We start from the raw sequence: 72,089 nt of genomic DNA, 5'->3' as shown, positions 1-72,089 counted from the left end.
GGAAATCCAAAAGGGAGGGGATATATGGATGCGTATGGTCGATCCATTTTGCTGTACAGTAGAAACTAATACAACGTTGTAAAGCAACTACATCTCAATAAAAATTAATTTTAAAAAGTATAAACTTACTTTTCTAAAAAACAGAAGTAGAGTTACAGATGTACAAAAGAAACGAAGAGGTAAGGGGGAAGAGATAAATTGAGAGGTTGGGACTGATATATACACACTGCTATATATAGAATAGATAACTAACAAGGATCTACTGTATAGCACAGGGAACTCTACTCAATACTCCGTAGTGGCCTATATGGGAAAAGAGTCTTAAAAAGAGTGGATGTATGTACATGTACAATTGATTCACTTTGTTGTACACCTGAAACTAACGTAACACTGTAAATCAGCGTGTACACACTGCTATATCCACAAATGGACACTCAACAAGGACCTACTGCACTGCACATGGAACTCTGCTCAAGGTTGTGTGCCAGCCTGGATGGGAGGGGGACTGTGGGGAGAGTGGATACATGTATGTGTATGGCTGAGTCCCTTTGCTATTCACCTGAAACTATCACAAATTCTTAAGGCTATACCCCCATACAAAATAAAAAGTTTAAAATTTGGAAAAAACTATGCTCCAACAAAAATTATTTTAAAAAAGAATAAACCAAATGATTAACAAGAAAGGCATGGAGTCAGTCTCTGACTTTGGGGATTTCCCAGTTTAAGGTCTAGTTTGGGAAAGTGCTCTCTCTCTCTCTCTCTCACACACACACACACACACACACACACAGAGCAATAAAAGACTTAAGAACACTTAATAAGGTAATGTTTCAAAAGAGGCAAAGCAGCATAATGAAACTGTATTTGTAACTGCTGAGCAGTCACAGAGCAATAGAGTTGTCACTACTGGGATGAGTTAACAAGGGAAGTCTTCCTGCAAATAGGAAGTTTTATGTGGAGTTTAGGCAAACCAGAGTTTAAGTCATTACCGTGCAGTTTATTAGCCATATAATCATGGGCAAAATGCCTAATCATTCCAAGTACCAGTTAACTCTTTTGTAAAATGTGGATAATTATACTACTTGCCTTAAAAGTTCTTTTAAAAATGTTGACTGAAGATGACATATGCAAAACCTTCAGCACAATGCCTGGCACATAGTAAGCATTAAGAAATCTTAGTTGTCATTATTTTTATGAGGAGAGGAATTTACATTACTGGAGAAGAGCATTTTTGACATGAAGTCCTAAGGTTTTGCATGAGTGTGTCAGATACGAAAGAGAGGAGGCAGGGGACTTGAACCAGAGAAGGGATTCCATTTAGAAAGCCATTAGACGGAGGGAGAGGGCTGAAGCAGCACAAGGGGTGAATTAAGCCCCAATTGAGGAGATTTGATTTGATGTGATGAACAATAGTAGCTACTGCATAACAAGGAGACCCTATTAAAATAATTTTTATGGATTTTTTATTTCTTACCAGTAACTGATTAATTGAAAGAAGGGAATATTACTCAGCCATAAAAAAGAATGAAATAATGCCATTTGCAACAATGTAGATGAACCTGGAGATAATCAACTAAGTGAAGTCAGTCAGAGTAAAACAGATATCATATGATATTGCTTCTACATGGAATACAAAAAAAATGATACAGATGAACTTACCTACAAAACAGAAATAGATTCATAGACATAGAAGACAAAGAGGATAGAGGGAGGAGGGATAAATTAGGAGTTTGGGATTAAAATATATATACTACTGTATATAAAGCAGATAATCAACAAGGACCCACTGTATAGCACAGGGTTCAGTATCTTGTAATAACCTATAATGGAGAAGGATCTGGAAAAGAAATATATATGTATAGCTGAATTACTTTGCTGTATACCTGAAACTAACACAACATTGTAATTCAACTTTGTTTCAATACAAATTTAAAAAATAAAGAAGGGAAAGACTAGACACAAGAAAACATGAAAGATGGCTAGGAGTCTGTTGAGATAGTCCAGACAACCAATTTGGTTCTAGACCAGGTTTAGGACTATAAACATGATAAAGGAGTATGCCAGATTCAGCCTCTGGCAGGGGTGTCTGTTGTTGCTGGGAGTTCGGGGAGTTCAGTCCCAGTGAACAAGGTCCCTCATATAACTTGCAGACACGCCCAGACTGGCCCACCTTACACCCGTGCTCTACGTCTTTTGTCCCCTACCCTGGGGCTTCCATGCTGCTATTGATGCTTAAGAGGCTTGTGCACAGCGTGCGCGCGCACACACACACACACACTCACATACATGAGATAGTAAACACCTCAAGGGACAGAAATTTAATAATGTGAGCTACAGTTAAATGTTTTCCTTCTTTCCCCTAGATAGACTGGGGATACAGTTGCTTCACATGGCTCATTTGAAGACAACTTCCCATGTGAAGCAACAACTTTTCCAGAAGCCATGGTAAGCTATATAACGCAATCCTTTTATTTAACGTTTAGTTTTTAAATGTACTGATTGGCTGTATCAGGCCCCAGTTGTGGCACGCAGGATCTTTAGTTGCAGCATGTGGGATCTAGTTCCCTGACCAGAGATTGAACCCGCTCCCTCTGCATTGGGAATACAGAGTCCCAAGCCATTGGACCACCCTGGAAGTCCCAACACAATCCTTTTGATTTGCTCCTTCTTTCTGCTTTGCTTTCCCCATCCTTCACTCTTGCTTTCCTGGAATCGTACTCCTCAATAAAATGTTATCACAGAAACTTCTACTTCAGGCTCTGATGTCTAGAGCCAAGAAATCAGGAGAGAAGAGCAGAACCTGAGAGAGAAAAAGGTGGAAGAACGTGAGAGGTTTGGTAATGGTTTGATTGTATAAGGCAAAGATTAGGGGGAATTTAAAAATTAGCTCCACGTTTCCACAAACTGGAGGGAGTACTCTTCCTAGCAGTGAGGAAATGGGGGGAAGAGTTACTCTACTGCTTCATATGTGGGAGCATAAGGGGTCTCTGCCACAAATAGATGGTCCAAAGTCTCTGGTCTCAGGTCCGATCGTCTCCCTGTGACCTCTTAGCACTATTTGATACGTGTACGTTTGCTATGGGGGTGGGACAAGCTGGGCTTGTCTCCCGATCCATTTTTATGATATAAAGTAATAGACTAAAATAGTAGTAATGCAGTCATGGTGACAGACTTAGGAAATCATCTACCCTAACTTCAGTTTAATATAGTTTGACAACTTAAAAACCTAGTGAATAGATACAGCCAGGACTATTTCAAAAAAGGAAAAAAAGAGAGCAGACTGAAATAACAAAGCTACATTCGTCTAAACTGGTCTATACTGGGTCCAAAGACACATGCTGCCCCCAATAAATTAGCAAGTTGTGAGGGAGGAGGTTTCTCTTGAAGAGCCTTCAAATATTTTTCCCCAGCCCATTAATCAACAACAAATATTAGCCCCAATTGTGAGTGGACCCCATCTGAGGTTCTCTGCAGATGGATACTAAAGAAATGTTAGACATCATGTATCATCTGAGGACATGAAATATGGTAGGAGGTTAAGGGTAGAGTAACTCTTCCCCCCATTTCCTCACTGCTAGGAAGAGTACTCCCTCCAGTTTGTGGAAACGTGGAGCTAATTTTTAAATTCCCCCTAATCTTTGCCTTATACAATCAAACCATTACCAAACCATTACATTAGCATGAAATAAAACAGAATACACAGAGTAGGCAAGGCTAGAACAGACTGATGTATCCAGCCACTATCCACTCCCAAGTAGCTCATATTTTTCAAAATTCAAATTGGCCACCTAATGGGAAGAGCCAACTCATTAGAAAAGACCCTGATGCTGGGAAAGATTGAGGGCAGGAGAAGGGAGTGACAGAGGATGAGATGGTTGGATGGCATCACCAACTCAAAGGGCATGAATTTGAGCAAACTCCGAGAAATAGTGAAGGATCAGGAAGCCTGACACGCTGCAGTCCATGGGGTCACAAATAGTCAGACGCCACTCAGCAACTAAACGATGGCAACACCCATTTATTTATTTATTTATTTGGGTGCCCCAGGCCTTAGCTGCGCCATGGGGAATCTAGTTCCCTCACTATGGATCAGTCCCAGGCCCCCTGCCTTGGAAGCACAGTCTTAGCCACTGGAACACCAGGGAAGTCCCCCAGGTAGCTCAAATTGAATGTGCTCAAAAGTAGAACTCATCTACTTTCTCTAAACTGCTCTAGCTTTTGTAGACCCCCCTTCAGTTGGGGGCATCCAGTTGCCTCTACCAGAAGCCTGGTCACCTTTATTGACTCCTTCCTCTTCTTATCCCTCTCCACAACTGTTTAAATTACCAAATCCTTTCCTTTTAAACTCTTCTCAAACCTACCTCTAGAGCAGCAGACTTTTTGACAAAAGTCTAGGCTAACAGTCTTTCAGTTTAGAGATCACCATGAGGAGTCCTTTTAGACTCACAGTCCTTGTCTAGGTCAGTGACTACCTTAATTTTCAAACCTAACAAAACCAGAAGCTGATCTTCACCCATCCATCTACAGGAAATTAACATAGGCTTTTAAAGATTTTCCAGTAGTCATATACGGATGTGCGAGTTGGACTATAAAGAAGATGAGCATCGAAGAATTGATGCTTTCAAATTGTGGTCTCGGAAAAGACTCTTGAGAGTCCCTTGGACTGCAAGGAAATCCAACCAGTCCATCCTAAAGGAAATCAACCTTGAATATTCACTGGAAGGACTGATGCTGAAGCTGAAGCTCCAGTACTTTGGCCACCTACTGCAAACACCCAGCTCATTGGAAAAGATCCTGATGCTGGGAAAGATTGAAGGCAAAAGGAGAAGGGGACAGCAGAGGATGAGATGGTTAGATAGCATCACTGACTCAATGGACATGAGCCTGAGCAAACCCCAGGAGATAGTGAAGCATAGGGAAGCCTGGCGTACTACCATCCATGGACACGACTTAGCGACTGAACAACAACTTAAAGATAGCTGTGTATGTCAAACCACATGGCAGATGGAAAAGATGGTTGAGGGGCCCAAAGGTCCTGCCTGATGTCCATACAGCTGCATTTTATTGGATATTTTTAGATTTTCCAAGACTCAGTGCTGCATATGTTGGTCTTAGGATAGTCAGCTGCCAGGCTGTGGGGAGCAGAAAACTGGAGAGATGAGCTTGATACTCAAGTAAAGTAGTTTGACACCTAAATTACCGAGATAATTGCCTCTTTGCGGTCTAGGGCTACCTGACCCCCTTACTCCTGGAGCCACAGGAAATCTGAAAGTCATAATTGTCTGTGAGAAACCGAGTGGGGCGTCTGACAGGGGTGTCTGCCAGCATAGGAAACGAAAACAGACTGTTCAAAGTAGCAAATGAGTAATGTGCTCAATGTGGCAGGCAGGAAAACAGCCGCGATGGGAGTGAGCCGGGGGGCTCTGATGATTTTCTCACCCTGCCTGTTTTCTGAATGTGGCTTGATTCATTTGCAAGTAACTCTATTTAACATACCCTTATCCCAGGCCTGCCAATAATTAGATCTCCATCCTGCAGGAAGCACTCCCTAGTTCTCCTCATCCAATATTGGCTTCTTGTTTATTCTGTTTACATAGCACCAGGGGACTCGATCTGTGTTGTATTTATTTGCAGTATTTATACATTGCTTTGTAAGTGTTTTTGAGCCATTTTCTATATGTGGGCTGTGTTTCCTTAAGTGAATTTATGAAGAAAGTCTTCTCAGTAGCTGTTTTCCCTTTTCTTTCATTTGCATTTTACAATGCTGTCGTATGATATTGTCTCATTAAAATCTCCATGTAACTTCTTAATCCTTATCCACACATTGCCCTTTTCTTGCTGTTTACCACAAGTATGAAATCAATGGGTTTCCGGGTAGCTCAGTTGGTAAAGAATTCACCTGCAGTGTGGGAGACCCCAGTTTGATTCCTGGGTCGGGAAGTTCCCCTGGAGAAGGAATAGGCTACCCACTGCAGCATTCTTGGGCTTCCCTGGTGGCTCAGATGGTAAAGAATCCACCTGCAATGTGGGAGACCTGGGTTTGATCCCTGGGTCAGGAAGACCCCCTGGAGGAGGGCATGGTAACCCACTCTAGTATTCTTGCCTGGAGCATACCCATGGACAGAGGAGCCTGGTGGGCTTACAGTCCACGGGGTTGAAAAGAGTTGGACACCACTGAGCAACTAAGCACAGAACATGAAATCCATGCTACATGTGCAGTCAGGATATCGTACCTGTGTCATTAGGTTTTTGCTTTATGGATTGTCTGCTTTAGGACAACATCTTTAAGAAATCTTTGTACCTACAAGCCTGGATTCCTCGTGCATGCTCTGTGTCATTGCCCCTGTGCACAATAAGCCCCACCTCTTCCTGTTCCCACGAACATCAGGGGCTTTGCCCTATTCTCCTTGGAAAACCCTGTCCCCTTCTGCACTGGGCAAGTGAGAAAGAAATCAGGCTTCAAAACCTAGCTCCTCCACCATCCTTTCTGCTCCCAGAGCACTTTATACAAACCTTTACTTAGGCCTATAGGCTTCCCTGGTGGCTCAGCAGTAAAGAATCCACCTGTATTGCAGGCGATGTAGGAGACATGGATTCGATCCCTGGGTGGGGAAGATCCGCTGGAGGAGGGCATGTCAACCCACTCCAGTGTTCTTGCCTGGAGAATTCCATGGACAGAGGAACCCAAGGGGCTACAGTCCATAGGGTTGCATAGAGTCAGACATGACTGAAGCGATTTAACATCACTAAGGCCCATGCCTGAAAAAGGAAATGGCAACCCACTCCAGTATTCTTGCCTGGAGAATCCTGGGGACAGAGGAGCCTGGTGGGCTGCCATCTATGTGGTCGCACAGAGTCGGACACGACTGAAGCCACTTAGCAGCAGCAGCAGCAAGGCCCATGCCCATTTTATTGTCTTCACCAAAATGCATACCTCAAGACCACAGCTTGCTCATCATTATAATCACCCCACCACATACTGAATCCTCCACACAGTAGATCCTCATAAAATGTTAGAGAACAAATACTCAGGAAAAACATCTCCCATAGAATGTTAACAGCTCTCTGGTTTACGCCCCCATCCACCTGAGGAGACTGCTTGGATGAATTCTTCCAGCTTCGTTCTTCATATGCTTCCTCTTCCTCAAGTATCAGCGTCCAGCAGGTCCCTAGTCTTTCTTTGACATCATCCCAGCTCCTCTATTAATTGGCCAAGCCAGAATGGGCCTGGGAGCTCAAATAAATCACTTATTCATTTATAAGTGCTTCCTTGGTGGCTCAGATGGTAAAGCGTCTGCCTGCAATGAGGGAGACTTGGGTTCAATCCCTGGGTCGGGAAGATCCCCTGGAGAAGGAAATGGCAACCCACTCCAGTACTCTTGCCTGGAAAATTCCATGGACAGAGGAGCCTGGCAGGCTACTGTCCGGGGGTCACAGAGTCAGACACGACTGAAGTGACTTAGCAAGCACGCAGGCATTCGATATGTATCTCACATCTACCTTGTGCCAAGCACTCTTTGTTCTAGGTGCTGAGGATACATCAGATAAAATGGTCAAACACATTTTACAAAACGTTTATAAAATGATAAGATGGTCAAAATTCCTGCCCTCATAATGTTTATATTTTAATGGTTTAGTCTGAAGACTGCACTGAGAAACAGATTGAGAATAGAAAAGTGAGCTTTTTGCCCAAATTGTCTGACAAATTCAGTTCAGCCATATATATATGGCTTCGTTTTTCCACTTTAATTTGATAATTGAGCTCTATCTGCATGTGACTTTCTGTGATCATATTTCTCAGCCACAAACACCAACATACATAATACACACACCTGTCTGCAGCACCTGTGCCATGCTGGATAGACTTGGCACCTGAGGACACCACTATGCTTCAGCAGTAACCCAGGGTATGCGCTCACTAGTCATACATTCACCCGAACAGCAAGCCTCCCCACTTTCAGATTATGCCACCTTCCCCTCCGCTAACACGTATCCACTCAGACACGTTGTCTAATGTGTGTACCTGCAAAGGTACACGAATGCACCTGCAGACCTCAGCTTCTCCTCCAGGCTCCTTCCTTCTCCCCTAGCAAGGTGAGGGATGTGGAAACATGCTCCCTTTTGTCAGGAGCAGAAGTGCTTTGGAAACTATCATGGATGTATATTGGACCAATTTTCGAAATGAGCTGGGCAAGCCCTGGGTGGAAGCATCTTCTCTTAATCATCAGTCTCCTTGCCCTCTTCTCCTGGACAAAGCAGGACCCTGAGGCTACTTTGAGGCTGAAAACTATTTAAAGTGGCACATTAGCCTACAGGGAAAAATGAGGAATTTCTATTGGAGAAGGTTACAGAAAAGAAAGAACGGATTAGGGAAACGATGGTCCTTCTGTCAAGGCGCTGCCGTCCTGGTTTAGAGGTTCTCTGTGATTCTCCCTGCCCTTCACACATGGCTCCAAATCTTAAATTGGTAGACTTCAATGTGTTCATGCTCCTGTTTCCACGCAGAACCCTGACCAGTAATAAGATGCAATGTGTCTTGTGTGAGGGGAACTAACACTCAAAGACCATTCTTGATAGGCCAGGCCTTGCATATATTTTATTTCATTAAAACCTTAAAACGGTCCAAATGGGAGATCATACTTACCTCCATTTTGTGAACAAGAAAACCAAGGTTCAAAGATATTAAATAATAGTGGTATTGGGATTTGAACTCAGTCCTGACTGACTTACGAGCTTTCTTATTCTCTTTCTTTTCCTGTGCTAGAACTGATCTGAAGTCAGGGAAGTTTGAGTTTTTAGGATTATTTTGGCTTTTTTATTTTAGCCGTGTAAGGGTGTTGTTCTGAGCCAGGGGCAAGAGTTATAGCCTATATTTGTGAAACAAAAACACTGACCTGTGATAACAGAGAGTGCACGTGTGCTCAGCCACGTCTGACTCTTTGCGACCCCCTGGACTATAGTCCACCAGACTCTTCTGCCCATGGAATTTTCCAGGAAAAAATACTGGAGTGGGTTGCCATTTCCTACTCCCGCAGAGCTTCCTGAGCCAGGGATTGAACCTGCTTCTTGTGCATCTCCTGCATCGGCAGGAGAATTCTTTACCACTGCGATATATTGATAGAACAATAATGATGAAATACTTTCACAGAGCTTCTAATGATAACATGTATCTTTGTGTGTTTACAGTATCTAAATATTTCCCATATATTGGACCCCTTTGATAGTCACACTAAGCCTCTAAAGGATGCAGTCCATACTCATTTTATATTTAAGAGAACTGAGGGGGGGGCAAAGAAAAGTGTCAATATTTACTGAGGAAATGATTTTTATCTCTCTGTCTCACGTGCACACACACACACACACACTACCTACTAGGAACCTCTTGTGGGACTATGCATTTTCTCCCATGCCATCTCTGTGAAATAATATTATTTTGCCCATCTTACAGATGAGGAAATATTTGAGCTCTGCAATGAAACATTGCCTTTAGCACCATTTTCCAACAAGTTCAACTAACTGGCATCTAAGTCATCCTGATGGGTGAGTATCAGAAAGCCTGCCCTAAACACTACCAAGACGGGGGTTGCATCACTCAGGAAGTGTTTCCTCTGTCTAACTCAATCCTTGCTTCTATAGTTTCATTCTACTTCCTTGTGGTTTTTATTTCCCCAGAAAGAATGAAGAATGGCTGCCTGTGGTCCCACAAACAATAACTCTTCAGAGATTTGAAGCCCATTATGGTGTAGAAGACGGTGCTCTCCCAGTGCCCATCTTTTCATGTTAGGGTGGACTTAACTCGGAGTGTTCCTCAGCAGAGGCTCAAAGCTGTATGTAAGCAAGATCACTCTGTTTCATTCTCTGGACCCTGAAGATGTATTTCATGGGCCAAATAGCCTGGCAAGAAGCTACTGGCCTGCCCACCAGTGGGTGTGGGTCTGAATCAACTGGGAGAACAGAAGGCTGGTGACTTAATTTTCATCACACCTCCCTGTCTTTACCCTCTTACCTTCTTCCCCAGACTAGAGGTCCTTTCCTTGCCTCTCTGCACAGATCTAGGTCCACTGCTTTTCACCACCCTTTTCAGATGCCTTTTGCAAAACATACATGGAGACATATGCATGGCATCTTGTGTATATCCGTTCACGTTTCTCTCTCTCTCTTTTTTTTAACTTTATTTTCTTATGGCATTTATTCCCAGAAGTTTTTGTTTCTTTGGTTTCTTCTGGGGTATCTTTTTCTTCTGTGCAACCCCGTCTTCTGGTTTAGGAACAGTGTGTTATTTTTCAGTAAGACCCATCTCAGTGTGGCAGGAAGAGCTCATGAATGGGTTGATCTGACCATGAGTGCCATATCTTGGGAGTTTGTTTATCTGAATGTGCTCAATAACCAGAGAATCTACGTCTAAGCCCTTAAGTTTGGCATTACTCTCTGCATTCTGAGCACGCGCAGTAAAAATTCAACACTCTTTTTGGGCCACTGACCCTGCATCTGGCCCCACTGTTTGACCTGGGCCCACCTCCCAACTCCACTTTCGTAATGACAGAGTGGCACTCACAGCTCTGTAAAGGGACATCCTTCAGGTACTTGGCGGCTTTTCAGAAACACATACCCTTAATGGCCTGGGCAGTTCCATGAGTATTCTCAGAGTGAACACAAAGATATGAACCTCGTGATTTGCATGATTTTGTGGGGTTTCCTGAGTCAAGTGAATGGCGAACCATTTTTAGAGGTCATTTCAAGCCTCTTGCCAAAAAAGCTATCCCTTCATGTTAATCTTTAGTCCTGATCTTGATTTTTCTCTTTCATTTCTTTCCATCTTTTCAGCACTTATCTCTGCAGCTCAGTAAAGTGCCTCCTGGTCCGTCTTTGTCTTTCTTTGCCTTGGCCTCTGTGTCATGAGTGCCATCCCGTCTCCCTGATGGGACTGGACTCCACCTGTAGGAAGAGGGTCTCCTGTCTCTGGATTTTCCTTCTGCTCCCTGAACACAAGGTGGTCACCTCAGAAGTCATTGATCCATAAGTCATCTGTTAATCCTCCAAGTCAGTGAGATATTTCTTAAATTCCTATTTTTTTAAAAAAATATGTATTTATTTGGCTCTGCTGGATCTTAGTTGTGGTCTGCAGGCTTTTTCAGTTGCAGCATGTGAGATCTTTAGTTGTGGCATGTAAACTCGGCATGTGGGATCTAGTTCCCTGACCAGGGATGGAACCCAGGCCCTGGCGTTAGGAGAACGGAGTCTTAGCCACTGGACTGCCAGGGAAGTCCCTCTTAAATTCCTCTTTAAGATCTTGCTCTAATTCTGGATATGAATTCAGCATTTTTCAAGAACAAATGTTTCTTGCTTCTGATATTAGCTTAGAGTGACAGGGAAAGTGTGAGGAGAGAAAAGAAATATGGTGGTGTGGATGAACACAATTTCTTGGGCCAATTAACTGAGACAATTCACATGTTTACTATGTTTAAACTACTGGGTGATTAATTTAGGGAGCTTTATAGACAGTTTAATACTCTACCAGAATAAGGCATAAACCAGTTTATATAAAAGAAGAGAGAAACAACCCTGAGATATATCTACATCTGATGATGACTATGACAAATAAAAGCTAGGAACATTAAAGAAATTTCCATAAATCATGTAGTCCAGAATGTGGGTACTTGGGATGGGAGATGGGAGGGAGGTTCAAGAGGAACGGGACATATGTATATTTATGGCTGATTCATGTTGATATATGGCAGAAACCAACAGAATATTATAAAACAATTATCCTCCAATTAAAAAGAAATTAATTTTTAAAAAAAGAATGTGAGTACAAAGAGTCAACTATTAAACGTTGGCATGCCAACTATCTTTAGAGAAATTAAAAAACCTAACATGACTTTTCCTTTCCTGTCCACACACATCTTGGCTGCCCTATCCCAGTCATTCCCAAATCAGCATTGCAAACTCTTTCAAATGGGATTGCTTATATAAATCATAATTGCTAAGATGTAACTCCTTGGGCAAACCAAATTTAAAAATTTGGGCGGAGTTTCCTGGCAGCCCAGTGGTTAGGACTCAGTGTTTTCACTGCCATGGGCCCGGGTTCAACCCACAACTAATATCCTGCAAGCTGCACAGCACAGAGAAAAAACATTTTTAATCATAATTTAATATAATTTTTAATAATAAAAAATGTTCATTGTCCACTTCATTTTTATTAAGACAACTGATCAAGAGTTGCCTGAAATTAAACCAAGAATATTTACTGAGTACTTGGGATAGCTATGGTGATACGGCAGGGGTGACAATGTGAGGTCAGTTCAAGGCCACGAAAGAACCAAATCATATTACTTGAAAATGTGACTCTGGATCAGCCCCAAACCTTTAAGGCCTGAAATGCCCGTTCTGCTCCACACCTTTTCCCTCAGTGTTTCTGACCTTGCCTTGCCTATTCTCTTGTTTTTTCACCTCAGGCTTTCTGGGACAGCTGCACCTATCTACTCACATAGAAAAAGCCCTCTCCCTTCTTCGTCCTTCTCTTTTGATCACGAGATGCACGTGTATAATGCTAAAAGTGCCTTTTGGTGTTGCCAACTGATTTCAGTGGATGGGGAGCAGTGCTTTGATTCAAGTAGCCCAGCATAGACGTATCATCAGCTAGCTCTCTGTCTGCCTTTCCCTTTTTTGTCTCTCTCAGTAATCTTTCATGTATTCAACAAATATCTATTAGGTACTTACTGTGTGCCAAGAATTATATTTGTGGTTCGATAGTGACATGATATTGCTGTGTCTCTCTAATTACCTTCTCTCATAGCTCAGTCAGTAAAGAATCCGCCCGCAATGCAGGAGACTTGGGTTTGATTCCTGGGTCTGGAAGATCCCCTGGAGAAGAAAACGGCAACCCACTCCAGTATTCTTGCCTGGAAAAATCCCATGGACAGAGGAGCCTAGCGGGCTACAGTCCATAGGGTCGCAAGAGTCAGACACGACTTAGCAACTAAACCACCACCACCACTCTACCAGAAATTTTAAAAGCCTAAAGAAGGAAGTTATATCAGGAAAACAGCTATCACAGGAAGTTGACTTCCCTGCTTATTTCTGGAGGTTTTATTAATTGAGGGGAAGGCAGTGGTGGGAGGGTCAATATTTCTGATCAGAGATTTCCTCACCTTAGCTCCTGCCCTGGGCTGTGGGGGTAGGGCAGGGTTGCCTGCACCCATAGTCCCTGCATACCTTCTCACTCTTATTTTCTCGCCCCAGTCCCCACATCCTCCATCAACCAAGAGGAGTCTGTCACTGTAATTATGCACTCTGTAATCAACCAAGTCCCATTAAGAAATAATGAGGCCAGTAATGCAGTGGGTGCTATTGATGGGGGATTAGTGAAACTCATGTGGTTTCCTACAACTCCCCCACTCTCTGAGGAAGTGGGGTGAGAAACTGTTGACTCGGCACCCTGAGCATTAAGCCCTGTGCTCCCTGCAACACTCCCTAATTAAACTCCATGCTAAAGTTGGATGTGTTGGGTGGACATGGATCCCCAGGTGTGTGAGAGCTCTCAGGATCACCTCACAGTCATCTCTGCATTCCCAGAGCTTTCAAGCATCAGTGCCCAGTAAATGGCCCATGGGCACTGGGAGAGGGTGGGCTGGTAGCCCACATCGAGCATAGACCTGAAGATTCTTACTCAACTTCCTTACATAGACTGTGGATCCATTAGCATTTGTGTAAATATCGTTGACTGATGGGGATCTTGGTCCTAAGAACTATAGTCTGTTTTCATACTCCTCTCATGTTGAATACTGCTTGTATTGTAATTACTTATATACAATGGCATAAGTTATTGGAGGACAATGACCATTGTATACAGCTTTATATTGTATATAACTTTGTATAGCTTTGTATGTGGCATGTTTCCTAGCTGCAGTAAAACTCTCAGGCTTATTTCACAGCAGCAAGGATTGAGGCTAGACATAGGGAAAACTGCTATGTTGGAAAGTCAAAGGAGCGATCCCCCAAATATTCCTTTTTACTAATTTCACTGAGTCTAGTGAAACAACAAAAGCTGTATTGAGGAATAACCAATCTAGAGGCTCATGAAGTGCTTTATGTAATCTTCTACAAGGGAGTTTGCTCTATACTAAGATATTGGTCTTCTACTTTCCCAAAGTGAATTCCACTGAGTCTAAAGAGCCTTCCCAGGTGGTGCTAATCGTAGAGAATCCATCTGCCAATGCAGGAGATGCAAGGGACGTGGGTTCGATCCCCAGGTCAGGAAGATCCCCTAGAGGAGGCGTGGCAATCCACTCCAGCATTCATGCCTAGAAAATTCCATGGACAGAGGAACCTGGGGGGCTACAGTCCCTGGGGCTGCAAAGAGTCGCACATGACTGAGCGACTGAGCAGAAAGAGCCTTCTACGGTAAAGCAGAATGATCCCTCAAATCACCTTTCAGCCCAAGGTTCCTAGATGTGCACTCTTAGCATCTCTTGAGCTTGCAGTGTTTTGCATTTGCTTTTTTCCCTTTGGCCCATGGATTTGAGCTGGGCGAACCAATCGGGCAAGGATAAAAGTTCATGAAGTCATTCCACTAGTTTCACAGCCTCTGAGTGTACATCCCCCTCTTAAGCAAAGAAGGAGTTTCAGCTTCTTTCCAGGTAGAAAGTTCTTCTGCAGAAGGAGGCAGTATGAGGTGATAATTAAAGGCACGAGTTTTGAGTCACATAGGTCTGTGTTTCAACCCACTCTCCTGCTTTGTAGGGCAAGTTACCTAGTCTCATCTCTGAAATGATGGTAACAATTCCCATGACAAAGGTTTGTGAGTATTATTAAAGTACCTGCCAGCACTGTGGCTGGCTGACAGTGAATGCTCAGAAATGGTTGTTAAGAAGAATAGAAGGAAATCTCTATTTCTCCCTTTTCCAAAATGTGCTGTGTAATTTTCCTAGATTTGTGTGAGCTGTTTGATAGCTCTCGTGTCTTTGTGTTTCGTTTCTCCACTAAACTGTAAGATCCTCTGGGCAGGGCCAGGTATTCTTTAATATTATTTTGCATTCTTTGATATTATTGAATAATTGATACCTGGCCTAAAACCACAGGAGATTTTAGGCCAGGTATCAAAAAATTATGATTGGCCCTTCTGCCATTTCAAGTTCATGAAATGTATTATTTTGATCTATGTCAGAGAAGCTTGCTCGGTATTAAGATATAATTCATCCATATTCCTTAAATGTATCCAATGGAGTCCAAAAAGCCTTCTATGTAGTTTGAAGAAAAAAGGAGATCAGGAACATAGGTGCACGGAGCATGTGGTAAAGAAGAAGAGAAAAAACCCACAGAGCAGAGTGGGGCTGGCAGAGAAAATTGGGCCTGCTTGACTTGGCTGAACCCACACTGAAGAGAACCTTCTCTTCTAGGACTGTAGCCATGTACTTTGCAAGTCTGAAAAGACAGCCTCCTGGCGTGAAACCACAGTTGCAGGGTGATCCTGGAGCTAGGTGTCACCTCCATAACGTCCTTCTCTTCCCCAAACTAGAGTTCCCTTTCTTCTCATTTCTTCTTCCAATGAGAATATAATTTTGGCAAGAGTTGATCATTTCCCACTTACTGTCTGTTCATTTTGCCATTATCTCTGTTAACATTTTGGAACCATTTGCGGCAGGTGTTTTGTCTCGGCCCAGCTTTTTCCTGTTACCCTGCATCCTTGGGCTTGGCCATCTCCTTGCTCTATCATTTGGTGCTGCTGCTGCTGCTGCTAAGTCGCTTCAGTCATGTCCGACTCTGTGCGACCCCATAGACGGCAGCCCACCAGGTTCCCCCGTCCCTGGGATTCTCCAGGCAAGAACACTGGAGTGGGGTGCCATTTCCTTCTCCAATGCATGAAAGTGAAAAGTGAAAGTGAAGTCGCTCAGTCGTGTCCGACCCTCAGCGACCCCATGGACTGCAGCCTTCCAGGCTCCTCCGTCCGTGGGATTTTCCAGGCAAGAGTACTGGAGTGGGGTGCCATCGCCTTCTCCGATCATTTGGTGAGAGTAGAACAAAACAAACCCCTCCTGATAGCCACTCCTCCTAGAGAAACTCTTCATGCTGGATCAGACCCCTCAAGGAACACCTTTCCATCTGTATCAGAAATCTCTTTCGACTGTCGGTATCTCGTTGGTTACCAGAAATGTGGACAGTTGAGACGATAGAATTGTCGTTGTTTAGTCTCTCAGTTGTGTCCGACTCTGCGACCCCATGGACTGCAGCACACCAGGCTTCCCTGTCCTTCACCATCTCCCAGAGCTTGCTCAAGCGCATGTCCATTGAGTCAGTGATGCTATCCAACCATCTAGTTCTCTGTCATCCCCTTCTCCTTCTGCCTTCAATCTTTCCCAGCACAGGGTCTTTTCCCATGAGTCAGCTCTTTGCATCGGTGGTCAAAGGATTGGAGCTTTAGCCTCAGCATCAGTTCCTGTAATGAATATTCAGTATTGATTTCCTTTAGGATTGACTGGTCTCCTTTCAGCCCAAGGGAGTCTCAAGAGTTTCCTCAGTTCAGAGACAACAAAGAGCCCTTTCTAAAAAGGTGAAAGGCCTTGGTTCGATGGGGGTGGAGCTTAACCTCTGAGATTGTATGAGGGGTAGATAACCTTTCCCAACCTTCATCCTCCTTACTCCACAACATCAGCATTTGTACTTCGAGACTCTTACAAAAGAATATTTAACAGTGCCATTTCCCTTCAGCTGGCAGCTTATTGGCTGCTTCCATGACTTGTCCCACAAGGGAAGAGGTTGATTTAGACAGTAGAAAGCCTCTGCTATTTAGGACATGGGAGTGAGGGAAATGGAGCCAGAAAATGTTTCATAAGACAGTGAGAAAAGAATGAGAAAGATACCCAAAGTACTGCAGACCTGCTTAAAAGCAGGACATATTTAAAAGACCCCAAGGACTGAGGTGTTTGTAACATGAGTGACAAGTATTAAAGCCAAAAGTTCTCCGCTTTCAAATGGGCATATTCCTAAACCTACCAAGCAAAGCAGAACCCACAACATCCATTGTGCAATTTTATTTTGCAATTTTATTCATGTGTTGCTTTGTAATTGTTCTCAAGTTGCTTTTATGTAAAAGGCAAACTTTTATTGAGTTTACCTTCATAGGTAAACATCATTCCCTTCATTTTGAGGGGAAAGGGCAGACTCAACAGCAGAACTCAGGTCCCAGTTTGCTTTGTGTCTGAGCCTGTGAAAGGGGAAAAGAAGCGAATCTTCCCTGCGATGGCCGAGCAAGGAAGAACTAGCCTTAAGATTCATCATGGAAAGAGGCTTTTCAGAGCCTTTCTTAGAACAACTCAACTCTTCCAGTTTAGTCTGTTCCTATTCCTTGCCTTTCCCACCTATAATTCTGTCTTGGCAAGAACTCCACACTGAATGTTCTCAAAGTACTTTGTAGACTTTAATTAGTTTCATGGGAAGTAAGGCAAAACGCAGCCTTCACTCTGCCAACAGGGATGATGGCGGTGGGGGCGGAAGGAAGGCAGGGAAAAGATGGACGACCAGAGCAGCTTACAACCTACTGAAATCCATGTGGTACAGGACAAACTGAGGTTAAAATCCCTGAGTCTTAGTACAAATTTCTTAGCCTTCCAGATTCCTAAATAGGTAGTGGGCTCATCCTACTAACCTACTTTGCTGCGATGCTGTTGATGAATGCTTATAAACCCTATCCTAGATGATAGGTTTGGAGGATTGTTAAGGAAAGCATGTCATTAAGTCCATACTCACCCCCTCCTCGACAAATAGCCCTGGAGGGAAATGGGTGTTAGCCAGGACTGGAGGGACTCCACTTCAATGGGATGGTTGAGGTTCAACAACAGGAGGACTTTTCCAACCGTGAGGGAACTCAAGGGCATGTATTAGGGGGTGATGTTGGGGAGGGGACTGAGGAAGGCCTAAAATGGGTGACACATGGAAAAAAATGGTACAGAAAGATGATCAAGAAGTGACTGAATTCCACTCAAGTCACTGTGGATGGTCGCTTTCCTAAAATCCAGGATACAGTTTTATAGTAGTTTCCTTTCCTCTCTTTCTAAGAGAGTAAAACTTCTCCGAGGCCTACCACAAAAGAATTGGGTGTTTGCAAATTAGGGACATGTTTCAAGCCTGGGATTCATCTATGTTTCTCTAGAAGAAGTAATCTGAGCTTTGAAGGCAGAGACTTAGGTTTGAATCCTTTGTCACTTTCATCTGTTTGAATGAATTAGTTACTAAACTTCTCTAAGCCTTGATTTATTCATCTGTAGAATGGGCCCAATAATAGTTCTTAACTCAAATATTTGTTATGCGCATTAAATTAAGGTAAAGCCTTAGCACAAAGCCTCACGTGTAGCAGCACTTGGTTCATTTTAGCCACTGTCATGGTCTCAGTTTTTTTTCTGTGGGGGTTATCCATTTTGGAGTTTACCCATGGTCTTTTTTTTTGATCAATTTCTGATGGTCTCCCTGGTCTGCCTCTTGGCTATCTCCTCCCATCCCTAACCAATGAGAAGGCAGGGAATACTAATACCAAACTCTTTTTCATGTCATTTAGGACAAAGCAGAATTAGGAAGGTTAACCAGCTACTGTAAAAAAGGATTACATAGATTAACATAGCTCTACACACCAGATATGTTCTCATAAAGCTGTTAAGTGGCTATTTTTATGTTGAGTAATTTTTAGATGACTTTCTTTATGCTTCTGAAGTAATATTCTCATAGAAATAAGAATCACTGTTAAGGGAAGAGAAGCTAATATTTGAATGTGAGACAACTTCCATATCCAAGTCTAATTGAATCTTCCTAGTCACCCAATAAAGAGGTCCTTATTATTCCCATTTTATGGGTTAAACAACTGAAACTCAGAGAGGTTAAATGATTTATTCAGACTCACTTTTCTAGGGATGATGGAGCCTAAATGTAGATATAATTCTGGCTCCCAAATCAATTCATTTTCTACTGTATCACACTCAAAGGAGTATTCCTATTTGTAAATGGCCAAATCTATGTGCATTTAAGTTTCCCACACAAATTCCAGAAGAACTTGATCAATAATTCACATGATCGTGAGTATTAATTTAATTTTTAAATATTTCCTCTTATAATTTAAAGTAGATATGCATCCTCTTTAGGAAATTATCCAGGTCTTCCCTGATGGCTCAGTGGCAAAAAATGTAGAGACACAGGTTCTCTCCCTGATCTAGGAAGATCCCACAGGCCGCGGAGTAAACAAGCCTGCGCCCCACAACTATTGAGCCTATGCTCTAGAGACCATGCGCCAAAACAAGAGAATCCATCTCAGTGAGAAGCCTGCATACCTCAATTAGAGAGTAGGCTCTGCTTGCCACAATTAGAGAAAGGTCCACACAGCAACTAAGACCTACCACAGCCAAAAGTAGATAACTAAATAAAAATTTTTAATTTTTTAAAAAGAAATCATCCACATTTCCTTTCATTAGTCAGTCAAAAAATGACTGTTGCCAGGTAATAATGAGAACATATTTATGATTCTATTTATGTAGAACTCTAGAAAAAGGAAGCTATTCTACAGTGACAGAAGTTAGGTCAATGGTTGGCTAGAAGGGCTGAGGCTGGAGGGTAGAAGGCAAAGGGGCAAGAAGAATCTTCTGAGGGGGACAAATATGTTTATCTTGATTGTGATGCTGATTCTACAAATGTATTTTATGTTATGTTATTCAGTCACTAAGTTGTGTCTGACTCTTTGTGACCCCATAGACTGCAGCACGTCAGGCTCCTCTGCCCTCCATTATCTCCTGGAGTTTGCTCAAATTCATGTCTGTTGAGCTGGTGATGCTAACCATCTCATCCTTTGTTGCCCCCTTCTCCTCCTGCCCTCAGTCTTTCTCAGCACCAATCTTTTCCAGTGAGTTGGCTCTTTGCATCAGGAGGCCAAAGTATTGGAGCTTCAGCTTCAGCATCAGTTCTTCCAATGAATATTCAGGGTTGATTTCCTTTAGGACTGACTGGTTTGATCTCCTTGCAATCCAAGGGAGTTTCAAAGTCTTCTCCAACACCACAACTTGAAGGCTTCTATTCTTTGGTAGTCGGTCTATTTTAAGGTCCAACTTTCACATCCGTACATAACTATTGAAAAAACCAATATAGACTTTCGTTGGTAAAGTGACGTCTCTGCTTTTTAAAACGCTGTCCAGGTTTGTCAGTTTTCCTTCCAAAGAACATGCATCTTTTAATTTCATGGCTGCATGGCATGAAATTACAAATGTATCAGTTCAGTTCCGTCGCTCAGTCGTGTCCAACTCTTTGCAACACCATGAATCGCAGCACACCAGGCCTCCCTGTCCATCACCAGCTCCCGAAGTTCACTCAAACTCATGTCCATCAAGTCAGTGATGCCATCCAGCCATCTCATCCTCTGTCATCCCCTTCTCCTCCTGCCCCCAATCCCTCCCAGCATCAGAGTCTTTTCCAATGAGTCAACTCTTCGCATGAGGTGGCCAAAGTACTGGAGTTTCAGCTTTAGCATCATTACTTCCAAAGAACACCCAGGGCTAATCTCCTTTAGAATGGACTGGTTGGATCTCCTTGCAGGCCAAGGGACTCTCAAGAGTCTTCTCCAACACCACACTTCAAAGGCATCAATTCTTCGGTGCTCAGCTTTCTTCATAGTCCAACTCTCACATCCATACATGACCACTGGAAAAACCATAGCCTTGACTAGACGGACCTTTGTTGGCCAAGTAATGTCTCTGCTTTTCAATATGCTATCTAGGTTGGTCATAACTTTTCTTCCAAAGAGTAAGCGTCTTTTAATTTCATGGCTGCAATCACCATCTGCAGTGATTTTGGAGCCCCAAAAAGTAAAGTCTGACACTGTTTCCCCATCTATTCCCCATGAAGTGATGGGACTGGATGCCATGATCTTAGTTTTCTGAATGTTGAGTTTTAAGCCAACATTTTCACTCTCCTCTTTCGCTTTCATCAAGAGGCTCTTTAGTTCCTCTTCACTTTCTGCCATAAGGGTGGTGTCATCTGCATATCTGAGGTTATTGATACTTCTCCCAGCAATCTAGATTCCAGCTTGTGCTTCTCTCAGCCCAGCGTTTCTCATGATGTACTCTGCATAGAAGTTAACTAAGCAGGGTGACAATATACAGCCCTGACATACTCCTTTTCCTATTTGGAACCAGTCTGTTGTTCCATGTCCAGTTCTAACTGTTGCTTCCTGACCTGCATATAGGTTTCTCAAGAGGCAGGTCAGGTGGTCTGGTATTCCCATCTTTTGAAGAATTTTCCACAGTTTATTGTGATCCACACAGTCAAAGGCTTTGGCATAGTCAATAAAGCAGAAATAGATGTTTTTCTGGAACTCTTGCTTTTTTGATGATCCAGTGGATGTTGGCAATTCAATCTCTGGTTCCTCTGCCTTTTTCAAAACCAGCTTGAACATCTGGAAGTTCATGGTTCATGTATTGCTGAAGCCTGGCTTGAAGAATTTTGAGCATTACTTTACTAGCGTGTGAGATGAGTGCAATTGTGTGGTAGTTTGAGCATTCTTTGGCATTGCCTTTCTTTGGGATTGGAATGAAAACTGACCTTTTCCAGTCCTGTGGCCACTGCTGAGTTTTCCAAATTTGCTGGCAAACTGAGTGCAGCACTTTCACCGCATCATCTTTCAGGATTTGAAATAGCTCAACTGGAATTCCATCACCTCCACTAGCTTTGTTCATAGTGATGCTTTCTAAGGCCCACTTGACTTCACATTCCAGGATGTCTGGCTCTAGGTAAGTGATTACACCATCGTGATTACCTGGGTCGTGAAGCTCTTTTTTGCACAGTTCTTCTGTGTATTCTTGCCACCTCTTCTTAATATCTTCTGCTTCTCTTAGGTCCATACCATTTCTGTCCTTTATCGAGCCCATCTTTGCATGAAATATTCCCTTGGTATCTCTAATTTTCTTGAAGAGATCTCTAGTCTTTCCCATTCTGTTGTTTTCCTCTATTTCTTTGCATTGATCGCTGAGGAAGGCTTTCTTCTCTTCTTGCTATTCTTTGGAACTCTGCATTCAGATGCCTATATCTTTCCTTTTCTCCTGTATACTCATGTCAAAATTTATGAAAATTTATCTATACACAGAAGTAATGCCTCATTAAAAGTATAGTATAAAACAGAGCACCAGGGACTTCCCTGGGGTCCAGTGGTTAAGAACCTACCTTCCAATGCAGGGGATGAAGATTCAAATCGTGGGTTGGGTAACTAAGATCCTACATGCCATGGGGCAACTAAGCCCATGTGTGCCACAATTAGAGAAATTCCATGTGCTGAAAAAAAGGCAACACACAAAAAAGGAGCCCCCATACTGCAGTGAACAGAGCACAGTTTCCCTACATCTCATTGTGTATAAAACATATTGCCCCTCCTGCCTCAGAGCAGCCATGATGGAAGATCTGGACAACAGCCCCAACTTCCTCTCAGGAAGGATCTTGGACCTAAAGCAATAAATGGAGATTTTCAAAGTGAAAATTTTCAAAGTGATGCTGCTTTATGGGTGGACATATCTGATTCTCTTAGTGAGAGAGATAAAGTAAAATTCATTGTTCACACAGAGTTCATTGCCAAATTTTAAATAAAATGAGTTTTCTGTTGTTGGACAGCATGAGAAATTTACCTGGCTTAATGATTCCTTTGTTGAAAATGAAGACTATGCAGGTTACATTATCCATCCAGCACTGCTGAGACCTGATTGTGATGCTTCAAGCGAAGAACTACAGAAACTTGGAAAAGGGTCTATGACAAAGGAAGAATTCATAAAGATGAAACAGGAGTTGGAAGCTGAGTATTTGGCAATATTCAAAAAGACCGTGGCAATGCACGAAGTGTTCCTGTGTCATGGGGCAGCACATCCTATTTTAAGGAAAGATTTAAATTTCTACATCTTCTTGGAATTTAATAAAGATTTGTGTGTGGAAGGAAAAAAATAAAAAAGAGAAACTTGAAGATTTCTTTAAAAACATGGTTAAATCAGCAGATGGAGTAGTTGTTTCTGGAGTAAAGGCTGTAGATGATTTCTTTGAGCATGAATGAATATTCCTTTTAGGATATCATAACCAAGTGGAGGGTACATCTACTAAATCTGATAGGATCAAGATCCCACAAAAGCGCTGGCTATGATTGCAATAGAATTGGTTCTTCATCATCTGCTTTAGGAACTCAGGATTCAACAGATGTATGCAAGTTTTTTTCTTAAAGTTTCAGAACCATTTGATAAAACAGGAAAAATAGAAGCACAGGTATCAGCTGATGAGGACCTCAAACTTCCTGATCTTTTAAAATATTACTTAATAGAATTCAAACTGCTAAGGATCTCCTCTATCGGAGATGTAGGTCACTAGTGGATTATTAAAATGCTAACAAAGCACTAAGTAAAGCAAGATAGAAAAATAAAGATCCTCTGCAGGCTGAAATGTCCCAAACAATTATGCTGTCAGAAACTTGAAAAAATATCTGAATCTGCAAAACAAGAATGTACAGATTTTTAAACAAAAAGAGTCACTGCATTTGGGAAAAAAAATCAGTGTAACTGGCAGAGAGAGAACTGAAGCACGAAAAGGGTAACCATAGTTGCTACAGAATTGCCTGGAGATGTTATGGAGACACATAAGCCACACGCTATCTTCCTTAAAAAGGGCTGCCTTCCTTCAGATTCAATTCTTTTAACAATTAAAACAATTTTTTTTCTATTTTTTTGGTCACACTGCGTGGCATGTGAGATCTCAGTTCCACAACCAGAAATTAAACCTGCCGCCCAGCAATGGAAGCACAACATCTTACCTGGACCACCAGGGAAGTTCCCAGATTTTTTTTTTTTCTTAATTATGTTAGGCATTTACTGCTCACTGGAAGCAAAAGAAACAGATGATAAAGGGCATCTACTCTCCTCTTTTTCTGAGAAACAATGGCCTGGTGCCACCCACGGGACCTGCAGACCTGTGGACCTGCGCCTCGCGCCCTCCTTGTCTTCAGATACCCAAAGTGCTGTCTTTTTAAAAGTAACCTCTAGAGCTGTGTTTATTTTTTAAATAGTATCCCTTATGGTTGTCAATCTTTGGGCAGGAGGAGAAGGGGCCGACAGAGGAAGAGATGGCTGGATGGCATCACCAACTCGATGGACATGAGTTTGGGTGAACTCTGGGAGTTGGTTATGGACAGGGAGGCCTGGCATGCTGCAATTCATGGGATCGCAAAGAGTCAGACACGACTGAGTGACTGAACTGAACTGAACTGAACTGAATGCCTGAAGTTTAACCCTTTCAAAATACATTGCTCAAACAAGGTGAGATTGCCGTTTTGAGGTTTTTTTTTAATTGTTTTTTTTTTAAAAAAACATTGTACACCACCTTAGTTCACTCTTGTATCCTGGCAAAGCATCTTAATCAGACTTATTTTTAATTAATAAACATTTCTTAGGAGGTTTGGGACAGACTTTATGTAATTTTTATAAGTATGATTTCTGAAGAAAAGCAAATGTATCAGTATGTTTGTCTTAAACTTATAGACTAAGTCAATTATTGTCAAATAAACAGTGGTAACAGTGAAATAAACAAACACCTTGCCTTCTACATTCCAGAGCACACCTGCTTCCCCTAGTTGTCAGCTGCCCAGGGGCAAAGGCTGTGTCTCTCTGGTTCTTAATCTCTAGCATCTAGTACAGTACCTGGGACACAAGTTCTCAATGGGCAGTGAAGAGGACTAGGTATTTCCTCTGGAATTTACACTTTGGGAATTCCCATAGAATTCAAATGTTTAAGCAGCTTGCTAAACATTTATCAAATTGCCCAAAGTGGAAGAGCCATATCAGGAAGCTTAAGTTAAAAAAAGAAGTTTGTGCAGAAGTCAGTTCTCAGTGGTTCCAATTTTATATTTAACCTTAAAAAAAGTGAAGAAATTACATTGATTTGCTAACTGAAGTTGTTCTGATGTCAACCAACTTTGAGTAGCATGTCTACAGGGAAGAAAGAAGCTCTAAGAGAACAAAGGACTAGTAAGAAGAACATCTATGAAAATAGCAAGCTCTTAAGCTGTAGATTGCAACTGTGGGCTTAGTATTATGACTTCATTAATACATATAGTTGGGAGAGTGCATATAATAGTGTATTCTCACAGCTCACATCGCTTGTTCACCTTTGATAGATGATCTTTCCTCCTACTGCCCCCTCCATTAAAACCAGCTAATGCTAACACTCACAACTTCCATCCCCTTGGTCTCTAAATTTTATTATAACCAATAGCCTTTCCAAGTTTCTTATGTTAATCAGGGGCTTCCCTGGTGGCTCAGAGGTTAAAGCGTCTGCCTGCAATGCAGGAGACCTGGGTTTGATCAGATATGGCCTTACTGCTTTCAGATGAACTTCTCCACTTCTGTTCTCACCCCATCTCCTTCCTCTTTCACCTGTCCTTGATCCATGTTTTCATTTTCCTCACCCCAAATAAATCTATCCTTGAATCTCTTTCTCCTAAAATGCCAATCCCCTTTCACTCTTCAACCCATCATCTTTCCAAAGCTTCCTTCTCTGGTTTTTCCTATCTCAGTTTATGGAGTCACTGTCTACTCAGTCTCTCAAGCCAAAAACTGCAATTATCTTTAAGTCCCTATCTCCCATATCAAGTTGATCTTCCAGGCTTGTGACCAGTTGAATTGTATTTCAGAAATATCTTGTGAATACATTTCTCTGCTATCTCTTCTCTTCTCTGTTTTGGCTTAGACCATGATCATCACCCTGAACTATTCCAACAATCACTAGATACTTCTTTCTACCAGGCATCTTCCATTCTGCAGCCCAAACTTCTACACCTGCCCCACCACTGCCACCACCAGAATTATCTTTCTGGAATATGAATCCAGTTGGGTCACTCCTCTGCTCAAACTTTGACTCTGCATTGCCTATAGGACAGAGGCCAAGCGCTTGGGTGTGGCACTAACTGCCCATCATTCAAACTCCACATCACTTACCCGAGGCTGCCGCCATGTTGACTTGCCTGTTGTCCTGTGCTCTGTGAAGCCACATATGTCTTCATATGTTGGTTCTTCCGTCTGAAATGCCCTTCTCCTTCTGGAAAATTTCTACTTGTTCTTCAATGCAGCTTAAGTATCACCACTTCTGAGAGGGCTGTGTTCCCCTCTAAAGAGTTGGGTGGTCCCTCCTATATGCTCCTGGCATTTTGTTTATACTTTCTTTTTTTAAAAAAGGGTTTTGCCTCTTTAAAAAGTTATTTATTTATTTATATGTATTTGGCTCCACCAGAGATTAGATATTAGGCATGTGGGTTCTTTCATTGCAGCATGTGGGATCTAGTTCCCTGACCAAGGATAGAATCCGGGCCCTTTGTATTGGGAGCCTGGAGTCTTAGCCGTTGAAACACTAGGGAAGGCCTTGTTCCTATTTTCATCTTAACGTTTATAATGTTGTTTTAAAGTGTTTTGAGAAATCAGTTTTCCTCTACTACCTCTCTATAAACTAAACTGATTCAGGACAGGAATCAAATTTACTTGTCTTGTATCTGCTATGCCCAGAGCAATAACTGGCATCTAGTAGAGACCAATAAACATTTGTTGAGTGAGTGACTGAACCAGCAGCAGTTTTCTCTTGGATAGTACCAGGCAGCTTGTGTGAAGTTAATACTACTTCTTCAAATGTGCAAGAGAAAGTGCATTGAGTAGATATGCTAGAACTGCAGGGTAACACACCCCAAAGACAAATGCAAATGATATTTGCTCTTTTTCTATTATTTGTATTAGCTGATGTTTTAGATGAACTACTATTTAGGATGAACTCTACCTCTACCTTCTCCCTGTAATGTTGATCTAGGTGAGTATACAATCCTTTCCTTAGATCATCCAAACCACTGTACCTCTCGCCCAGAACAAATCGTGAGGTCATAAACACTGCCTCATTCTGAGATAGCAGATTTAGGTGCTCTTTCCTGGACTATTGTGAGTCATACTCGACAGAAGTTGGCACAGATTTACTTACAGTTTTCCTGGCTGAAAGATTTATTTTAAATGTTTGCTGTTTTCACCTTCTAATTCTGAAATCCGTTTTTTTTTTCTTTCTGTTTTTTTCACTCCTACGTCTCAACCCTAGGAATAGGGACTGGCACATAGTAGGTATTTGATAAATAGTTGTTGAATGAGTGAACATTTTTAAAATTTTCAGACACATCATACTTCCCTGGGAGCTCAGTGGTAAAGAGTCAGCCTGCCAATGCAGGAGACATGGGTTTGATCCCTGATCCAGGAAGATCCCATAGGCTGCAGAACAACAAAGCCTGTGTACCACAGGCTGAGCCTATGTGCCACAGCTACTGAAGCTCGAGCACCCTAGAGCCAGTGCTCCGCAACAAGAGAAGCCACCACAATCAGAAGCCTGTGTAGTGTAACTAGAAATTAGCCCCTGCTCTCCACAACTAGACAAAAGCTCACACAGCAACAGAGACCCAGCATGGCCAAAAATAAATAAATAAAATTATTTTAAAAATATATATATATAAACTCTTAAATAAATAAAACAGATGCCCATGTACATAATAAACAGATTCAGCAAAGTTGCAGGATACAAAATCAAGACACAAAAATCAGTTGCATTTTGATACTCTAACAATAAACAATCCAAAGAAAATAATCCCATTTGTTGTTGTTGTTTAGCTGCTAAGTTGTATCCGACTCTTTTGTGACCTCATGGAAGTAGCCCTCCAGGCTCCTCTGTCCATGGGACTTCCCAGGCAAGAAGACTGGAATGGGTTGCCATTTCCTTCTCCAAGAGGTCTTCCTGACCCAGGGATCAAGCCCAGGTGTCCTGCGTTGCAGGCAGATTCTTTACCACTGAGCCACCTGGGAAGCCTAATCCCATTTATAACATCAAAAATAATAAATCACTTAGGAATAAATGTATTATGTGTATATATTTAATGTATATAGATAAATGTATCTTTTTATATATTAATTTTTCCCTGTATATTATGATGTTTTGACATCTTAAAAGACCTTTCTGGCTGGGTTGAGACTGCCCTTCCTGGGCTAGCCAATTTTTAGAGAAAGTAAAAAAAACCCAGCTGGAAGCATGCCTTTGGTATGCAAACTAACCACTTGGCAGTCCTGCCTCCTCCATCTAGCTAGTGCAGATATTCCTTTGCCTTATCATTCCAGGACTAGATACCAGGCAACCAGAAACCATCTCTACAGCCCAAAGTCCACCAAAATTACTCGAACTAACCAACCCTAAGTTGCTTACCTTTCCCGGCCTTGCCTTTTCCATGGATATCCCAAGAAATTCTACAGCTTAAACTTTCCTCTCACTCCTGTCTTCTGCCTCCTGATCACCCTGGTGTTTCCCCATGTGGTCCCACGTGGGGTGCCTCCTGTTTCTAGCATGGGTGAATATAATAAACTTTATTTTTCCTGAGCATATCCTCTATCTCTTCTTGTGGTTACACCTGAGTGACTGTCTTATCAATAAAATGCAAAACAAGAAACCTAATCAAGAAACTAAAGACTTGTACACTCTAAAACAATGCTGAAAGAAATTAAAGAAGACAAATAAATCAGAAGATGTCCCATGTTCATAGATTAAAAGACTTAATATTGTTGAAAAGTCCATGCTACCCAAAGTGATCTACAGATTCAATGCAATCGCTATCAACATCCCAATGGCCTTTTTTGCAAAAATAGGAAAAGAAACTTAAAATTCATATGCAATCTCCAAAAACCCCTGAATAACCAAAACAATTTTGAAAAAGAAAAACAAAAATGGAAGCCTTGCACTTTCTGATTTCAAAACATATTAAAAAGTTGCAGGGGCTTCCTTGGTGGTCCAGTGGTTAAGAATTCATCTTCCAGTGCAGGAGATGTAGGTTCAACCCCTAGTCAGGGAACTGAGATCCCATATGCTGGTGGGACAACTAAGCCTGCACACCACAGCGAGAAAAGCAGCGCAATGGAGATCCAGCATGGACAATAATTAAATAAAAGTTCATTTGTTAAAAAAGAGGAACAAACTACAGTAATCCAAACAGTATGGTTTTGGCATAAAGACAGACATATAACTGATGAATAGAATAGAGAACCTGCTAAAAAGCCCTCAAATATATATATAGCCAAATAATCTTTGAAAAAGGTGCCAAGGCCACACAATGTGGAAAGAATAATGTCAACAGATGGTATTATGATAGCTGGATATCCATGTGCAAAAGAATAAAATTGGACCCTTACTTTACACCAGATACCAAAATTAACTAGAACTTAATTAGATACCTGCATATGAGATCTGAAACTGGAAGAAGATATAGAGGAAAGCTTTATGAGACCGGATCTGGCAATGGTTTTCTGGATATGGCACCAAAAGCAAACAGACAAATGGAACCACATCAAACTTAAAAACTTCTGTGCAGCAAAGGAAACAATCAACAGATTGAAAAGGCAACCTATAGAATGGGAGAAAACATTTGCAAAAGACATAGCTGATAACAGATTAATATATAACATATATATGAAGCTAACAACTCAACAATAAAAAAATCTAATTAGAAAATGGTCAGAGGGCTTTAATAGATATTTCTTCAAAGAAGATTTACATATAGCCAACAAGGATATGGAAATATTTTAAGCATTACAGTCATTAGGGAAATGCAAATCAAAACTATAATCACCTGACACCTATTAGGAAAGCCACTGTCGAACCACAGCAAACAACAGAAAATAAGTGCTGGTGAGGATGTGGAGAACTGGAGCACTTGTGCCCTGTTGGTGGGAATGTGCAGCCACTAAATGTAAATATAAAATCATATGGAGGTTCCTTCAAAAATTAAAAATAGAACCATCATGATCTAGCAATCCCACTTCTGGGTATTCATCCAAAAGAATTGAAAACAAGTTCTCACAGAGATATTTGCACATCCATGTTTCTTGCAGCATTATTCATAACAACCAAGAAATAGAGACAATGCAGTTGTTTGTCAACAGATGAATGGATAAAGAAAATGTAGAATGTAAATACAATGGAACATGACTCAGTCTTTATAAAAAGGAGAGACTCTGCTTTGGGAAAGCAAGTGTTCTTACTTGCTGCAGGTAATAAATCCTTCCTTCTCTGGAAAAAAAAAGAAGGAAACATTTTCTTATGCTACAGAATGGATGAACTTTGTAGATATCATGTTCAGTGAAATAATTCAATAACAAAGAGAAAAATACTGTCTGATTCCACTTTTATGAGATATCTAAAATAGTCAAACTCTTAGCAACAGAAAGTAGAATAGTGGTTGCCAGGGACTGGGAGAAGTGGGAAAGAATTGTTCAGTATGTAGTTTCAGTTTTGCAAGATGAAAAAGTTCTAGAGACGTGCTTTGTGCATATAGTTAACACTACTGTACTGCACACCTAAGGTTAAGATGGTAAATTTTTTGATCTATGTTTTTGATCACACACACACACAATGAATAGAGTTGCTGGCTGATGTGTATCTTCAACTTTAGAAGATAAAACTAAATTGTTTCCAAAGTGGTTGTGCCGATTATACTCTATCCAGCAGTATATAAGAATTTTGCTCCTTATCCTCATCAACATTTGGTATTGTCATCCTTTTTAAATTTTGCCAATCTATGGATAATTTTAATTTGCATTTTATTGATTACTATAGAGTTTGAACATCTTTTCAGATGTTAATTGACTATTTGGATTTCCACTTAAGTGAATGACCTATTCATGTCTTGCCCACAATAAAAAATGATTTTTAAATCAATTCTTTATATATTCTGTCCACAAATTCTTTGTAAGTTATTGAATAACAAATATCTCCTAGTTCATGGCTTATCATTTTTTTGATGAAGGCCTTTAAAGAAAACACATTTTTAATGTAGTCAAATTTACCCATCTCTTCTATTATGGTTTACTCTATTTACATCTTGTTTTAAGAAATTTTTCTTTACCCGTAAGTCATAAAGACATGTTTTGTGGAATTGAGTTTTGAAGAAGTGCAAAAATGGAATAAGAATCCATCAAAAGAGGTACTTTTTCTTTACATAGAAGGCGGATGCCAAAGGTGGTCCATCTACACAGAATTAGAGCTGATGCTGCTTCAGAGAGAGTTGATCTAACCACAGGAAGGGTTTCCTATCTATGATAGCTTATTGAAGCAATGGAGTCTATTTCACTCTGCTTGGGAGTGGTAGTGGTTGCTTGGGGGTTGATGAATACTAGAGAGATAATTCAACTGGAGAGGAGAGACTAAGAGTCAAAGGACAGACAAAAGAATTCTCCAGTTCTCAGTGAGCCTAAATATATCACTAACAAGGTGCGAGGCACAAACTGAAAATAGAGTGTACCACCGTATCCAGGTCTCCCTGTCTCTGCTGGCATCCTTACCCCTCATCCTTCGCCTGGAACTTTCTATCTAGTGAAAATAAAACAATCTAAAGAGAACATGGCCAAAACCACAGTGGAAAGGATAAAAGGTAAAGCTTTGAGAGTTAGAAATACTCTTCTTGAGGAACAACAGAAGTGTGGATTTATCTTCCCTGGAATCTTTAAAAGTTACACTAAAACAGCTTTGAGTGGAAAAAGGAGGAAACCTCTGGAGCTATTTGGATCCCTGTGGAGGACTTTTATTAGAGCAGAGGGCCAGGGAGGGAGGGAGTCTCATGATTGGATCAACTGAAAAGTCCTTCTCCTTCAACTTGACCCAAGGTGGCTGCCCCAGTGAGGAGAACATTTCAGAAGGAGTCAGCGGACAAGGTTTGGAGAAGAAGAGGAGACAGACAGAAAGACTGGCCTCTCGAGCTCCTAAAGCAAAACAGAAGGAGTGGAGTGAGAAGAAAAGCTCTAGAGGGGTAGACGGAGAGAGACAGGATGAATGACATTCCTGGCTCCTCCAAAGGGATGTCACCGTCAGTCTTTAGTTTTTCATCCTAGGCAAGAAGGGGAGCAAAAGAGGAAGGACGATGCAATGTAAATTATTACACAGCCCTTGGCTTTCAGAGTCCTGCCAGTAAAAGAGGTTTATGGAGTGAAGCTTCGAGCACAGAGTTCTAGAAAATGCTCACACCACCTTCAGGCACATTTCTTTACATTTGTGCACTCGTGCATGGACCCCCTCCATGTGAATACTCAAGACATTCATGTCCATAGAAAGAACAGGTATGCAATAGCGTGCAACATAATTTCACTACACTTTTCAGATACAATCCTGTCCATTCTTGTGTTTCCACACAGGCTCCAGGCTAGATCCAACCACTGACGTGGGTTTTATTCAGGTTTGCATGGTTGAGAGGAGCAACTATAAAGGTGATGAGGAGTTGCAGAAATCTCCACTAAGCGTTCCAAATTGAATTCAGTAAACGATTGTTCTTGAGGAAGGACGTGAGGAAAGCAGTGATTCACACAGACTATTTTAACTATGTAGATGGAGTTAAATTTTGATTCACTAGAAGCAGAGACTGGAGAGGAGGCAATGCTGTTGAACAGACACAAAAGATGAGTCTCGGAAACATCAGATGAAAAATTAGGGCTGTGACAACAAAGACCAGACAGGTTGAACCTGGGGTAATGTCTATCTGTCTCCTGTTTCTTTCTTTCTATTTCCAGATTCCTGGGAGTCAGGATGCAGCCAGGAGCTGGAGGAAAGAGATCTTTGATCGTATGCTTCTTCATGCTCTAAGGACGCCCTGCCTGGGTTTCTCAAGAGCTTACTCAGAGGCCTGCAGGTAAGTACCTTGGAGCCAAACTGTAGCAAAGTCCTGGTTGTTGTGGGGCAGCTTCTGAGACAAGCTGAGAAAGCAAAGGAGAAGGGAGACTCGGGCTGTTGACAGGGCAACTCCGTCATTTCCCCCCTGCAACCCTGCTGTGGTTGGCTCTTACACCACCTACACTATTGTGACCTTCCTTTCTTCACTTGATTTCAGAGTTAATGGTCAGGAAGGAACTTCAGGCATTCATGCTTCAGTGGTAAGAACATCTAGGACAAGCATGCAGAAGTCTTCCATACATTTAAAAGCAATGACAGAGTCATCATTGAGCCTTGTCATACGATCATTTTAATTGTATTTGTATTTCTTAGCCATTTATTGCTTGAACCATATGCAATTGCTGACGTATTTGGCCATTTTGGTCTACAAAAACCATAATCTCATAGATTTCAACTGAATATTAAGAACCTTTTGTGTGCTTAATAGGACTAGGAGGCGATTTGGTGTAGTGGTTAAAAATCAGAGCCAAATTGCTTTCCTTCTCCCAGATCAGCTCCACCATCTAATCTTAAATAAGTTGTTTAACTTCTCTGCATCTTCATTTCCTCATCCCTAGACTAAAGATAATAGTACTTCAAAGGCTTGTTTTGAGGGGGTTTTATGGTGGCTAGTGGTTAGGATTCTAGGCTTTCACTGTTGTGGTCTGGGCTTAATCCCTGGTTCAGGAACTGAGTTCCTGCAAGCTGTGGGACACAGCCAAAAAGAAAGAAAGGAAAAAAGCTTGTTTTTGAGATTTAAATGAGCTATCACATACAAAGCACTTAGAACAGCACTCAAACCAGACTCTATATAAATAGTGACTATTTTTATACCCTAGTCCTTATCTCTTTTTTAAAAAAATTGCTTATTACCTTTAATAATTCTATTATTTATAAATCTTCCACAAAGGGGCATTATAGTTCTTCAGTTTATTGCAAATATATCTTTAAAAAAGTCGGCCTTACTCTTGAAGCTATAATACAAATTATTTTAATTATCAGCACTATACTAAAAAGCACAGTGGAGAACATCTTATTTAAATAAAATAAGGATAATATTTCACTGGGGAGTATATCCAACAGATTTTTTTCTCTATATATATCTACAGCCAGTGGTGGTGTTTATAGGCAAATTTTAAACAACTGCAAATTTTTTAAAAAGCCATGTTTTGCTCAGGAATACTTTTATACACATACTCTATTGGTTGTTTTATACAGTCGTGTCCAACTCTTTGTGACCCCATGAACTACAACCCACCAGGCTTGTCCGTCCATGGAATTCTCTAGGCAAGAATACTGGAGAGGGTTGCCATTCCCTTCCCCATAGTAGATACTAGTCTGCCAAATTTCAGATGGCAAAATGCTAAGCTGTGGGTCTGGTATTGTCCAGCTAGTTATTTCTTGTCATCCTGGAAATGTGTCATTGAGAAATGTGGAGATCATGTTGTCACCACCACTTCTCAGAGGTACCCCACCATGACAGAACATTCATATCCTGAAGATTCAAGGCCTAGCAAAAAGCCTCCCACAAATCCACCGGATATCACAAGGTTCTGTTTGACAAGTTCTGTTGCTGATTTCAGGTGCTGCCTTATTTGCTCATTTCTTCATCTGTCTTTTGGCTTTGTTTACGTCTTTCTCCACTCCCTTCTGGTTGCTCTGCACACAGCCACTGCGGCTGGCAATCTGAAGGAGAAGAAAGCCACCACCTACTCCAGTTGCTGCAAGTTTTCCAACTTTCTGGAATAAAAATCCCACACACCTGTCACTCACTTCATCCATTACAATCTGGGTGGCTACTGCGTAACTTTCTACAACAGGTCCAGAACTGTGGCCAAACACTAGACTCCACCAGTGGTGTCTTCTTACACACTCAGTTAAATCTAACGTCAGAAAAGTCATCACCACTTTCCTATTCTTTGGGAGGGGAGTTCTGGGCCCTATTATTAAATTATTAAATATTTCAGTCATATAAAAAGTACATATTATAAGAAAATTAACACTAAGTGCCAACTTTTCAGCTTAGAAATAAATTACAAAAATAAGGAAAACCCATGGATAATCTTCTCCTATCATATTAGTGTTCTTCTTTCTCAGAAGTATCCTCCATCTTGAATTTGGTGCTTATCATTACCATGGAAGTTTTCAAAAACTTTTATTTCATATGTATGTAACATAAGCTTTATACAGTATTGTTTTATATGTTTCTTAATTTTTATCAGTGGTATCATACCATACTTATCCTTCAGCTAGCTTTTGTTGTTCAATATTGGTTTTGGTATTTATCTGTGTGGCTACAAGAAGCTTCATTTATTTATTTAACTGCTGTAGAGTATCCTTGGGCTTCCCTGCTTGCTCAGTGGTAGAGTCTGCCTGCCAATGCAGGTGACGCAGATTCAATCCCTGGCTGGAGAAGATCCCCTGGAGAAGGAAGTGGAAATCTGATTCCAGTATTCTTGCCTGGGAAATCTCATGGACAGAGGAGCCTGGCAGGCTACAGTCCTTGGAGTTCCAAAAGAGTTAGACACAACTTAGTGACTCAACAACAGCAATAAGCTAGAGATGTAAATTTAAGTTATTAGCATAATAATTTTTATTGTATTTTCCTCTAATGGTGTTACACTTCTGCTTTTCACCTTTACTTCTTTAATCCAGTTGGAATTAACTTTTTGTTTAGTGAGAGAAAAGGATTTAATGCCCCCCCTAAGGGAAGCCCATTGTCCCCAGCGGCATTAATTACATAGTCCAGCATTTTCTCTACTGGTTTGAAATATCAGACACCAGATTTAAATAGCAGAGGTCTGTTTGTGGGTTCTAGTCTTTTAAATTAGTCAATCTGATCATCCCTATGCAAATACCACACTTACCTGGTGTTGTTGTTCAGTCACTCAGTCATGTCTGACTCTTTAAACAACCCCAGGGACTGCAGCACACCAGTCTCCTCTGTCCTCCACTATCTCTTGGAGTTTGCACAAATTCATGTCCATTGAGTAGGTGATGCTATCTAACCATCTCATCCTCTGCTGCCCCCTTCTCCTTCAGTCAGAGCTTAATGTAAGGACAGAAATAACCCCAGGTATTCTAAGCACAAAGGAATTTACCACATTGATGCTCGATGTACGATGCTCACAAAACTGTTGGAAAGACTGAAAGAACAGGAGTCAGAAGGTACCACTAAACTTGTTGGTTGAAGAACATACTGCTGTGGTTGTAATCAAGAGGCCCGGAAGCTGCTGCTCCCAGCGTCATAATTGTCAACACCACCCACATATGGCCCAAAGCTTCTGAGAACAAGGCTGTAGCTGCTACTTATAACTTTCTTAATCAACTACCCATTCCATGTTATTTTTGTCTTCAATCAGCACCTAGCTGGTTTGGGTTCCTAGTGGAGAGGCCCCAACCTTTATTCCTGAAGGAGCTAGCCTTTAGGGGTTCCGTCTACACTTGGGGTGCTCCAATCTTCCATCAGCTCTACCTTAGTCATGGAGCTACTGTGAGGCACCCCAGAGGATCCCCTGCTCTCACTGCAAGCAACCACTTTCTTTCACCCCAGCTGGTTCAAGAACCCCTTTGTCTGTTGATTCAGTGGCATAAAGGATATAAAAGTTTCCTAGGAATGAATACCTCTAAACCAGAATCTAAGTTTAGAGGGATGAGAATCAAGAAAAATGTTGAAGTTGGTCAGTATGTGTAACAGTGAGAGAAATCGGGGCTTCTCCACTCAGTGGTAATAAGAATCCGCCCGCAAAGAAGGAAACGTGAGTTCAATCCCTGGGTCGGGAAGATCCCCTGGAGGAGGGCATGGCAATCCACTCTCATATTCTTGCCTGGAAAATCCCATGGGCAGAGGAGCCTGGTGGACTGCAGTCCTTAGGGTTGCAAAGAGTCAGACACGACTGAAGTCACTGAGCATGCGTGCACATACATGAGAGAATTCCACCCTACATACACTTCTTAGTACCTAGACCCATACATTTTGGCTATAGGAATAATATCTCCAACCACGGCCCTCTCAGTCAGTCTTACAAGACAGCACCCCAAACTCACAAAGTATCATCTCCCAGGTGGCTCTGTAGTAGAATCTTCATTAGACCCTTCTATCATTTCATAAAGTCCACTATCTATGGATAATAGAATACATGTTAAGACTGCTGAATCCTATGAGCCTGAACCCACTGATTCACTTCTTTTGGTGTGTACTTTGGATGGGAGAGATACAGTATGGGTTATCATAATGGTGAATAAGGCACTTGGTAAGTTCATGGATGAGGGGGCTGACAGAAGCATTATGGGCAGAGAAGGCAAATCTGGAGCCAGAAAAAATGTCTGTTCAAGTGAGGCAAAACACGACCTCTCCATTATGGAAGGGATCCACTATAATCAGCCTGTCTTAGCTGATTCCCTCAGGCACAGTATCATATGGCTCATTATGGTCTGTGCGGTTGGCAGATTATCCTCAGGAGGTATATGGTAGCCAGATCTACTTTGATGAGAGAAAAATCTGTTTCGTTGCATAATTTCCAACTTGTGCCCATAGCTACTGTATTAAGAGTTCTCTATCTCCTGAGCATTTTGATAGAGAATGACTGACATTTAAAGACCCAGGTGATACCAACCACCTCATTATTGAGACTTCTTGGAACCCTTTGGTGAGTGAGCACTTACCAATCTGTAGTTTTGTTGATTGTCCCTATTGTATCCTTGTTTTCTAATTTTAACTTTTACAATTATTATTTCTTACCATCTGCTTCAACTATAGGAGAGGTTTTGTGACTTTTTTTTTTTTTTTTTGGTAATTTCTTGAGTTGGAGAAGACTCTTGAGAGTCCCTTGGACTGCAAGGAGATCCAACCAGTCCATTCTGAAGGAGAACAGCCCTGGGATTTCTTTGGAAGGAATGATGCTACAGCTGAAACTCCAGTACTTTGGCCACCTCATGCGAAGAGTTGACTCATTGGAAAAGACTCTGATGCTGGGAGGGATTGGGGGCAAGAGGAGAAGGGGACGACAGAGGATGAGATGGCTGGATGGCATCACTGACTCGATGGACGTAAGTCTGAATGAACTCCGGGAGTTGGTGATGAACAGGGAGGCCTGGCGTGCTGCAATTCATGGGGTCACAAAGAGTCGGACACGACTGAGTGACTGAACTGAACTGAACTGAGTTGGAACTTAGCTTTTTGTTTCTTTTTCTTCTTTTCTAATGTATTAAGACTATAAAGGACTATTCTAATGCTATGTTAGCTATATCTTACGTATTTTGAATGTGTTTTCTTTATTAGTCTAAATATTATCCAATTTCCATTATTAGTTATACTTCAAATTTTTTCATGAATTTTCAACAATATGGGAATTTAATCTTTTTTTATTATTGCTATCTAAATTAATTGCTTGCATGCAGAGAAAAATGGTCTGTATAACACATTCTTTTTTAAAAATTGGAGTATACTTGCTTTACAATGTTTTGTTAGTTTCTGCTGTACAGCAAGTGAATCAACTCTGGGTGTACACATATCCCCTCTTTTTTGAATTGTCTTCCTGTTTAGGTCACCACAGAGCACTGAGTAGACTTCCCTGCGCTATGTATAACACCAATTCTTTTTATTTGTTGAGATTTGTTTTGTGGTCCAGTATGCGGTCAGTTTTTGAAAGGTTCTGTATATTTTTAAAACATAAGTGTATTTCCTAATTGTTATATAAAGATTTGTGTTATTCAAATCTCCTATGTCTTTACTAATTTTTATCTACCAGTGTGCCAATTACTAGAGAGTTGTAATTTTAAATCTCCAACTATTATGGTAAATTTATAAACTTCTTATTATAGCTTTGTTTTATGTATTTAAGTGAGCACATAAAAGTAAATGCTATATCTTCCTGGTAAACTGTTGTTTTCATGATTATATAGTGATTACATTTTAAAATCTTAAGGTCTAATTTTTTAATTGTGGTAAGATAGACACACCATAAGACTTACCGTGTTAACCACTGTTAAGCATACAGTTTGGTGGCATTAAGTACATTCACATTATTGTGCAATTATCACCCCTCTCCATCTCTAGAACTTTTTCATCATCCATCACAAACTGAAAATTTGTACCTATTAACCAATAACTTCCTATTATCCTCTCCCTGAAGCCCACAGTAACCACTTTTCTGTGTATCTTAAAGCTGATTTTGTCCCATCTTAATATAGTAATATCAGCTTATTTGGTATTTTTCCTATTCTTTTAATCTCAAACATTGTATGTCATTATGACATATAGCAGCACATAACTAAATTTTAAAATCCAGTCTGACAATCTCAATCTGTTAACTGCTGATCTTAGTCCATTTATATTTGATGAGCTTACTGATAACTTTTGTTTTATATGTACCAGATTATTTTGTGCTTATATTTTTTCAGTGTCTCTCTTGCTGCCTTCTATGAAGTTGATGAAAGTTTTGAAAAATTTTCCTTTTCTCCTTTACGAATTTGAAAGTTGTATATTCTATTTCTATTCTTTTCATGATTATTCTAATTTTTAAATAGTAATCTTATTGGCCTAAGCAATATTCCTATTGTCTTCCCAAATAACGCAAGAAACTTGGAACTCTAATTCTGATCGTATCTCTCTCATTGTACACGTTATTGCTGTCCAGTATTATAACATCCCTTATTTTTCTATCTCCAAATTAGTCACTATTACTATTGTCTGCCTAGTCAACGCTTATTTAGATATACCACATGTTTTCAGTGTCTTTACTCATCGAAACTATTCTCACAATTCTTATTTTTATCTCACTTCCTCCTCCTGGGTTGAAATTTTCTTTAGGAAATTCCCTAAAGAAAATGTCTTCAGTGGGAGATCTATTTGTGTTAAGAAACCTACTGTGTTTGTCTGGAAATTTATCTATTTCATGCTTACTCTTGAATGATAGTATAGCTGACTAAAGAATTCATGCTGAAAAATATAAGACTTTAGAACTTTGAATACATTTTTTCTTGTTATCTAGTCTCTTTTGTTGCTTTCAGAAAGTCTGCCGTGAATAAAATTGTTGTTACTTTGAAGATAATGTGTCTTTCTCTCTGTTTGCTTTTTAAACTTTCTCACTGTAGTTGGAATTGAATAGAACATTCATAGCAAGATATGTGAGTATGGATTTAGTTTAATCAATCCTGCTGAAGATTTCTGCAATTTGAATCTGAGGACTCAGGTCTTCAATTAATTCTGGAAAATTCTCAGCCATAATCTCTTTGATAAAATGTGTCCTCCTCCCAGTCTCTTCATTCTCTCCTCCAGAACTACTATATGTTGGACCTTCTCATTCTCCAACTCACCTTATAGTCTCTAATATATTCTTTTTTTTTTCTAATATAGTCTAACTCTTTATCTCCTGCATTACCTTCTGAACAATTTCCTCAGATCTCTCCTCTAGCTTTATAATTCTCTTTTTACTTATACCTAGATTTCTGTTTATGCACCCACTTAGTTTCTTTTTTAAACTTAAAAAAATTGAAGTGCAATACATACACAGAAGTGTACACAGAAAAAGCATTGTTGAATTAATTATCATAGTTACAGTAACAAATCAAGAAACAGAATGTTGCCAAATCCCAGGTGCCCTCCCGCTACATCTTCCCAATCACACTGTCTTCCTCTCCACTAGAGGTAACTACAATCCTGATTTTCATGGTAATCTCTGTCTTGTATTAAAAAAAAAAAAAAGAGCTCTACCACCTAAGTATGTATTCCTAAACAATATAGGTTAGTTTCATTTGTTTTCAAACATTATAAAATGAATCCTGTGTGTAAAATTTTCTGTCCTTGTCTTTGGACCAATATTATACAGTAAATATTTACCTACTTTATTGTGTTTATCTGTGGCTCATTCATTTTTGTGTGTATGTTTATGTACTATTCCACTGTCTAATATACCAAATATTTAACTATTCTACTACTATGAACATCTCATTGTTTTCAATTGGGGCTGTTATGAGCAATGTTGCTATGAACATTATGGTTCATGTATACTGGTACATACAAATGCATTTTTGTAGGTTATATACTTAGAATAGAATTCCTGAGTCCTAAGATATGCATACCATCAAACTTACCAGATAATGCTACACTGTTCTTCAAGAGGTACTAAATTATACTCCTATCAGCAGTATATAAGCACCCCATTGCTCAGCAACCTCACCAATACTTGGTATTATAAGAAGAATTTTTTATTTGAGCCAATCTGGTGGATATCTAATAGTATCTTATTGTGGCTTTAATTTACAGCTAATAATTTAACTTGCAATTAGTGAAATGATACACTTCTGTCCATTTGGTTTTTATACTTGGCTACCCTCATAGATATGGTCTGCTGGAGCTGAAAATCCCTTCTCATTCCCTTATCTTTTCATAAAAGAGAATCTAGAAAGCAAATAAGTATCTACCTACATTTCCCAGGTTCTGCATACAAATTAGATTCCATCCAGAAGATATGTGCATGAAAGATTTGGAAGGCAGAGCAGAGGGACCACCTTTCTCTACTTTCAGTGATGAATTTATCTTTGTGAAAGGAGGTGTGATAAAGAATGAATTGACTGAGGCTTCTGCTCCCCTCAGTTCAGTCAGTTCAGTCGCTCAGTCGTGTCCTACTCTTTGCGGCCCCATGAACTGCAGCACGCCAGGCCTCCCTGTCCATCACCAACTTCCAGAGTCCACCCAAACCCATGTCTGTCGAGTCGGTGATGCCATCCAGCCATCTCATCCTCTGTCGTCCCCTTCTCCTCCTGCCCTCAATCTTTCCCAGCATCCGGGTCTTTTCAAATGAGTCAGCTCTTTGCATCAGGTGGCCAGAGCATTGGAGTTTCAGCTTCAACATCAGTCCTTCCAATGAACACCCAGGACTGATCTCCTCTAGGATGGACTGGTTGGATCTCCTTGCAGTCCAAGGGACTCTCAAGAGTCTTCTCCAACACCACAGTTCAAAAGCATCAATTCTTTGGCGCTCAGCTTTCTTCTCAGTCTAACTCTCACATCCATACATGACCACTGGAAAAACTTGACTAGACGGACCTTTGTGGGCAAAGTAATGTGTCTGCTTTTTAATATACTGTCTAGGTTGGTCATAACTTTCCTTCCAAGGAGCAAGTGTCTTTTAATTTTATGGCTGCAGTTAACATCTGCAGTGATTTTGGAGCCCAGAAAAATAAAGTCAGCCACGGTTTCCACTGTTTCCTCACTTGTTTGCCATGAAGTGATGGGACCAGATGCCATGATCTTAGTTTTCTGAATGTTGAGCTTTAAGCCAACTTTTTCACTCTCCTCTTTCACTTTCATCAAGAGGCTCTTTAGTTCTTCTTCACTTTCTGCCATAACAGTGGTGTCATCTGCATATCTGAGGTTATTGATATTTCTCCTAGCAATATTGATTCCAGCTTGTGCTTCCTCCAGCCCAGCGTTTCTCATGATGTACTCTGCATATAAGTTAAATAAGCAAGGCGACAATATACAGCCTTGACGTACTCCTTTTCCTATTTGTAACCAGTCTGTTGTTCCATGTCCAGTTCTAACTGTTGCTTCCTGACCTAGCCCATTCAGTAATTTGCAAGGACTTAGTTCCTTGATTTCTTCCTGTTTAAAATCCCTAGGGAGATTTTTTTTTCCAGTCCTGAATCCTAACTCATACAATGACTCTTATACATCACATAATCTAAGATGATATCAAAGGTAAGAAGCATCATTATTTTACTGAATTAAGAAAGCCATTACTGCAATTAAACTAAGACAAATACTTTATTGACACAGAAATTTTTGCTATCTATTTAAAGAACTAGTTCAGATTTCAGACATAGGTTTTATAGTTTATTACTCATGTATTCATTAGAAAAAAATAGGAAATTCCCTGACAGTCCAGTGGTTAGGAATCCACACTTTCACTCCCAAGGGCCTGGGTTCCATCCGTGGTTGGAGAACTAAGATTCCACAAGCTGCACGGTGCAGCAAGTAAAGAAAATATATATATAAGGGAAATAAATGAATTAAGGCACTTCTAAAACTTCTTCACCTTTGGAGTCCATATATTCTGAATGCTTTTTAAATGCCATGCATTTGCACGGAATGGCATCCTCTGTGATCTCAAGGGCATTTCCTAAGAGTGCCCCGCATGGGATCCAGAATTTGTTCAATGTTGCTGTTACACTTCTTAACTAAAGAATTCCTATACCATGCACCACTAATAAAAATTTGAATTCCCAAACTGGCATGAAGAGAGGCAAAAAAAAAATTATATATATATACACACACACACATATATATATCATAGGAGAATGTGTTTTTGATATGTTGCAATTGTTTTCCAGACCAGAACCCAGACCAAGACAAACTTCTTTGTTCTTTCCCTTTACTAAGGAGCAGATATATTAGTTGCAGTATAGTTGTTTTATAATTTTTTTCAGGGAGCAGATATTTTTTCTACTCTTCCTTTTTATCTGGGCCAAATTTTGATTCCTATTCTAATAGGACCATTAAAATCCTAAAAAAAATAAAATAACAATAGTGGGTATTGACTGGAGAAATGGAATACAAATTACTTAATCTAATTAAACATATCAAATTGGAAGAAATAAGCAAACCTAAATAAATCTAAAGTTTATATTTGTTCCTGTATTTATAATATTTATTTATATTCCTGTATTTATAATATTTTAAAATTAACATTCTGATTGGTGTTTAACTTTAAGAACAAAACAAACAGAAAAAAAACAATCCTTTGATTACCAGAATCAGCAATCACTCCTAAATACACTGTAGAAGAAGCTTCAGGCTCAGTTCTCACATTTATGGTTCAAGTTTTCAGTTCTCTTCTTATTTTTGGTCCCTTAGGAGAATTTTCTTTCTAACAAGTTCAGCTATATGTAGTTTTTTAATTTATATTTTATCCAGTATTTCTAAGTGGTTTATAGTAAAGCATTTTTACTTGCTATAATTCTGGAAAGAAAAGCCCATTTCATTAATATATTCTACAAAATTTCCATTTAACAAATGAGAAAATTAAGTCTCAAGGAGATTAAATCATTTCCCAAAGCTTACACAGATAACAAATGGTAGAACCAAGTTTAAACCTGAAGTCTTGAACTTCCTTGTTGACTCAGTGGATAAGAATCTGCCTGCCAAAGCAAGGGACACGGGTTTTATCCCTAGTTGGGGAAGATTTCACATGCCTCGGAGCAACTAAGCCCTTGCACCACAGCTACTAAGCCCACACGCTCAATAAAATTTCTAGAAGAGAACATAGGCAAAACATTCTCTGATGTAAATCATAGCAATGTTTTCTTAAGCTATTCTCCCAAAATGATGGAAATAAAAACAAAAATAAACAAAAGCTAATCAAACTTATAAGCTTTTGCACAGCAAAGGAAACTATCAACAAAATGAAAAGACAACCTACGGACTTGGGGAAAATATTTGCAAATGATGAAACCAAAAGAGCTTAATTTTCAAAATAGGCCAACAGGTAAAACAAGTCCATACCGGAAAAAAAAAAAACAAAACCAAACAACCCAATCAAAAAATAAGCAAAAGAACCTAAATAGACATTTCTCCAAAGAAGACATACAAATGGCCAGTTAGGCATATGAAAAGATGCTCAACATTGTTAATTGTTAGAGAAACACAAATCAAAACTACAATAAGGTACCACCTCACACTGGTCAGAATGGTCATCATTAAGAAGTTTACAAATAATAAATCCTGGGACTTCCCTTGTGGTCCAGTGGTTAAGAATCCACCTGCCAATGCCGGGGACACGAGTTTGATCCCTGGTCCAGGAAGATTCCACATGCAGTGGGACAACTAAGCCCGAGCGCCACAGCTATTGAGCCCATGCTCTAGAACCTGACAGCCCCAACTCCTGAAGCCTGAACCATCTAGAGCTTGTGCTCACAACAAGAGTAGCCACCACAATGAGGAACCCTCTCATTGCAACTAGAGAGTAGCCTCTGCTCGCTACAACTAGAAAAAGCCCACACGTAGCAACAAAGACCCTGCACAGCCAAACATAAATAAATAAATTTTTAAAAATACATGCTGGAGAGAGTGTGGAGCAAAGGGAACTCTCCTGCACTGTTGGTGGGAATGTAAACTGGTGCAGCCAATATGGAAAACAGTATAGAGGTTCCTTAAAAAACGAAAAATGGAGTTGCCATATGATCCAGCAATCCCACTCCTGGGCATTTATCTGGAGAAAAAGCTAATTCAAAAAGATACATTCACCTCAGTGTTCATAGCAGTACTATTTACAAGAGCAAAGACATGGAACTAACCTTACTGTCCACCAACAAGTGAACAGATAAAGAAGATGTATACACAACAGAATACTATTCGACCATAAAAAAGATTGAAATAATGCTACTTGCTGCATCATGAATAGACCGAGAGATTATCATCCAAAGTGAACTAAGTCAGAAAGAGAAACAGAAATGCCCTATGATATCACTTATATATGGAATCTGAAATATGACACAAATGAATTTGTTATAAAACAGAAGCAGACTCACAGACATAGAAAACAAATTTATGGTTGCCAAAGGAGAAAGCGGGTGAGGGAAGATAAAGCAGGAGTTTAAGATTAGCAGATATAAACTACTATATATAAAATAAATAAACAGCAAAGTCCTACTATACAGCACAAGGAATTATGTTCAATATCCTGTGATAAACCATAAAGGAAAGAACACAAAAAAAGACTATATATATAAAACTGCATAACTTTGCTGTACACCAGAAACTAACGCAACACTGTAAATCAACTACAATTAAAAAATTTTTTAGAACAAAAAACAAACCACAGTGGAACGTTGATGAATTTTTGAATGTTCTATTTTTAAAACTAGACTTCTGGAGACTTCCCTGGTGGTCCAGTGGTTAAGAATCTGCCTTGCAATGCAAGGACACAGGTTTGATCCCTGTTGGGGGAACTAAGATCCCATCTGCCTCAGGCAACTAGGCCAGTGTGCTGCGAATAGAGGGCCTGCAAACCACAGCGAAATATCCTGCATGACACAACAGAGAGTCTGCAACTATGACCTGATGCAGCCAAATGAATTAAAATAAATAAAATTATTCAAAAATAGACTTCTGGGCTTGAAAGCCACCTTAAAAGGGCATCTTGTCCATCCCCCTGCCTCCAGGCAGAACCACCCTCCAACCATTATTCACAGTTTTTGCTAGATGATAATTTCCCTGGGATCTAAGGTGCTACAGAAGACAAACTATAAATCCTTTTAGTCGAGCTCAGGCTTAGTGAGTCTCCCTGGCAGGGTTTTCTCCCGTGTCTGAACTCATTCTCTCCTTGTGCACCTTCAGTCATTCCTATTCACCGGGGAGAGACCAAAGAGCTTTCCTTGTCCTCTTTAAAATAGCATCTCTGCCCTCTCCCCAATACCCAGTAACTGCAACTGCAAGCCCCTATTGAATCACTCAGATCCTTTAAGCTTTCCCTTCTTTCTTCCATTTGGGTCATGAATTTTTTTCTTAGCTATTACTCCTGGTGAGTTATCTCCCATTAATGATGCTGACATACAGAACACAGATAAAGTACTATATAAATGCTAAGTAATCACACAGGCTTAGCTTGTGATACAGGTTATCTCAGACTGTTGTGTTATGGGATCAGCCCCCTGCTGACATTCAGGATGAAGTTTACCAGCTGCAGACTTTATTTATTTATTTATTTGCAATGGAATATTATGGCAAGTGCCAGGGCTCTAATAGGAGCCTTCAAAAAAAGAGTGTGCTATTATTTGCTGGTCTGTATGTTTGACATGCATAAGTGTGTGGATCTTTAAAGTATGCTAATAGGTTTTCAGAATGTGGCTGCTCTGGGAGACCAGAGCAAAGTCTTTGTGTTCAGTATTAATCAGGATAAAGGTACAGAGAGATCCAGAGAGAAGAGGGCCTGAACACCAATTCTGGAGGAAACGGGCACACATCCATAACACAGACACTCAATCTGCTTAAAATGTTAAAAAAAAAAAAAATGTTTTGACTACATAGTGCCAAATGGCCAACATAACTGATTTTTCATTGACTTAACTAAAGCATTCCATTGTGTAACTGCAGTCAATCTCCAACATTTGGGCAGAACAAGTGACTATAGACCTATTCATTCTCACGTTCATTATGTGACACCAATGCAGCTGTTAAAAAATGAAACTTTCAGTCATTAACCCCTTACAATATCAAAAGTCCTCACAATATCAAAAAATTAAAATTTTGTCATTAGAAAACAGAACTAAAAATTTATTTGGGCATTTTGTGGACAACTATGGTCATCTTCGGAGAAAGCAATGGCACCCTTACTCCAGTACGTTTGCCTGCAAAATCCCATGGACGGAGGAGCCTGGTGGGTTGCAGTCCATGGGGTCGCTAAGAGTCGGACACGACTGAGTGACTTCACTTTGACTTTTCACTTTCATGCACTGGAGAAGGAAATGGCAACCCACTCCAGTGTTCTTGACTGGAGAATCCCAGGGACGGGGGAGCCTGGTGGGCTGCCATCTATGGGGTCGCACAGAGTCGGACACGACTGAAGCGACTTAGCAGCAGCAGCAGCAGCATGGTCATCTTCTGATCTTCTTTTTCACCAAACTTTCTGGCCATTTGGATAACACTACATATGTGATATATGTGTATTCTGACTATATCTAAGAGGAAGCTTAGATTTTATAAACAACTTTCACACTTAATGGATGAAGAAACAGAGTCAGAGAGAAAGTAGCTTACCAAAGGACAGTCTGCTATTAGGTGATAGGTATGGACTAATAATTCATATATTTTTATTCCTACAGGATTCAGTGCACTTTCCTCTATAGCACACATGCTAGTGGCAGTGAGATAGTGGACTAATTTGTTGTAGTTCGTTCAAAAAAAATTAAGCAGTATGTTGCTTGAAGTAGTTGGTTAGCTGATATTCTTTCTTATAGACAAAAAAAATAGATAAGATGATTTAAACACCATTTAAACTCTACTGTTCTCTTAATTTTTTCTATAGTATACGAAATGGGTAGCAGTTAATAGCACTTGTGTCTCTGTGTGGATCTGAAATGGTGTATCTCCATATATGTGCTTTTCTAATACAGATATATATATATTAGAAACACATATAAATATATATATATATATATGAGTGTTATTCAGCATGTGTGTGTGTGAAGGGGTCAGTGCTACACTTTCTTCCACGGGATATATGCTTCTCAAGCTCTCTCAGCAGTATGCCTGCTAATCTATTGCACTACTATATTTGTTGGTGCAGTTTCTGCATACTTTTTCTAAAGGATTCCAGAAGAAACACAATCAGAACATATAAAGACATGTACCTGTAGCCTTAAACACTCTGATGGAGACATACAGACAGGCACATGCTGCCACACATTCCTTAGCTCTTCCCTGGATGCTCCTGCAGTAGCTAGAAGATATTATTGCTACTTCAGGCTGGAACTGGGGAAGCAGCTTGCTTTTTCTGTTTATCCTCTGTTGCTGACCAAAGATGACTGCATTGCCCTCCTTTGCTTGGATTTTACTTCTTTCTGAAAGGTAGCCAGGGCAAAATCTTCCTCCCTTGTCAGCATTATGGCCACAAACACCTTTACCCAGAAATTCAAGTTTGGCCCATCTTTTCCTGCCAGCTTTATAATTCAACAGCTTCCTAGCCTCTTCTCCCATAACTTCCTGTTGCAAAATTTCTGTTCAACCAGACTCCTGCACTCTGCACATCAACACAGTCTCCAGTCTCTAAACTGCACAAGCCATTGCCCAACCTGGGGCACAAGCCGTTCCCCACATCTGCCCTCAGCCCCATCTCAGCTCTGAGCGTCGTCCCCTCCTTGAGGATTCCTCTCTGGCACATTCCTCCAGCCTCTCTTCAGCTCCCGCTCCTCCTCCTCCCTGTGCATGGACGTCTCTGTCACCTCTTCTGTCTCTCAGTCTTCTCATCTTTTTTTTTGCTAGGTCCTGAGCCCCTGTTCCACCTCCACGCACAGATTGGATAAGTCTCCCGCTGTGCAGGAACCCAGCCTCGCCTCTTGTGGTGTCCCCGCCCCCCGTGTGGGCAGTGCCTTGCTCTCCATAGGGGTGTTGATTGACAGACTGGCTAGGGTAGAAGCTCAGCCTTGATACCTCTCCTATCTCTTTTCCCAATTAATTTGATGCGTTTGGCATCCATTACTTGAGAGGTATTTTCGAGGAGGAGAGGAGTGCCAGAGGCTTTCCTCCTGTTATTTCCCTTCCCAAATAGACTAGTATTTCAACCTGACAGCTCCCAGCCAGTCCTCTGGTGATGGGGCACTAAGGGTTCACTTTCCTGATGTTTTCATTCTAAAGTCTTTGCCAGGGTCATGTTGTTGAAGTCTGCCAAGTGACAGCAGCCCCTGACCCTGCTACTGAATCCTACACATTTTACAGGTACTACCATTGTCAGAAAATTATAGAAGCCAACAGCAAAAAAGAGGGAAAAAAAGGGGTCTTGAGAGATCATCTTGGACATGCTCCTGTCTCTGGTCTAGTACTCATCGATTTCTGCTCAGGTAAATTAGAAAAGATCTAGTATTCAAAGTGATACACAAGGAAACTGGCTACATACTCTTCAATTCCTATTCCATTGTCTAACAGCCCTCACTGTATGTAAAACATGTTTCATTAAAGAGACCTGCGTCTTCTTTTGACTGAAAGTCCCTTCCCACTTTGGCTGTTCTCAGAAAGTGGAGGATAGTGAACATAGCTTACTGTACACTTGAAAGTGTGAATTAGAAGACTGGACATGATCCAGAGAAAATGGGCCAAGTGGCCATCCACAATGGATTATTCAGTCTTTAACCCAATCTGCCATTATTTCCAAAGACCAGGCTACTTTCCAGACTGTTTTAGTTGCTCTCTGTAGACATCTGAAATCCCTCCGTGCTGACAATTGTAAGCAGGTTTCTTAGGTGGTAAGAAATGGTAGGCAAGATTTCAATGCCTTTTGTCTACCTACATCCCACTCTATAGCTCTTCCCCTAGAGCAGGCTCAGAGAATGCCACTTAATAAAATGCACACTTAAAAGGTCTCTGTTATGCCAAGCAACTGTTCCTAAGCAGGAAGAAAATGTCATCTGGTTAATCCATCCACTCACTACAATATATCTAGATATTTTGAAATAACCCAATGAAGGGTTGAAGTTTTCCTTTATCAGCATGTAGACAGCCCTAAAAACTTATAGCCAAGCAGGATCCACATATAAAGTAAACTGTATCATTAACACTTCTGCACTTGGCATGCTGTTGCTGGACAGGCTTTCTCCCCACCTGGTGACACCAAGGCTGGCCTGAATGGCTTGGCACTGGCTATAAAGAGGGATGCCAGTATCTCAAAAATGCCAGAGTCTGGCAGGCATTTTAACTATCAGACAACTGCTGTGATTTCCATAAAAGAAGTAAAATGCAAAACAGAACTGCAGAGAGGAAAGGGCTCAGTTCCTAATATTGGAAAGGGCCAAAAACCAGGAATTCATTCTCTGAGAGTGAGCCTAGTCTACAATCTAGGCAAGAGAATGGGAGAAGTTTGGGTGAATTAATTCAAAACAATGTATTCTCGTTACCTTTGGAGAAATGCTTACATACCAGCCATTTTTGCAGGAGACCAGTGGGGGCCATTTCTACAAAACCTAGTGAAAGAATAGTGATTCTTTACTCAAATTTGGAAACACATCAAACTAATAATTCAGAAAATCTACTTAAAAATCATAAATTGTCTAGACCTCCACTCTCTATATATCCAATTAAGTAACTAATGGCCAAAGTTCTGCTTCATTTGGTGCTATGTACCACTACAGTAGCCCTAATCTGGTTAGTTTATCTAAACTCAAAGTCACTGGACATTGTTCAAACCAATCCCCCACTGTCTCCACCTCTCAAACCACTAGCTGATCTGAAACAGCAGGTGAGGATAGGGGGAGGGAAAAACTCAATGCTAAGTAATAAGTCAAAACTACCCCCTCCTTCCCTCTACAGGCATCTAGACTGAAGCAATCCTGAATTAGGGAGAGGAAAAGATATCACATTAAATCAAACTCAGTGCCTTGAAGATACACCAGACTGAATATTCTAATTACAGATTTGAAATTGTATATATGACTTGAAGTTGTTTTCAGACTGTCACCTAAGAAGAGGCAGAAGAATCTTGGAGCCTCTTGGAGTTTTAATCCCAATAAAGGTGACCTAACATCCATTGACATTTATAAGGGACGATTTTGTTTTTAAAGAACATGTTAGTCAATAATAAAATCCAAAATGTACAGTGGATCAAACACAATAGGTTATTTCTCCCTTGGGTAAAGTCCTAGGCAAATGATACCTGCCAGTGGGCAGTTCTCCACTGTTCCCTAGGGCCTCAAGATTAGCATTAAACAGAAGAAGGAGACAGAAAGCATTGGGGGAGGGGATGGGGGCACATCCACTTATTAAAAGCTTTGGCTAGAAAATGGCATTTCATTAACAAAAACTTGGTCACGTGGCCACATCAAAATGCAAAGGAAGCTGGGGAATGTAGTCCAGCTGTGAAGAGCTACCAGATTTGGGGGAAATAATTGCTATAGAGACCAACCTGGAAAATCCTCAAGAAGAACCAATGGTTCTACAGCACCTTTGTAAGAATACTTCTTTCTACAAAAGGAAGAGCATCACTCTCCAAAGAGATCTTTTTTCCCAGATGGCCTGTGTTGGTGAATGGGGTAGAGAAAAGATAAGGAGGAAAAGAGAGGACTCCTGTGAAAGAACAGAGGGTACTGCAATCAGGTGGCCATGAAGATGGACTGGGTCCTGCAGCTTGCCTGCCCAGACCTTCCACTCACAAGAGACCGGGTTCTTCTCCCATGGAACTTCTGGCCTCTTGTGTAATGAAGATGTGCCTAAAACCCCTAGGTCTTGGGAAGTGTGGAAGGGAACACAACCCTAAAAAACTTTTTGTTATTGAAAAGAATCCAATAAAACTTAACCCTGGACACAGAGGCCATAAAAATCCAGTGAAAGCAGAAGAACTGCCTGGTCTCTCAACCCTAAACAAAATCATATTTTACACGAGGGTAATTCCAAAACTGGATTTAAGTTTTTTTTTTTTTTTTTAATGCTTCATTCTGGTAGGATCAGAAGACACATCTGGCAGAGATGAGGTCATCTCAAGAGGAGTTTGAATATTTACAATTAAAAACAAAAAAAACTTGCCTCTCTTGGCGTCTCACTCCTCATGGGAAGCAAACAGCTTCTTCACTGGATTTATCACCTAAGGCAAAGTTTCCAGCAACTTGTTATCTAAATTTCAGGCCTCTGGCTTGCTATTAAAAATAAAAGGGCATCTCCGTTCTTCACTAGATGTTCCATTCTGCAGAGACACTCATTACCTTATTCATGTATGTGTGAAGAGAACGTTTTCCTGTTCCCCTAGTTTCACCGGAGTTTTACGTTAAGCACCCTTCCCCGCTAGGTTTCTTGAAATAATCTGGAAGTCACGCAGGAAAAGCACACTGAGGAAGACGGGTCTGTCAAATCCCAAAGCAAAGAGCAGCGGAGGCTTTCTAAGTAAAATGAAACAGACTTAGGGAGGAAAGAATTCGTTGCTGCTGCTACTGCTACGTCGCTTCAGTCGTGTCCGACTCTGTGCGACCCCATAGACGGCAGCCCACCAGGCCCCGCCGTCTCTGGGATTCTCTAGGCAAGAACACTGGAGTGGGTTGCCATTTCCTTCTCCAATGCATGAAAGTGAAAAGTGAAAGTGAAGTCGCTCAGTCGTGTCCGACTCTTAGCGACCCCATGGACTGCAGCCTACCAGGCTCCTCCGTCCATGGGATTTTCCAGGCAAGAGTACTGGAGTGGGGTGCCATTGCCTTAGTGGGTTGAATTTACTCCGGGTCCCCGCAACGCCGTGAAGGAGTAGAACGTCGGTTCTGGGAGTTTCAAAGCTGCGAAGTGAGGTCTTTGGAGGCGTCCGGGATCCGAAGGCGTGGAGGATCTGGGGTTCCCGGCGCAGCACCCCGCGGAGGCGGGAGATGAGTACCCGCCTGCAGCGGCCGAAGCTTGCACACTGCCTGGACAAGGAGGTGAACTTCTGGAAAACGGTTTTGAGGAGCGATCAGTCCTGGAAAGGCAAATGCGGTTAAGTGATTCGGTCCCCTGCAGTGGAGGTGCTTCGGCCTCGGCTTCTGGGAAGGGCGGGAGGCGCTGGGCGGATGCCGGGCCCTAGTGAAGCGCCCATACACACAAGGTCCGCTAGGAAGTTTGAAAACACGTTTCTCCCCATTCGAGGATTTTTTTTTTCCTTTTCTTTAAATCTGTTCCCCTCAAAAAAACAAAGATGTGAATGGGTAGATGCCACCTGGTCTGGGAACTGAGGTTGTGACTCGGGCAGATTTCGTTTGGTTCAGGCTGAGAAGAAAAGGGTCTCCAGGCCCCAGGCTGGGAGCGTGGGACGTCTGTCTGAAATGGTGCAAACCGTCTGAGGCTCCTTCGAGAGGGGCGCGCGACCCCAGCTGCCCAAAGACTCAGGAGGTTCCATGGAAGCAGGCGTCGGGACCGCTGGATCCCAGATCCCCGTGGGGGAGTCACAGCCCGCACCCCTCGAAGTCACCGCCCGGAAGGCGCGGGTCAGCACACGAGGCCGCAGGGCGGAAAGGGGAAGGATTCTCCTGCTCAACTGCGGCCATTCTCTCCGCCTGATTTCATCAGTTCTCCAGGGAAGATGAGGAAGCTGCTGGGGAATTAGATAGGAAGACAAGATTCGCGAGCAATTTGAAAGGCCCTGGGAGAGAAAAAAAAATTAAATAATTCGGCTGAAGTTTAAATAAAGGTCTGGAGCGAGATTATGACCCCGCCGGCTTTTCCACTGAAGACCCTCCCCCATTAGTCTGTACCGCCTGAGCTCGCTCCGTCAGGAAAAGGTGCCTTTTCGGCCTTGAGATGGGGGACTCTCCCCCACAGTTTTAGATTCTCGAAACTGAAGCTACCTTGTCATCAAGGCAGATTTTGAAATTTCACAGGTATGTTTCCTATTCAAATAGCATGGCCCACATTCTCCAGGTTCACCGTGTGGGGCGGGTCATAGACGCAAGGTTGTCCGTGGACGGTGCGTGGGGAGGGCAGTACTAGAAAGCATCATCGCGATGAAATCCTGAAAACATTCTCACAACTCCTCCTCTCACCTTTGGATTGATTATTTGTGTAATTTAGGAAGAGGAGAATTCTAATTGCTTGTGGAGACTCTCCTGGATGGAGAAGAAAAAGAGAGAGAGAAAAAAAAGGAAAATCTAATAGAGACCAGAGCAGTGTGCTCCACAATGGTGGAACGGGTCCTTTGTGCATTTTTCCTGGCTTAAAAGGACAGAATCTGCCTTTCCAGGGCACCAGTTCCTCTAAGGATATGGCTTCTGCTGCGATGAAAGGCATAGAACTAGACACATTTGTCAGAATGCATATATGATATAGATATGAAAGAGAAAGTGAGCAAGAGGGAGAGAAAACATGGGTTTTCTCCTTATGTCAATGAAAAACATATTTCTTGGACCTCCAGGGTTTTTTCCAGGTTGATCACAGCTGGGTAGGGCTAGCCCCCTCCACAAAACCCTTAGGCTGAATGCAATCGCAAAGTGAATTTGGGGCATCAACCCACTTGAACTGGTACATTCAGATCCATATTCCAAACTGGGCAAAACATCTGAGAGATTCCTGCCCGGCTCAGAGCCTAAGGAGTGAGCCTTGAGAGGCCAGCATGCAGAAGGGAAGGAAGTCTCTTCTGTTTGTACCCAGACAGCCAGAATCCAGGGACTAATGGAGCAGTCATTTTGAGGGAAGAAGGGATGGGACTGTTCTTTCTTCTTCCTAGGACAAATACATTTGGGAAACTTTTTTTCCGCCCAAGAATGAGGAGGCTAAACTTTAAAAGGTAGTGAGCCTGTTCTTCTTACTGGCAGTGTTTGATAAGAGAAGTTTGCCACTGCTTATGAGCCTGCCCCTGCCATTTGAAGGACAGTATTCTAAAGAAAAAACTTAGTATTCAGATATTTGTAGGCCTATAGTATATATGCACTAGGTTTAGAAGTACAACTGAAACATATCCAGTTGGAGGGGATATTGTCTTCGTGAATTTCTACATGAACGCATGCATGACTGTGCCACTTCATACATATTATATAAGCAGATGGTGACAAATATGTAAATAAGCAAATGGCAACAAATACACAGCCACCCAGAATTTAATACCAAGATCCCTAACATCTGAATAATTTGCTTTCTTCCTTTACCCTAAGGCAAATTAACATTTAGGAAGCTTTGCAGAAGTCTGTTCTCAGGGCTTCTCTGCCTCTGGCCTCCAGCCTTTCCACCCACCCATCCACCCACCCACTTAACCCCACTTTTTTTTTTTTAAACCAGGGATTCTCTCAACTCTTTGGGAGAAATCTTTGTAAGTGTATGATTTTTTTAGAAGACCACTTTCCTACCCCAAGACTGGACACAGGGCATAGAGAATAAGGGGAGGGGTTTCTTTCTCTATTTAGGAGGTACCCTTTCCACAGGAGCAGGCAGGCAGACAGAAAAAGGCAAAGGAAAGCTGGCTGATTCTTGGACATGGCAGTGGTGGTTATCAACAAAAAATCCACAGTTAGGATGCGTCCCTTCAAATAAGCACAGGAACCCCTGGAGGCGCAGGGACCAACTTCCAGAACCATCAGATCGCAGCAGCACGCCCCAGCTTTCCAGGCACCCGCGCGGACCCGCGCCTCCCCACACGCCCAGAGCTCTCTGGGATCTCATTAGAGTCCGCTCTGCCCCACAGAGAAGTGTACTCACCGGTGTGCTCGGCCATCAGTGCCCACGAAGTGCACCCAAGTGCATCAGTCAGGATTACGGGTGTGAGTTGTGATTGTGACTGTCCCCTGGTTCTGCGCTGGCGCCACGGGAAGTGGAGCGGGAGCTTGCGGGCGCGTGCGCTCGTCCAGCTCTCCTCACGGCTCGGTCTTTGATGCTCCCGGGTGAAGCGGCTTTCGCCAAGCTTCAGTTTAGTCGGAGTTAGTGAAATCAAATACTAAATAATTATCATGTAAAAAACACAAAATCAGCCTGTTAAAATTAACGGAAGAGCTCTCGAAGTCTTGGGAGCAATCCACAAAGAAAAGAGAAAGGAATTAGATGCTGGTGCCGCGTTCCCGGCGGAGCCAGGCGGCAGTGATTGCTCTTACTGAGGGGACTAGCCATCCAGGTTCCAAAAGTGACCCAAATCTCCTAAAAATCTGTGCAGAGGGAAAAAATACTCTGAAAGAACAGTGCCAACGCCGGGACTCTGCCAAGTTTGGCTGGATGGCAATTTGGTTTCTGGCAGGCACATAATTCCGCTAAGTGATGGCTGGGGTGAAATGGGTCTGAGAATTATATACTGCAAAGTTCATCCTGGATATCATCAGACATGGTGTCTTTATTCTCTCTTAAATAGAAGGCTTTTAGCAAAATTGTTAACAAGCATTTCTGCCTACATACATGCCTGAATACCATCTCTGCTCAATAGCTGACTGCATCAGAGAAAACACTGGTGAAGGTGATTATCAAACCCATGTGTCTGTCTCAATGTTTTTACCCACCAAACCACAGGTCCACCAGACTCCCCACACACATCTCAGCACTGGCATAAAGACAATTAAAAGCTTGGCTTTCAATTTTAAAAAATTTTAAATGTGATTCTGTTGAGACATATTCAAGGGAAACATTATTAATTTTTTTTACAAAGAGTAACTAATTAGATGGAGATGGGTATCTGAGGGTATATATCTTATGTTAATATTTATCTAAAGTTCCCTTAACATCTAACAAATCATATATTACATATTTGTTTAGTGATGATAGGTCTATAATAGATGACAGAAATATATCTATAATACTTCTTTGGAGAGAAGTTCATTAATAAACCAAGCACTGAAAAAATTACTAGTGCTTCAAATCACAAATGCAGATTCTAGCAGAAAAAAGGTTGTCCTAAGTCCTCAGAGTAGGAGAGGAATTGCACAAGGTTTCCTTAACCCCTTAGAAATAGCATTTCTGTGGACATAAGGATGATCTTTTCTCCCATCCATTTGCTTACAGTGGTTCAGCTAAAGGAGAGAAGACCACCACTGTAGAGAGCTGGAGTCGGAGGATCCTCTTGGGGTCTCCCCAAGCTCAGATCCTGTGTTTCCCTTTCTTTCACCATCCTCAGCCTACCCCCACCAGCACCTCTGTCATGATCAACCTGTCTCCATGCTAGCATAATGCATAGCCATCGCCGTGCATGTTTCCCAGCCTGTGTACTATCCAACAGTATTCAAAAATCAGGACCCTACAGTCATGCTCCCCAGAAATGCTGAAAACCACCATGTGCAAGAAGTCTAAGGTGTTCTCTATACCTTGAAATATACTTTTTCTTATCTAAGTTAAAATTCCTCTGACTATGCAAATGAGTGTGGTAATGTTTCAGAAGAGAGAAAATGGATGTCTGAATCCTCCTTTCTAGTTCTTTAGATGTCATCGACTTTACTGCGTGCATGTACAAGACCATAACTAAGAGAGAAAATTCTTCTAAATACATTCTAGAGAAGGAGAAACTGGAATTAGAAGGAGGAGACAGTGAGGGAGAGAAAATCTAGCAGTTCCCTACTTACAGATATCATAGGGACAGTTTCCTTCCAGTCACTAATAGTTCACCAAATTATATCTTTTTAGGAAAGTGGAATTAATTGCCACCAGCAGAAATCTTGTCCCAAGTACCTACTGAATCTTCTTCCTGCCTTTTTGCTCCATATTTCTCAAGCACAAACAGCTATTTTAGCAAAGAAGTGTTCTTCCCCCTTTAGTTGAGTCTTGGGTTTTCATTTCCCTCTTTTTTGGAGATAGGAAAACTACATTTTCTTTCGTTTGGTGAGGGATCTTCTGAAAGTTCTTTAATTTCTGGTGTCCAGCTCAATTATTTTCAAATTAGAATGATTAGAATGCATCTTCTGATGTTACTTCTGAGGGTATCTGGTCATGGGGAGAACTAGGCTGTAATCCATTTAGAGTATAATTTCCCCCATTCCTCATAATGAAATATACATACAACCTCTTACCGTCTCTATCTAACTCTTAGGAGCCACTAAATTCCAGGTGTCAGCTTCATGATGGAATTGAGGGCAGACTTTCACCTAGTTAGAGAAGAAATGTTCAGCCCTTCAGCTATGCCTTTTATATTTATTCTTTATTTGGGACAGGAAAAACAGTCCATTTTGATCCAGAAGAATGCTGTATTGAGGTCTACAATCCTTTCTCAGAAAAATGTTATTTTCCATTATCTTCTTTTAAAGTAATCTGAAATCTTAAAGAAACACACAAAAAGGCGAGGGGGAAGGGAAAGAAGGGAAGAAAAAAAGAAGAGAAGAGATGGTCTGTCTCCTTTCTAGAAGCCCCAGATTTAAACTTTAAAAGATGGAAGAAATTATCAAAAGTGATAAATACCTTTTCAAGCGTTCGTTTGTTGGTTTTCTGACCAAAAGAGCCTGTTGTTAGATCTCTGCAAGGAATTCAAATACAGCCCCTAGCAAACACTACTCCACCTCTTCCCCAACCCCCCTCAGCTCCCTTGTCTAACTTGAAAATGAACTTGGACTTCCCTCTCAGACAGGCCCTAAAACCAGGAGAGATTTTATTTGTCTGTTTCTAAAAGGTTTCCAAAAAGGAGGAGGTGTTTGGGGGAAGAGGAGGGGGACAGGGGGCTCTCTTCCACTGCAGAGATGGAGTAGGGGTAGGGACTCTGGGCCTAAGAAGAGGGAGAGATACTTTGTTAATTTTCTTAACTCTGTTTATTCCCAGAACTTCTGTCCATGTGGGGTGGTGGGAGGGCAAGTGACTGGCAGAGATGCTGCTGAAAAAGAAAAAGGGAATAGGAAGAATGAAGATAGAAAAGGGGTGGGGCTGGGGAAGGAGAGGTTGAGGAGGGTTGGAAAGGGTTTCTGTGAGGCGCCTGGCAGGGCTGAGAGGGCCAGGATGCGAAGCAGTGGAAGAAAGAGGGCTGAGGCAGGAATCCTGGAGCCCACTGGAGGAGGCTTCCTGAGACTTCCCCAGGGAAGTGGCTACCTGATCCCCCCCACTCAACCACAGAGCACAACAAGCAGGGTCTGTGATTGAGGGCAGGCTGGAGGAGAATCCAGGAAAAGATTGGACATGGCAGCCTAATCCCCCACCTTCCTGTGGATCCCTGCAGAACCAGAGAGGAATGTTTAACGTGACTTCCCAAACTTTCAGCCAGCAATGCAACCCTAAATTGACAAAGAGGGTAGGTTTCCCTAAGGTCTAAGACAGGGAAGTGAATAGGGCCTGGAGGAAAGCAAGTTTGGGTTTGAGAGCAGAAAGCAAGTTAGGAGCAAAGCAATGCTTCGACCCATCCTGGTCCTATCTTCCTTCAATTGAGCGGCCCAAGGAGGGAGAACAATAAAGGTGGAAGATGCCAGGCTGGCAGCTGCTGTCCAGGAGGTGAGCTTCAGACTGGAGGAAAGGTCTGGGTGGATCTCCTCTGAGTCCAGGCTGTGAGGGTGGAGAGAGAAAGTGGAGAAGGTTCCAAAGGAATCCAGGAGCCTGGGAGTGGCATCTGCATCTTCATGCTAGAGCCAGGGAGATGAGGGGAAAGGAGTCAAGGAGGGAAATGGGCAGGGCCAGGGAGTCACAGCATCAGTCACTTTTCTTTCCTTCCCTACCAGTATCACCCTTTGTGACCCACTGGGAATTACCACTGAATGTGTGGAAGGCTCTCCCATAGCCCCTGCTCCCCCAACTCCCACCCCTTCCTGTTTGTGGCCTCTCCATCCCCCAAATCCCTTTTTTTCCTAGTTAGCTCAAGTCCCATGTCCTCTGTCCTCTACAAACCTCCTCTTCCCTCCTGCCTGCAGCTTGTATCCTGGACCTGAAAGGGCCCCCCAAACTCTATGCCCGCCCACCAAAGCCCCAAGTCTGGGCAAGAATCCAGACCCCATGGTGGTAAGGCTCTTTGTTCTCTTGCAGCCTCAACCCACTCCCTCCTCTTTTTTTAAAACTGGAATTTCTCCCATAAAAAGGGGGGGGAGCAGGAGCTTCAGAGCTTCAAGCTCTTTTTTTTTTTTTCTTCCCCCTTTCCTTTCTTTTTGCTGGAGAATATAGAGGAAATAGAGGAAAGGGTGCATGGGGGCAGGGAAATTAAGGGAAATCAACTGACGCTTGATTTCCAGAGAAAGCGATCTGGGCATTGAATATGGGGCACACAAACTTCATTTCTCTCATTCCCTTCTCCCTAACCTGGTATTCTAGCTACACCCAGCCTGCAGTGTGTGCGGCAAGCTTGAGAGCTCCTGCTCCAAATGCTGCTAACTTACCCCTCCGATTTGGTCTCTAACACAGCAGGCCAGGAATTTCACCCCTCACCTTGAGAAAGACACAGACATCTGCTTTCTCATTTTCCTGGTATTCTCCTGGAGGTGTCTAAGTAGAGAGCAAGATAAGCATATAAACTGTGTATCCAGAGAAAGAAACAGACCAGCAGAGATCTTTATTTGCACAGAGAGGATTCGAGCCAGATATCTTCATGCATACATTTGGGCTTTATCCACAAGAACATGTGCTGAAACAGTGCACGGAGCCTGCCCACAACCCCAGAACCACAAGGCCAGGCATGTGCACGCACCTACACCGCGCGCGCGGGCGCGCACACACACACACACGCTTCCAGTAAGAAGGCACATCGAATATCTCTTTTATATATTGGAGCCTCTGAAAACAAGAATTTCAGAGTTGAACTTAGCAGTGAACCCAGTCCATAGAGGACGCTGAGCGAAGAGTGGCTCCCGTGGCCTCCCCATCACAAATGTCCCTTTGAAAAAAAGAGCGGAGCGCGCAGCCCGGGGCTTCTGTACGGGGCTAGAGGATCTGTTTTCCAGTTTCCTTTAGTATGATGAAATGCTCCATCCTTTCCTCCACACACCAACATCACAGTTAGAGACCGAAGGGTCATATTCCTATTCATTCCTCTTGACTTCCGGTCAACCGCAGTCCAGCTCCATCATCCGTCCGCGAAGCCCCGGGCGGAGCGAGGTGTGGCTGCGTGGTGGGGGTGAGCGAGCGCCCGGCCTGAGGATTTCAGCGCCTGGCTTTCTAGGGCGGGATCGCTTCATCGCCTCTGAGATGTAATTACGCTTCCAGTAGTGCATATTCTCCTGGAGTGCTTAATTTGCTTTTATTTGTGTCTCAGTGAGATCCACATTTTTTTTTCCGGGTGAGGAGGGAGAAGCGACCCCAGGCTTAAAGTTAGTTAACCAACAAGGCTTTACTTTGAGCCTCCTGCCTCAGGCTCTCTCCTCGAGTCCTCGGTCCCCACTCCCGAGGCGCCCCACTCTTGGAGTCGGCAGTTTCAGGTGCAGAAGGTCTTGGGGGAACCGAGGGAAAAAGAGTGAGGGATCGTTCAGAGCCTGCGGACGCTTCTCCAGTGCTTTCAACGCCCTGAGTCCTGAACTTTCGCTGCAGCCTTCCCACTCTCTCTAGTCTCTTGGGGGCCTACATCTTCCGCCGGTCTTCCTTGAAGGAAGGGGACTTTTCCCTCTCTTTCCACCAGTCGCTAAATTTTGGCCGCACAGCACCGCTAATAAATGGAATTGTAAATTGTAAATTTGCTGGGTTAATTAAATCTATATCTCACTGCAATAGGAATAGTTAATATAAACCTGGAAAAGAACATACTATTAATTTTATTTATTGCTGGGCCGCCCGTACCCAGAGCCTTTCGCTATTCTGCCCCTTATTCCCAAAGGCTGGAGGGACTCGTCTGTCTTTGGGTTCTGGAGCGGGGAAGACGCGTTGGGCTAGACCATTCCCCGTACCCTGGAGTGAGTCCTAGGAATGGGGTTGCCATTTCAGGCCCTTTGTTTCTCCCGGCTGCCCCCCCCCCCCCCCGTAGCCTGGTCCACCTCGCCCCGGGGTTCTCTTTGGGGACCCGGACCCCGCACTTCAGAGGAGGGGAAACCAGGGCCTCTCACCACCCCAACACCTGCCTCTCGGAAAGCGGCAGACTTCTCCACCCACCCACCCCACCAGCCAGACAGCAGGCAGACTCGGGGTCCAAGGTCACAGGACCCAGTCTAGACTAGCCAGGCCGTGTTTGCTTTCCTCCTTTTTTCTTGACCTTGGGGACCCCAGAAAGAGAAGCCAGTTTCTTAGCCAAGAATTGGCTCCCAGCAAGACCCACCTTCCCCTCCACCCGGCTCTCTTCCCTCCACCATCATTGCCCTTAAAACGCACTCAAGCTAGCCTGCTGACGTTTCCAAGATTCCTGATATATTTTTCTTCCTACTGTAGCTAGCCCAGCCTGAAGCCTTCTTTCTGGAATTCTGAGGTGGCCTGTCCGAATCAAGATCACACAGATAAGGATTACAGCTCTTATCCTAACTCACCCACGCCAGGGCGCTCTCCATCGTCAAACACCACCTTGCCCCTACAGGGAGAAGGGAGGCGGCTGGCCCATGGGCCAGATCTCAGTACAGACCTGGCCACTTGCTCTCCTCGAGTTGGAGGGATCCAGTGGGTTAGGCTTAGCCGGATGCTATTGCCTCAGCACGGCCTGTGTGCTGTCTGGACAGAAGCACCCAGCATTGAAAATGTTTAGCAGCGACAGGGAAGATGGAGATGCCACAGCCCCCTCTCCCCTCTTTTTTTCTCTGTTTATTACCGCTTCTCCTCAGGGAGGCCCTGTGCTGAAAGGGAACATGGCTCAATCCCACCGAAATGCTCTCTGGAAAGCATATCCAAACTGAGCACAGAAGTCCGACAAGTCGGGAAATTGGGAGGAGGGAAAAAGGTGGCTTTTTAATTTTTTTTAGAAAATTAATAAATTGGTGTTGATTTTTTCTTGAAAGATTAGGTAAGTTCAAAGCATTGAAACACTTCACATTAAAAGGGAGTGACCCCAAGAATGCTCTGGGAGCTAAAGTTGGGGTTATCCGGCTGGGAATGGCGTTGATCCAGACTCTGCCTGGCTCCTCAGCTTATGGCCGAGGGCGGCGACGGATCCGCGGGGCTGGGGTCGGGCCTCCTGGGGTCTCCCAGAGTAGCGCCTGGGAAACGTTCCTCCAAAGGGGCAGCGCTGCCTACTCTCCCTCATGCCACGTTCCTTTTGTATATGGATCCGAGAGCGCGTGCTCTGGTTCGCATCCAGGGCTTTTCAGCTTTCCTAGACCGAATCCCTGCTCCTCCTCCCCCTTTCCTTTGAAAAATCTCACTTCGAGGCTTTTAAACTCTACTGTGTATTGAAATGCCTCCATTTCTCTCCTTTATTCTATCTCAATTTTTCATTGAGAGCATCCTGCCCTCGGTGTGATGATGTTTGTGTCTGGGAGTTATGACATTCTCCCAGTTTTCTGCTCCGCTGGAGGAAGACCTGCGGGCAACCAGACTAGAGAGGGTCCCTGTCAGACAACTGGAGCTTTGGAGAAAGTGTATGAAAGTCGGAAATGGAAACCCAGTCCCGACATTAAAGTCTTGCTGTTGGCGTCGGCGTCGGGTACCAGCCGGAGTTCCCGGGTAGTTAGGCAAGGCCAGACCCGGGGCTCCCTACTCCTTGCCGGTGCGCTTCCGCGTGCTTTCTAGATTTTTTATTTATTAAGAAAAAAAAATACGGTGTCTCCTCCACCCTTAGCTCCAAGCCCCCATCCAGTCAGAAACCTTTGTGGGTTGGAATCAGTCTTGCCCGTACCCCTCCTCAGCCTAGGAGGAAGGGCCCAGGAACTGTCTGTTCTCTCCAGACCCCTTTGCGTCGGCCAAATTCAGCCTCACCCTCCTCACTCTCCCTCCCCTGGGCCTGCCAGGGGGCGGTACCCTGTCCCTTTAAATCTCCCAGCTCCCTCCTCTTTGCCCCCCCCGAGCCAATCAGCAGAGACATCTCCCCTTTCGCCCCGCCCCGCCTCTAGGGGTGGGAACCCCAGGAAACCCTGCCAGGAGGTCACGTGCACCGCCGGCGTCACGTGAGCGCGGGAGGGTAGCCTAGGGGAGGCAGGCGGGAGACGGTGATTTCTTAATGAAGTGTACCCGCATGCGTAGAGGGAAGGTGGGGAGGGCGGTGGAAACACCAGGAGGAGGAGGGGAAGGATGGGGAGGGAAGGGAGGAGGGGTGGGGAGGGAAGGGAGGAGGGGTGGGGAGGGAAGGGAGGAGGGGTGGGGGAGGGGAAAAGGGAGCGAGGTGTCTCCCTAGCTCGCAGCCTCTGGCAAGTGGAGTTTTTAAAAAGCTCGAGCAGATCATGTCATGACGACTTCGCTGCTCCTGCATCCGCGCTGGCCGGAGAGCCTTATGTACGTCTATGAGGACAGCGCGGCGGAGAGCGGCAGCGGCGGCGGCAGCGGCGGGGGAGGCGGCGGCGCGGGCGGAGCGGGGGTCGGCTGCAGCGGAGCGAGTCCCGGCAAAGCTCCGAGCATGGACGGGCTGGGCAACAGCTGCCCCGCCAGCCACTGCCGAGACCTGCTTCCGCACCCCGTGCTGGGTCGCCCGCCGGCTCCCCTGGGCGCCCCTCAGGGCGCCGTCTACACGGACATCCCGGCCCCGGAGGCGGCGCGCCAGTGCGCCCCGCCGCCGGCGCCCCCCACCTCATCCAGCGCCACCCTGGGCTATGGCTACCCGTTCGGTGGCAGCTACTACGGCTGCCGCCTGTCGCACAACGTGAACCTGCAGCAAAAGCCTTGCGCTTATCACCCGGGCGATAAGTACCCCGAGCCGTCGGGCGCCCTTCCCGGTGACGACCTGTCCTCCAGGGCCAAGGAGTTCGCCTTCTATCCCAGCTTCGCCAGCTCCTACCAGGCGATGCCCGGCTACCTGGACGTGTCGGTGGTGCCTGGGATCAGCGGACACCCAGAGCCGCGTCACGACGCGCTCATCCCCGTCGAAGGCTACCAGCACTGGGCTCTCTCCAACGGCTGGGATAGTCAGGTGTACTGCTCAAAGGAACAGTCGCAGTCCGCCCACCTCTGGAAGTCTCCCTTTCCAGGTAAGGAAGGGTCCCGACCGCGGCCGCCGCCAGGGACCCCTCCCAGCCCCGTCTGCCCCGGGGCTCCGCGCCCCAGCCACCCCCGCCGTCTGGCCCTGGCGCGCCGGCTTTGCTGGGCTGCAGATGGAGCCGGCCGGGCGAGCTGCACTGAGGAATGCGCCGGGGAAGAAATCTGCTCCGACACGTTCCCCGGAGCTGCCCGGCCGAGAGTGAAGCAATCACAGGCGCCCAAGCGCCGGGCCGCCGTCTCCGCTCCAGTCGGGAGCTCGCCTCCTCCCCCTCCGCCGGGCTCCAGTCTCACGGGCGGCTCTTGGCCCCCTAAACGCGCTTCCGGCCTGAAATGGGGGGTGGGGTGGGCCTTGGGTGCCTTGGAATCTAAAACCATTAGAACAAAAACACTCAAGCCACCGAGTCAATTGGAGGAGAAAATAAGAACCCCAAGCATTTTCTTGGCCTGAATTTCCAAGAACATTTAGACACTAGACAGGTGTTTTGTCGCTGTTGCTGTTTTTAAAATACGGGTCTAATTTGCCAGGGTCTACAGAAATGTAGATTTTTAATTTTTAAAAGTTTTCTCTTTTTTTCTTGATTTAAGAATTTGACCACGAATTTCCTGATTGTTGAAGGAGCAAGGGAACTGAAATCTCTGGAGAGCGTGTGGGGAAAAAGGGTGTTTGCATCCCTCTCCTGGGATATAAAATTCTTTGCCTGTCTGTGGGGCTCATATCCTGTGTGTGTATGCGCACTACCAATTCCGCCAAACGTCGGGGAGAGAGTTACCCATGCCTTATACACAGAAAGAGGGGAGTGAGAATGAGGTTTCGGGGGAAGGCTTGTTTTGGAGGAATCTGAGGTCCAGGCCCAGGCTGGGAACCCCTCGGCATTGTCTGGCTATGTATTCGGTGGGGGATTGGAATTCACTGGTGTTCTGTTCCCTCTCCAATTGAGACTATCTCTGAACATGAGAGAATCCCGCAACACCCACCCCCCACTCCCCAGAGGAAAATACCAGTTCCAGGGTTCTCAAAATCACATCAGGAGCTTTGGATTCAGCGCAATGCTGAGAAATCAGGATTCAGCGAATCCAGATCTTGAGTCTGCTCTAATTATATATAAGCAGAGCTCAGTGGGAGAGGGTTGACTGGCTCCGTTCTGATGCTCGCAGGGGTCCTGGGGGCCCAGAACAGCCATATATGTTTCCTCCTACTACCCAGAGGGCCCGTCATGGCTCTCTGTGGGGACCCAGGGACATTTTCATTGGGAAGACCTGAAGACCTCCTGAGGGTGGGCCTGAAATTCCTCTGCATCCGGGATTGGGGAAAGAGCAGACAGTTAAAAAAAATACTGGATGATGTTACAAAGTATAGCAAATAATATTCTTGTAAATATTCTGAGATGACTTAGTATAATACAACTGACCAAGGTGGGACCCACACTAGACACTCAGTTTCTGACTGCCAGAAGATTTAAGGATGATGGAATTTTAATGTACAGTATCATGCATTACCTACTCTGCATTAACTATATTTTTATATATGATTTATGTTATTAACTACATAATATGAAACACATAATAACACTTTCTAGAAGATAAGCACCTCACATGTAGGTGTGCAATAATGTGTTGTGGAGATATGACCCTTTAATTTCCCATCTCACCCAGATGGGAAGATCCTTGGGAGGTGGGGATTTAGCAGGAATTCCTGGAGCATGGGTAGCTGGTAGCCAGCAGACCATGCTAAGGGGCTGAAGGGCAGAGGGGCCGATGCCCACCAGCCCCACTGTGGGCAGAGCAATGGGCGGTTGGTTTAGTGTGAAGAGGGGATGAGAAGGAGCTGCTCTGGCATTGCTGTGTCTGTATGCAGAGTGAGTGAGAGACTGGAGAGGAGCTCAGAAATAAATCTGAGCAAAATAAAACACCTTAAAGATTCCCAGAAAAGAAAAACAAACAAACAAAAAAAAAAAAAACCTGCTAAAAGTAAGCACTTTTTGATCACAGCCTCCTAGGGAAAAATATCTTTAACATAAAAAAATCATACAACCCAACTGAGGTTTAACACACTTGAAAATTATGGCATGAAAATGGATATAAAACCAAATATGTCTCAACAGCTATGTGCTCACACACTCCCAGTGTGGAAATAGAAACCAGCTGGTGTATCTCAGTACAGAGGTACACACAAAAGGTAGATGAATAAGAAATTATCTTCAGACACCCTCCATCTTTCTACCCACACAGAGCCCTTTTAGAAGTAGTGAGATTGCCAGATAACTCTGTCTATGCAATTGTGGTTTGTTCGGCAGCATCTCAGCATAAACACTGCTGTCTCTCTTCAGTGCCTCTGGCTCTGAGAAACCTCATCTGTGGCAGTCTAGGCTGGTGTGGAAGACGAAGGCAATTGTTCAGAAAGATCCAGATAATTAGGGCCAAGATGAGTTGCGGCTTCTTCCTTCACCCAATTATATAGACCCTTGCTTTATCGCTCTTTTTTTCCTTCCTATAGTGAAGATAGACAATTTTTAATTTTGACAGAGATTCTGAGAGAGGAGGTGGGTGTGGTGGGGAGACAGGGAGACAGAGACAAATAGGATGAGGGGAAGAGAATAATAGAAATAATGGGCTCTTTGGGTCATACTGAAAATCTCTGTTGATAAGCCATTGGATTTTGGTTGAGAAGAGTGGCTAGGATTTCTAGCAGAACTAGGTCCTCTTTGGAGCCCAGAGCCCTGTTGTGGGAGAGAGTGGGCAAGATCTAGTGGGTGGTAGAAACGTGTACACAGGACCCCAAGAGAGAGCTATGGCTAAGCATCGATCTGATTTTTTATTTGCTCCTCAAAAGTGTCCGTTGGGTTCCCAGGTATGAAGTAGGGTATGTGTACGTGTGTGTGTGTGCCTGCATGCCTGCGCATGCTCTGAAGGGAGACTACTATGGAAAGGTTGATTGTAAAATTAATCACCAAGTCCTCTACTTACTTTAGGTAGCATAGACACAACTCAGGGCCGAAATTTCCAGATGTCTCCATATCTGTAGATCCCACTTCCTTTCCGAACAAGACAGAAGACAATGAAAGGGGGCTTCTTTGAGAAGGCAAGGCTGAAGGTATTTCCCCAGCTGCCCAAAATAACTGGCAGTTTGGTCTGATCCAGGGAAAGCTTGGCCAGATCAACCCTTGGCATACTGTAGAAAAAAATAGCCAATTTAGACCAGTTATATGCTTTTCAAAAACTGATTCTTTTAGGGTTTGTTGATTAAACCTCATGGGAAATTTATAGTTGGGGTTTAGGAGAGCCCAAATCAGGTAGATAACTGTGAGTTTTCTCAGAAAATGATGTTTGACAAATCAGGGACAATTATCTGGTTAAGTCAGGAACACAAACCCACTTCTATCCCATTTGTTCTCCAGGGAAAAGGAGGTATTTTAAAGCTAAATTGTACCAGGTGGTCTGTTTCCATTTTAGAACTTACTGTGTCATTATGTTGAGCCCAAAAATCTGGTTTTAAAACCCGGCTCTGCCACTTGAGTTTTTTTAACCTGTTCTGAGGCTCAGATTCCTTATCTTGTAAAATGGGTTTAATAAAATAAGCCTTAAAAAGATGTTCCAAGGATTAAAAAATAATCTCATATTATCACTACTTACCTTCTGTGTTTTACTCTTGTTCCAGATTCATCGATTTCTCAAATCATAGTTACATTTGTAAGAGCAAAACATATTTGAGAACGGAGAGATTTTTTTTTAATTATCTTGTGCAAAAAAAAAAAAAATCCTTTTTAACATAAAGGATCTGCTTTGCTAAAGTGAAGTTGTTTTGTTTTTCAGATTTTTTAAAAAATTTAGCCTGTTCCTACATAGGCAGAGAAAAATGACAAGTCCAACAATTTCCCATAGAAATTGTCATCCTGGAGACAGCCAGACCAGGCCATTGGAATCCCCTCTCTCCCATATTCTTTCCATGTACTTTATTTCCCCCTGCCTGTGACGGTGACCTCTTCTTTCCTGTCCTGTGTAGACAAAGATCTCTGAAAGAGAGCAGACCCAATGAGAAAGGGGATAAGGAAAGTGATTCATGAAGGGGAGGTGAGAACAGGCATTTCAGAAAGAGCTTTGTGCCCTTATTCTGGACTGTGTCTACACTTCCAAGGGGCAGTAAGAATGAAGAGGAAACCTTATTCAGACCTACTCATTAGATCCTGCAGGAAGAAGTCAGCCAATTACAGTTTTTAAAGTTGAGGGGTGAGTTATTCAGATCATCTCCCTAGTTCCTTACTTTCCTTGAAAGTGTTGCAAGGACCTTTCTGTTGACAGGGGTGAGGTTGGAGTGGAAGAGGGGCCGTAAGTGACGCACATTAGCCTTTAGTTCCTGTGACATTCTCATAGAGCAGAAAGAAATTGAACTAGCAGTGGTATGGCAAGGATTTAGAGTTTAGGATTAGGGTTCCTGCACGGGTTGGAGAGTTTCCTTCAGCCTTGGTGGAAAGATGAGGATGGGGAACCAGATCAGAATTGCTCTGTCTTGATGAATGGACATTTGAGGGAAGGCAGGGGAAGGGCACTGATTTCTTTTTGTAGAAAATTAATGTGAACCGCTGGTCTTAACCCAAGAGGGGCTCTCTTGGTGTGTCTCCTCTGGCTGGCACACCCTGGGGTGTGGACTCTCTACTTCTCGGGACCTGATTTCTTACATTCTCACCTGGGATGTTACTAAGTGGCTTACAGTATTGGATTCCTTAAGAGATTGACTCCCAGGCAGTCTGGCTTCACCTGGACACTTTTCTCTCTAGCTATTGGTGCTGGCCTCAGATTCCCAGCACAGAGCCAGTGACCAAAGGCAAGAGGCCCCACCTGATGGTCTGTGCCGACTGAGACAGTCTCCCTCAAGCGTACAAAAGGACACCTTCCTCTAATAATTGGGCAGAGTATAACTGACCGATTCCCAAGTGATCTAACTGCTAGGAAAGAGGAATTTTCCTGAATACTTGCAATCCTGCAGGCTAGCAGACCAGGATGGAATTTGGAGGGACTCCTCTACGGGGACAAGGATTCTAATAAGGAATGCTGTGCAGAACCAGATTGGAGGCTGAAGCAAAAAGAAAAATCAGTAGTACTGGTCCTGCATTCATTTAAAATTTCGATTTTTTGTTTATCATGAAATTTTTGGTAATCATATAGGTATAATATATAAAAGGTTATTTATCTTGATTTCTGAGCTTTTGGCACCCCCTCCTTTAAAGTTCGAGCCAGAGGCGTTACCCCAGTGTCGTCACTTCAGCCGTGGCCTTGGTAATAGCAGAGGTGCAAAGGATTTGGGGACAATCCGCCCGCCCCCTGTGAGTCCCTATGCCTTGCGCCTCTACAGCCGTTTGCCAGGTCCAGCCGCGTGACTCACTTCCTGCTGCCTGCCTTCTTTCTCCCCCCAGACGTGGTCCCCCTACAGCCCGAGGTGAACAGCTACAGGCGCGGGCGCAAGAAACGAGTGCCCTACACCAAGGTGCAGCTGAAGGAGCTAGAGAAGGAGTACGCAGCCAGCAAGTTCATCACCAAAGAGAAGCGCCGGCGCATCTCAGCTACCACAAACCTCTCGGAGCGCCAGGTCACCATCTGGTTCCAGAACCGTCGGGTCAAAGAGAAGAAGGTGGTCAGCAAATCGAAAACGCCTCACCTTCACTCTACCTGACTGCCCACCGGCCCCTGCCCCGTCTATTTATGTCGCCAATTTGTACCATATCCGAACTCACCAGAAGGACCCTTCTCCCGGGTGCAGACCAATATTTAACGTTAACCAGAAAGAGGAATGCAGGGAGGCAGAAAATATTAGATGGTTGGCTTTGCTGCCCTCTACTCCCCACCCCATTCTCAACCCCCACCCCTATGCAGATGGGACCTACGTGGCCTCAACAGCTTTGGAGGTGGGTCTGAGTGGACTGTGGGAGAAGGGCAGCTGGCCTCCACTCCCTCTGGCCTTCACCCCTCTCCCCTTGCCAGAAAGCAGAGTGGCAGCGAAGATCATTCCAGCCAAAGCAAAGTTGGAGAACCCTGAATGATCCCGTTCTTGCCTCATCCTTTGCCCCGGCAGGTAGACAGGCATCCCCACTGAGGGTGCCACCGGGGTGCAGGACCTGCTGAGCTTCTACTTTCAGTCCCTCTTCCTGCTCCCAACCACTTGGCACTCCTTAGTTAGGCAAGATATCCCCGTTAAGATTTTCTGTGCATATTTTAAAAGTCTCATTAATATTAATGATAAGTATTAGGGATCTGGCATCGTGATTGGAGTACAGACAGCACTTAGGTTTTCTTTTTTCTTATCTGTTTCAACAAAAGCTGGAATTGGCCAAGGACCACCTATCCCCTCTCCTACTTCAGGCAAGGAAGTGAGTTTCTCTGGAGCCACCAGTGCCCCCACAGCCTCCTCTGTTCTGCTTCTGAGTCCCATCTGAAAATCCAGGGAAGACAGAAACTCCCACCACGCTGCTAAATATGTCTTCTCTATCTCTCTGTCTCTCTATGGTGAGGCTGAGATTAGGGCAGGCACGGGGGCAGAACTTTTCTCATAAGGAAAGGACAGACTTCTCTTCCAAGAGGATGGAGAGTGGGTGCCCCAGCAGATTCCCTCTCTAGTCACTTCTCCATCAAGGCAATAGCTGAGAAGGCCTCACACTTTGACTTTTACTCATTGTCCAGAGGAGAGCCGTTTTCTTCCAGGAGGCCAAAATAATTGCAAGTAGCCAGCTAATTAGACCCGACTGACATTTCCCTCCTCAAAAGCCAGCTCGGTGCTGGGGAGGTGTTGGGGCTCGCCTTCTCCTTTCCCACTGGCACATTACAAAACAGTGTTCTTTTGAAATGTTCATCAGAAATAGGTTTGTTTTTTTTTTTTAAGTTGTGTATCTGTATATAGTATTGTGGTGTCTAAATGACAATGTACTGAATGCAAAAAGAAAAAAGAACCCACAAACCTGTTTTTAAAATAAAATCTTTTTTTTTGCTTTAATTTTATTGCTTGGATTATTTCTGAAACTCCTATCCACTGGCTGTATGGGGGAGGCTCTGTTGCCCTGACACAGCCAGGGTTGGCCAGGGCAAGAGTACTGACATCACACTGGGCTAGGTACATCCCAAACTCATATTTCGCTTTACTTGAGTTTTTTAAGTTAGTCATTCAAATTGTTGATAGTGTCTAGACAGAATAAAACTCTTTACCATCCTGATGCCCCAAACAAGTGAGAAGGTTTCAGAGAGAAGGATGTGATCAGTGACTAAAAAGGCCTGGCAGCAAGTAAGTGAGTTCACTTCAGTTAGCAGG

The 72,089-nt window shown here is 43.0% G+C and overlaps 1 protein-coding gene and 2 pseudogenes across 1 annotated transcript; 2 read left to right on the top strand and 1 right to left on the bottom strand.

The window, feature by feature from the left end:
• Positions 1 to 22,410: 22,410 nt before the first annotated feature.
• LOC133248650 (sorting nexin-6-like) lies at positions 22,411 to 32,656 on the top strand (annotated as a pseudogene).
• A 1,175-nt stretch (positions 32,657 to 33,831) lies between these two features.
• LOC133248649 (FUN14 domain-containing protein 1-like) lies at positions 33,832 to 62,229 on the bottom strand (annotated as a pseudogene).
• A 1,694-nt stretch (positions 62,230 to 63,923) lies between these two features.
• On the top strand, positions 63,924 to 71,777 carry HOXC13 (homeobox C13). The gene is made up of 2 exons (XM_061415859.1): positions 63,924 to 64,788; positions 70,207 to 71,777. The coding sequence occupies exons 1-2, from the start codon at positions 64,053 to 64,055 to the stop codon at positions 70,461 to 70,463; spliced, it is 993 nt and encodes a 330-aa protein (XP_061271843.1). The 5' UTR covers positions 63,924 to 64,052; the 3' UTR covers positions 70,464 to 71,777.
• The last annotated feature ends 312 nt before the right edge of the window (positions 71,778 to 72,089 follow it).

The sequence above is a fragment of the Bos javanicus genome, chromosome 5 (assembly GCF_032452875.1).
Source record: "Bos javanicus breed banteng chromosome 5, ARS-OSU_banteng_1.0, whole genome shotgun sequence".
NCBI lineage: Eukaryota > Metazoa > Chordata > Mammalia > Artiodactyla > Bovidae > Bos > Bos javanicus.
The sequence above is the reverse complement of the archived record's forward strand: the minus strand, read 5'-3'. Positions and strand labels throughout refer to the sequence as shown.

Bases quoted from the DNA above. Each gene is read 5' to 3' on its own strand.
- HOXC13 (XM_061415859.1), top strand. From the start codon at position 64,053: ATGACGACTTCGCTGCTCCTGCATCCGCGCTGGCCGGAGAGCCTTATG. The intron at 64,789-70,206 runs GTAAGGAAGGGT...TTCTCCCCCCAG, and splicing joins CTGGAAGTCTCCCTTTCCAG to ACGTGGTCCCCCTACAGCCC.